This window comes from Stegodyphus dumicola, chromosome 12, assembly GCF_044657685.1.
Source record: "Stegodyphus dumicola isolate Sdum_Otavi_A_Nest chromosome 12, ASM4465768v1".
Classification (NCBI taxonomy): domain Eukaryota; kingdom Metazoa; phylum Arthropoda; class Arachnida; order Araneae; family Eresidae; genus Stegodyphus; species Stegodyphus dumicola.
Window position 1 is genome coordinate 91,635,634 of NC_140779.1, and position 72,089 is coordinate 91,707,722.

Genomic DNA, 72,089 nt, shown 5'->3' on the forward strand with positions numbered 1-72,089 from the left:
AACTTTCGAACACTGATTTTCAGCCGAATTTATAACGTTTTCAACTTTCGGTCAGCTTTTTGGGATTACCTGATATTCGGGAGTCAACTCAGCGGTTTACGTTACAAGCCATAATACTGCCTGAGCTGCAAAAGGAAATAATAAATAGTATACTAAATGTGAAATTTCATTTTTTCGTTTCAAATAAGAGTTTGTATCTGTAGTCGGCTTTAAGAAAAGGTACAAAAGATCTGTTTCCGATGATAAAAATCCGGTGAGGATTATGTCCTGGATGACTTGCAGTAGCACAGCTTCAGTAATATCGATAGTGACTGGAAGTGCCCAAAATAGTCGGCAGTTTTACGCAATAAACTAAGTCTAATTCGTATTCCTGTATACGTTCCTTCAGTTTGAAAATTCCGCTTTCAAATCAGACTGTATCATTTCTCTAGTTATAATACTACCTCACATGATGTGGAAAAATGTGAATCCTGGTATCTGAATTATCCTTTACATAAAAATATAAAGTAACTTAAAGTACTCGCGATTTGTATTTTGAAGTATGTATTATACAGTTATTTTTATGGAGTGCACAAACATTATTTTTATTACAATCTGTAATGAATCCTCATTGCAATCTGTAAAGAAGATAATGTATATGTACTCCATAAAAAGAAAGTTTCTCGAATAGTGTACATTCTATCCATCTATATTTAAATACGAAATTATGTACTATATTCATATTTATTACCATTTAAGGATTTCCTAAATTTTACTGTTTTTATTGCATTTTCCTGAAAGACATCCCCCCGTTTAAATTTTAAACTTACAGCTTTCATTTTTTATCGACTTTTCTTTTAGAGAAGCCTTAGTTAGAAAATGCGCCTGGCACTCCTTTGAGTACTGACTTTCTAGGTGCTTCAATGAAATCAAATAAAGCCATAGCAACTCTGTTTGCATTTACATGAGGTAGACTTGAAAGCACTTTTCGTCTTTGAATAAGATAAAATGTTGTGACTTTCTCTGATGCTGTAGCTAAAAGAGTTTCGAAATTCCACTGAATGCTGCATTAATGGTTAGTATTAGCATTTTATTGGATATACACGTATGCAAAGGTTTCTTTTGAAGAAGCATAAAGTGTACTCCGTATTTACGATAATCATCCTTTAAAATTGCAATGAAAAGTTTTACCATATTTGCGATTTTGAGGCAAAGTGATAATATTGCGTATAAATCAATTAACAAATACAAAAATGATGCAAGGTTAGCACACACAAAATGTAAAATTTAATGCAGATTAATCTTGTTCCCAACAAAAATATTTTGATAAGTTTTAATTAAACTGCTACAAAACATGAATTAATTTTATGTTTTATTATATTATGCATTTTTTCATTGCCTTGTTATTTGTTAATTAGTTTATATATAGTTTAACATTTAATTTGTTAACTGTTACTTTAAGAAATGTAATAAAATAATTCATTTTGATGTAATACTTAAAATATCATTTTTAAATTGAAACTTAGGAACTAATTAATGTTTTTGTTCATCTGTTTAGTTTTTATATTGGATTTAAATTTTATAATTGTACTCCTGCCAAGAGATCTGAAACGCCGTTTTAAATGTGATTTTGATTTTTGCAAGTATAGTAAAAGAAACTACATTTTAAGGTTGATTTTTTTAAGTACGACCAACATCTGTTTGGACTATTCTAACTTGCTTTTTTTTATCTTAAGAATCATATTCTTACTAAAACGAAATAAATAAAACCTTGTTAATGGAAGTAGATTTTTTTTTCTAATTATTAAGTTCTGTATTTTTACTTCCTTGTACGAAGTAAAGGAAGTATTGCAATCACAAAAAATTCCGAGTACCAAATTTCAATGAAAATATCCATTTTTATCGCTATCGAATGCAATTTAACGATGTTTTTGCGTGACATATGCAAGTAAGGACAGAAGAAAAAACTCTTTTTCCCCAAACGAATTTTAAAACTGATTTAAAATGGATTCACAAGGTACTTTTCCTTGGCGTCTGTACGCACGTACGTGCATACGTATGTATGTATATATCTCACATAATTAAAAAACGAATAGTCTCAGAACATTGAAATTTTGTATGTGCGACTGCTATAACATGTAGATGAGCACCTCCATTTTTGGTTACAATCGGCTACACCAAAAGTATATAAATAGATGTGTAAGTATACCCACTCTATTCCTCGGCTCAGTGAACTCAGTTTCTTTATTCTTGTACGTTTGTAAATTGTGCATTTTTTTTTACTTTAAAAGTTATTGAATTATGTTGATCGTATCTTCAGGTTTAAGATTTTTATGCTTTTAGTTAACCTGCATGTTATAATTGTAGAACTCTTAATAATTTAAAAGTAATTTATGTGTGGCTAAGTCTAATTTTGTTTTACTGTAGCAGCCATATTTGTTTACATTTGAAACTTAGCAGAATAGTGGATTTGTTGCCAATCTAGAGAAACTAAGCTTCGCAAAGTAATATTTTCTTTCATTATTGCGAATTAAATTATGCTTAAGCTATTCTGGAATTATCATTTAGGTTATTAAATTATCTCATATATAGTAGACTCAGCATAGCGTCGACAACAAATTAAATCCATTTCTTCGCCTTCTGTGTCTTTTTGCCGAGTGAGACCAAGAGTAAACGTTCAGTTTTGTGCATCGAGAACTCTGTCTTCTTGCCCGCTGGCAGAACTGCTTGTTTTTTGCGTAGAAACTATAATTCTAAATGTAAAAGTTTTTCTTTTTTTTTAAATTTTTAACTGTATTTTGTGTTTTATGTTTCCTATATTTTTAAATTTTTAATGAAGACATTTTGTGTTTTTATTTTATTTTTTTATTTATTTTTTTTAATTTTTTAAAATTTTTTAATTATTATTATTATTATTTTTCTTTTCGCAAAATGATAACTGAATTAATTGAATAATACATCTCTAATGAAATTCGAGGAAATAAGTGTTTCATATTAGCAGAAAATTCTGAAACACTCCAGTCTGTTTCATATTTTTGCTAACATGTCTCCAATCTGTTTCGGATAATGTTTACTATTAGAACATGTGCATTTGCTAAACAGCGCTGAAACGTCAGTTAAAAACTGTTTATTTTTTATTTGTTTAATTTCTTTCATACATCGTTTTATATTTATTATGGTATTCGAATAGGACATGTGGTGACGATTAGATAATTCTTCAGGTGATTTTTTTTTTTTTTTTTTTTTTCATTCTGAGTTATAAAATGAGTGTCTTCGTCTGCCTTGTGTTCTGTTGTTTGGTCGCCCTTCGAATGCTCGTTCATGGCTTGAGGAATACATTAAAGATCTCTAGTACGATGTGACGCGATGCATAGTTTTGCACGTGAAAGAGTCAGCTTGGCGGCGCAGAGGATGAAAACCCGATACGGCACGAGAGCTGCAGGATATAGATTCAACGCGAAGGTGACAGTATGTGCTTATGGATTCCCATTCGATGGAAAGCTCTTTCTCCTGAACTACAGTCACTCTGGAATGGTTCTGAGACTGCTCTAAATAGGCTGGACGATGTCGATCCTTACTTTGGCCGTAGTAGTAGTATTGGTAGTACGCAGTCGCCATACTGTATATAATGTAGATAGTATACTTAAACCGCGATCCTATGTGTATTATAAATCTGTAAGTTAATGCCATTATGATTGATTCAGTATTTTATTTGTTGTAAGCTATTTATTGAAATTATTACTTTAGTATTCCATTCAGTGTTCAGTTATGGATTTTCCTTAGTTTTAACTATGGCTTCCTGTCCACGATTTGCCCTGCTTGGAACGGTCAGTAATTGGGAAGGGGGAAAATGTTGCGAATTTTGTATATATGTAAATACTTTTGGTGAAATTATTGTAAGTTTCGCATTGATCCCTCCAATTTACTCTCAGGATCAGGAATTTTGTGACCAGACCTTGGGTTAAAACTTTCGTAAGCATCTTCAGCGTAGTATTCGATTTCGCCGACAAACTAAAGTGGATTGCTTCCGTTCTAAAACAAACAGCGGCTCTGCAGTTTCTCAGAAATTTCTGATGTTAGAAAATAATGCTTGGAAAATAAGAACTCATTTATTTCTCAAGTTTTAATCATACTTGTTGCAAACCTATTGCAAAAGTTATTAGTTTTTTATGTCGGATAATGTATTTGAAAGTAATCATTAAAATCAAATATTTGTAAATATAACGAAACGAAAGCATCCTCAGATTTCTAGAGTTAAAAAAATTATTATAGCGAATTTTTAAGATTTTTAACCAAAGTATTCATCTTTGCTTTGTAGGGTTTATATTTATTTTAACTAACATTTATTTTAAGTTTAAACTATCTTTCCTGTCAAGCCTTACTTTCCCCTGGAACTGCCAATGCCAGAATATGTAAATTTTAGTAGAACGCGCAAGGATTCAAATTATCAGCGGAAGTATTCTGATTTAAATAGAAGGAAACGAGTTCGGTGTGAGATTTTCTTACTTAGCGAGCGCGGAGGTAGTTAGCGAGAATTGAAGAACCCCGCGTTGCGGCCTATGTGCTTGGCTGAAGTAGTGGCAATCGTTCCAGTGAGCTTCAAGTCTGCTGAATTAGCAGCGGTATTGTAAAACGCGGTGAGTTAGTTATTTTAGAGAGCCTCGTAGTTAGAATCTTGTCTTTATTTTCTTTTCAGGTTATTATTTTTATTTGACTGCCAAGTTGGCACCGTCTGTAAGCGTCAAGAGAACGCAATTGTAATTTATTACGTTGAATAAAAAGGGACTTAAACCCTTCACAAGCTTCTATCTTTTATACAAGTTTTCACAGTCACCTCTTGGTTGCGTGCAAGTTGGAGGCGAGCAACGTTATAGCTTATTAAAAAGCTTGTTAAAAATCAAAAGGAGAAACAGAAGTATTATTCGTAGGAGTTTACATAATCTTACCATCATATGGACTTAGCAGACTGACTGAATTAATTGCATATGAATTCTCAAACTAAAGAAAATAATATGTATATATATTTTTAAAGGCCAAAAAATTGTTGTTAACAAAGCGAACTCATTAGAATGATGTTATGTCTCGAGGTTTATCCAAGAATAGACCTAATTATGTTTTACTTCGGTATTCAATTTTCTATTCAACTAATAAGCAAAAACTTGCGTATTCTTAAAATAATGAAATTAAAAAAGAAATTTTCTTCAGTTGTTCCTGAAATATGCGATTTGAGATATAATCCATTATCAAACGTTGAAATGGATTTCAGCATTTCAAAATAAAATAAGGAAAGCCATAAAATAGACTCACAGTTGAGAATAAATACCTGCGTATTTTTTCCAGAAATACATTTTAAAAGATTATTCATTAAACAGTAGTTTCTTGATCTTGGCAACCAATAGTTTTGAGTTATGAAATTTTGAATCTTAAACTGTGAACATAAACGATGTACTTCCTTCTTTTCACGTGAAACCTTTTGACACTTTTTGTTTGATACTACAGTTTGATTTATTTGATGATAAATCTGAAATCGTACAGTAACATATAAATTCTCATCTTGATTTTTCCTTGTGCCGAAATGAAGAGATCTAAAGCTGATAATCAAATTCAAGTTTTGTCTAAAATCAAGATCAAAAGGATATTTCTTTCTGAAACCACAAATCTTAAACGGATCATGTACCCATTATTAGGCAAAAATGGTCATAGATGTAATCATAAGATAGGAATGCCAAACGGTTTAACGATCACGAAACGCCCTTTTCATAATCTATCTTCCTTCTTCGAAATCCTATTCACACCTTAATGGTTAGATGCGAGCATCAATAATGAAAATTTTGAGTAAGATTTTAAAGCATTTTTGGCGATTGAGATAAGAGTTCTGAAAGGTAATTTCAGAAATTAAAATGTGACCAGATATTCATTTCTTTAGATTTATAAAATAATAAATTAAAATAAGAGATAATTTTTAAAATCTGTTTCGATGCGAACGATTTCTAGATGTAGTAGTCTCAAGAACAAAGCGAATAAATATTGTTACGAATTTTGTGCAGTGTAACATGAAAAGTCTGGAGAAGCGAAGCTCTGTTAGGAAAATAAGGTTACAGTGGCAAGTCTATTTAACATAGAGTCAATGGCTAACTCGCTTGGGATATATCGCCTAGCTGGCGATAGCTTTGGTGACTATTTTCGTCGCCAAACCTGGCGAGAAATGACAAAAAATCGTCAAAACTTTAGACTGTTTGAAGACATTTGGGTCCGTTCCCTCTATAACTGTAATTGATATTTTAAATGAATAACTGTAATTTATATTTTAAATGAATAACTGTAATTTATATTTTAAATGAATAACTGTAATTTATATTTTAAATGAGTAACTGTAACTGATCCCTACATGTAACTGTAACGGTATTCGGCCGTCATATGCCTTACAGTAGTTTTGAGAAATGGAAGATATTAGAGATTTCTCGATAGTTAAGTGAAAACTATATAAGGCCGGAGATAGCATTAGATTTCACAGTTTTTCACTACAGAGTCGAATTGAAGAGTGATGAAATACCTCCCTGTGAGATAGATTCGCTCTTTAGATGCACTTTCCCTTGCATTGTGTTTAATGTTCTTAAGTAGTTTGATTTGTAACTACTGATTGTGTTGTGTGATACTGATAAGAGCTGTACGAGTATTTTTGTAGAAATTTACTACAGTACTGTAAAATGTTTCTTTAGATAAAATAAATTTTACCAAGCTATTATTGGTTCTGAGTGCATTCAATCCATCACACAAGTAAAAATAATTTTTATTTCAGTTATATATCATTTTAATATAAAGTTGTATATATATGTGAAAAGAATGTTGTTATAGGTAATTTCCGTATAAAACCTAAATTATAAATTAATGTATAAACTATGTGTAAATTATACCTTCTGGGAAAAAATTTGCTTATTCCGATGTAAATGTAATAAGTTTGCTATTATAAATTTTTATGACTCAGTGATAAGACAATCAGATTTTTTTTTTTTTTTTAAGAGCGCTCATACAGAAATTCCATGTCAAATGTTTATCAAAAAAAGATTTTATAGATATGCAGCTAAAATAATAAGATTCTTAATGTTTCCACAAATTCCTCTCTTAAAAATTTACAGACTAAGTTATATCTTGTATCATGAGCCATAAGAAGATATGTACTTTGCTCAGAAAACAGATCTTCATGAAAATCGAATTAAAATTTAAAATTTAATTTTTATAAAACAACTAAAATTAATTTTGGAATTTTATTTCTTAATTACTTTAAAATTGTTACAGTATGAAAAAATCTGAACCAAAATTTCAAAATTGCTTCAACAGTAAAGTTTGGTGGGGTGTGCAAAATAGTGGAATGCATTTCACGGCATTCGTGCATTTCACGGCTTTCGAGATATCAATACAAACTCGAATCTGAAATGCCTAGTTTAGTCTTGAAAATGGAATTAACACGTTTTCTTTTGGCGCTGGAGGTCGTAATTTCTGCTAGAAGAAGAATCCTATAATCTAACGTCTCAGAATTTGATTGCAGCAGAATTCTAGCCCGTGAAGATTGCAGATTACAGTACTGAGCAATTTCTGCCAGTTTATGCTGATATTAATGTTAGCAGTTGTTATGAGTGCTTATACCAAATGACTCAGGGCGGCATGGGATTTTAATGGCTCCCGGTCATCACGTCTAAACGAGAGGTATTCTTTTGCACTGTTAGTAGGGATTATACAGTCATATAACATGAACTTTTTTAAAGAATCCTGCTCTTCCTTACAGTATCATGATGATCGTATCCAAATGTAGAGGATCGTATCCGAATGTGGAGGAATGTGGAGTGGAATAAAATTACCAATACGACGAAATTGCCCCGAGCAATTATTTTGCAATAATTTCAAAATTTGCAGTTTAATGTTTCTTGAAAAATCACAAGAATAAGTTATATGATCTTTAAAATGATCATTATACTTAAATATACAAAATCTCCATGCACTCAGTCATGAATAAGTTCTATTACATGTGATGAATTTTGAAACAATCAAGGTTTCATTTAGAAATGCAAGAATTAAGAGGTGAATATAAATTCTAATTTATTAGTAAACGCCTTTCTGTTATAACATTAGTAACTTGAATAAAGTTTGCATAATATTATGCATAACTTGAATTTAATTTATTAGCACGCTTTTGATGAATGCAATTTCTAATTTACCACGTATTCTAAAGACTGGCAATAGGAAGTCATACTGAATTTGATCTTTACCAAGCAATATTAAATTAGATATTGATTTCTAAATCAAACCATTCTGGCCATTATTGGATCAATCAGTTAAATATCCCTACTTATGTCCGATATTAAGACAATTCCAATATATTTCCACAAGAGTAATGATTTGCGTAATACAGCTCTAATTAATTATCTATCTGAAGCTTTAAATATGTAAAATACTAAAATTTAATTTTGAACTTTGCCAGAAACATATGAGGGTTATGTGTTAACTTGCAAGATAGGCATTAAATTAAAGATGATTGCAATATGATGTTAGATACAAGCTGTTAACTAGTACTTTCAGTAACGAAAATAATAAAGCATTCTTGTCAAAATTATAAAGACTATACAATGCATATGAGTAAAATAAAAACAACAAGCAATAACAACACTGTTAGTGCTTGAAGTTTGAAATTAAAGAAATTTGTGTTTCATTTTGTTATCTTGTAAGGATTCTAAGTTTTACTAACGTTTATTTTATTTTAAATCTTTACTATCACTTCTTATTTTCTACTTCCGGCAAGAATTAAAAGCTTTAACTTATTTATGCAAATTTGTCTTGCTAACGCCAAGTACTTAAGTTGTGGCTTTTTGCCAAGCAAGAGAGAGGAAGGAGTTATTGGAAGGCCGCTTGCCATTGTCGTTTTACGAGTTTTCACTCGGTTGCTGTTTGCCTTCAAAGCCAGAGGTTTAGTCCTCTTGATAATTTCAAACGTATCGTAGTTTTAGCATCTCGGCGTACTACATACGGACTTTTGTTAAATAACGGCCAATCTTAATGCTAGGCACTTGTATACTTATTCGAAGTTAGTTTTAGTTAGAGTTTTAGTTAGTTTTATATTCTTACGTTCAGACCACAAGTGGTTGGTCTCTGTATTCCGAAGTTCCGGAAAGATCTATAAAGATAGAAAAATAAAGGGTTTCGTATACCCTTCCTGTGTGTATTGTCTACTTGACAATTTATTGAACATAGCTTGAGTAAGCTCCCTGTTCCGAGTCAGGACAGTTCATGTTTCCAAAGCAAGTCAAGAGGAACACAAGTCCTGATAATCTGACGGCAGAAGCTTAATCATATTATATTAAATATGGCGAATTAAGTTACATTTCGCTCTCTAAAGCACATCACGAAGAGGAAACGGCGGAAGATCTGATAACAATAACACTATATCACTCACCTGCATTACGGATTTGTTTCTCTTAATTCCAAATTGGTGATACTATATATATACTAGTGGAACAAAAAATGACCAGTTCTACAAAAAGCTGATTAATACACACAAATCTTTAGATTAATGGAAAAATTTCGCTTGAATTAATTTATTATTCCAATTTACATTGTTAATTCATATCTAATATCATTACTGTATCTAATATAACATTCATAAACAAGTAGTAGCAGATGGAAGCATTATGAGTCACCGATCATTTGCTTATGAAAAGAAATGCATAAAAATAAAGCATAGCGTAAAATGCAATGCACCAAGAAAGAGATATCCGAATGGGGCGGCCCACCAGCGGCCAAGCGGCGACGCCGCTGAACACTGGTAGTTCGGTCCGACGTTCGAACCATGCAAACGGGCTGGCTGTATGGGTGTTTTCGTGCTTTTCCCCATGTGTAACGTGTATACGAGCCGATTTCCCTTAAAACGTCCTCAACGAAGGCATCCCCCCTTAAGGCAGGTAGCCCTCGTGTGCTTTGCCGTAATCTAATAAACCAAAACCAAACCGAATGGGGCGAAATTGAGCTTACCCATACCTTACAATGGAATATGAAAATGCTTAACTTCTCGAGGCCAGTGACGTACTATTAGCTGGAGGTCCAGTTCACTGCAATAAAGCGTCCAGATATCTAACAGAGGAGATTCCAACGCTAAAACATAGCTTCCATGCGAATGTGGTTCTGTCGATCCATGTGGTCAGTAACCAATGTCTTGCAGACGGGTTTCCGAACAGTATGAACGGATGTCAGTATATTAGAGAGGACGTGCAATTAAACTAAAAGAAGAAGAGTGGTCAAATTGCACAGTCGACAGAAATGTTAACAGAAATGGGTGAAATATAGCCTATAGAGAGTCAAGAAAGTAGTTGACGACAGCGAGGAGAGACTGAACGTCCAACGTCGCTCTTGGCACTTGAAACACCCTTATCAACTATCGGATGTGTTATTATCACCAGTTTTTTCATGCAAATGATAGCGAATGGGAGCTAAGGTCACAGAGGCCATTGTATCTACAGGGGTTGGACAAAAATATGGAAACACCTTTAAAAAAACATGTTTCTTTGCTTAATATGGTGTAGGAAACTCGTTGGCATCCAAAACAGCTTGCAGTCTTCTCGGAATGGATAAATACAGTTCCTGTATGTTTGCCAAGGGAATATTATACCATTCTTCCTGCAAAACGGTGGCAAGTTCAGATAACCATGTTGGCGGTGGATAACGAGAACGAACTTTCCGTTCCAATGTAGACCACAAATGTTCGATAATATTCAGGTCTGGTGACTGTGGTGGCCAGGGGAGATGGGAAACTTATCCTCGTGCTCAGAAAACCAGTCCTGAACAATGTGAGCTGTGTGAACAGGGGCTTTGTCATCTTGGAAGACACCATCACCATCGGGGAACAAAGTTTGTACCATGGGATGAACTTGATCGGCCAAAATGTTCACATAAGTCTTGGCAGTAATATGCCCTGACACAGTTATCATGGGGCTAGCAGAGAACCACGATATGGCTGCCCAAACCATAACAGAACCCCCGCCATGTTTCACTCTTGGCAACAAGCAGTCTGTATTATAGGCTTGAGATGGCGTTCTCCAGACGTAAACTCGGCCAGAAGTGGGAAACAATGTAAAAGAAGACTCGACAGACCATATTACTCGCATCCACTGCTCTATAGTCCAGGCTTTATGACTTAAACACCACCTTTTCCTGTTACGGGCATTAGCATCACTGATGAGTGGCTTCTCAATTGCAACACGCCAGCAATTCCCTGTTTATGAAGCTCCCTTCTAATTGTTTTCGTACTCACAGGGTTCGGTAACGCAACATTCATTTCAGCAGTAACTTTTGCACCTGTGGTCTTCTTATTTTCCGTCACAATTGCCTTTAATGATCGTCTGTCACGATCACTCAGGACACACTTTCGTCCGCGCTGTGATTTAGCAGATGATGTTTTTTCGCTTTTCAAATATGCGGAATAAATCTTCGATACAGTACCTCTTGAAACACTAAACACCTCAGCTACCTTGCTTACGGAAGCACCTACCATACGTGCTCCAACAATTTGCCCACGTTCGAAGTCTGTTAACTCTGACATAATGCAATAACAATCTCACATAACAGTACTCCGACAACAACTGAACTGTTTAGCACATTTACGAAGTTGTATAGGTGGCGTCAGTAGTCAAAAACGCCAGCGCCACCTACATATTTCATTAAAATCAATCTTTCTCTTCAATTATGCATTTCACAAGGTGTTTCCATATTTTTGTCCATCCACTGTACTTCCCTTTATCTCTGCACATCACGAGGCCTGCTTGCAGAAGTAGAATTGTTTTCGATGAGTGTTGCTTCGAAGTGTCTCGATGAGCAGCGATGAACGTCAACTACCGATGACATCTCCGGATCCTGAAGTGGAGGCAGCGATAAATTACTCAACTGACTGTCGTCCTCGACACAGCCCGACAGTCAAGAGCTATGGTATAGGGTGCCATTGTATTTGATAGCCGGACGCCTTTGATTGTCATCCGTGATACTTTTATAGCGAGGCAGGTGAACAGGTGAATGCATGGCTTTTTATGACAAATCAGGTGTCGTCCGGTACCGACAAATGTCTAATTGAGCACTGTTTTATGTTCCACAGCGTACACTACAATTGGCCAGACGTATACATATACTTAATACATACCATGACACATACATATTATAGCACTTACATTATCATTTACATATATAATGTTATTAAACATATTTAGCTCGATAGTGTTGCCCTTCTTTCACTGAAACCTGGGCTTACATTGCAACAAGATAAACCCCGGCCACACACCAAGCATGCTTTTTATGGCTTATCTTCGTAATTCTTTAACATTTCTCTGACCGACCAGATCGCGAGATTCCTTCCCAGTATAGCACGTTTGGGGTTTTATCAGCATTCTTTTCCGATGGTCCTTGGATCGTGCCCATCTACCTGTCTGCTTGCAACGTGCATAGCAACTATCTCACAGGTGAATTTCCGCAAACTTTACAAATCAATGTACATGGGTGACAAATTGCATCGTAGCCAGAAGTGGGCCAACCCATTACTGATTTTGTTTTCTCTTGCAGCTTTATTTCCTGAATAAAATATTCAGTTTCCCCGATACTGTTAGCGCGTTTCAATACATGTGAATCACATCTATAGATTTACATTCCATTGAGATTATTCTTGCTTGGTCTGTCGCTTTTATATTATAGAGCGTAGAAAGTGGTTAAATTTAATTTACATATGAATGGTAAAATTTAAAAATACCTGAAAAAGTAACTTTTGTTTAGCTTAGATTTTGAATAAAAGTCTCTCGATTTCGATAGATATCAAATACAGACAATGTCAGATTCCTATTCTTCAGCAAAAGGAATTTGTAAAACATAGTCAAATGTTTATGCTTATATAGTCAAAATATTTCTAGAATTATCATATGATCAGTAGTACATATCCTGAAGGTCTTTTAAGATTTTTAATTAAGATTGTAATTAATTTATAATGCTGTTTCTTTCATTTATTATATTTCTGAAGAAATTAAGAAATTTCTGACACTCACAAAACTATTTTAGGATCAAAGATTTAATCATTTCAGAAAATTAAAATAGGAACAAAATTATATAATTTGCTCATATATCTTAGGTTAATAATATTATATTAATCTACTCTTTAACTCACGTGCATATTTTTATACGTGCATAACTATAATATACAAGAAATTAAACATTACTATTAAATAATATATAATAAGTGCATATTTTATATCCCTGCACTTATGCCGATAGCCTTAGAAGGTCTTTCCTAAGTAGTAAAATTTAATCCAACTCTTATATGTTGTGTCGTTTTTAATTATATGCTTGATTTCCACTTTATATTAATGGTTAATATCTCCATTTTTTAAAACCTTAATACAGTTTGGAGTTGCATTTTTAACAAAGTAAATTATCATCGTCTTTATTTACTGTTGTATTAGTTACACTTCTATTTCCTTCTTTAGCTACAGGGGGGTCAAATTTTGAAATGTGTAAAAGGATGGCAACATTTTACATAAATACTGAGAGAAATCTCTTCATCAAATCTACGCCAAAGCTTGTACTATTTTGTAACACTTAAAAAACTCAGAAGCTATTTAGACAATTTTTCGGGAAAGCACATGAGTGCTTATATCTTATGTTACACCTTCGTTTATTTCTCACCAGCTTTGCATAGTTATATAATCGAGTAGAAGATTGGCTTTGATATGCAGCGCCTAACGTGCTTTGTTATGTAACATTAATTTTTTGACATAACATTTATCTTATTCTAGAGCTTAAAGCGCGTTGTTGTCTTACATGAAAAAAAGTAATATTGGAAAAGTATTACACGTACGCACACATTACTAGACAGAAAAATTTAATATCATTTAGAGCAAAGGAAGGTGTGATCAATTTGTAAAGCAAATATAATTTTTATAAGTAAAACAAATCAGAGAAATTAGCCATGCCTTTGCCAGGATTCATGCTCTGGTTCTTCAGAATGGCAGCCAGACGTGCTACTATTTATACTACGAAGGCATGACTCGAAAAGGAAAAGTACAATTCCTCAGCTTCTTTCCCACTTAAAGGGCAACTTAGGAGAGAGGAGCTTCATTTACAAAATCTCAGTGGTGACACATTATCGTCCATTATTTTTAGTTGGACACCTCTGCAAAGTCATTTACACTTTTTTTGGAGCTGAAACTTGAAAATATCAGCAACGCCTTCATTGGGATTTAAACTCGGGAACCTCCAATGTCATCTGTTGTTCTACCTCTTATACTACAAAAATAGCAATGAGGAAAGTAAAATATCTCTACAAATTTTTCAATAAAATTGGGAGTGAATAAAATTTATATCGTTTAAATAAAAGTAAATTATTATAACTAAGAGTTCTTAGCGAATAAGATATTTTAAATAACCAATTACTATGATTTAAACTTTCGCCATGATTTCGCCTTTTTCTCATCAGGCTGTGAAATAAATTGAAAAGTATCGAAGTAGAGGGTTTAGAATGTTTTAGACATAGCGCTCTTGTCAACGATTTACATTCTATTGTTCAGCCTTGTGACTAAATATTGCAGTTTTAGCCATTCTGCTCGCCGATGTTAATACGCACCATCTATGTAGCATTCACGCATCTTATGTAGGTCAACATTAACCCATCTTATGTAGTTCAACTTTTGTTGTCTCCGGTTACAGTGGCAGAGTTTATTTATGTGGACAAGTTATGCTTTCTGTTAATTTAAAGTGTTAATAAAATATTATTTAAACTTTCCTAAGACATTGTAATAATATGTCAAACGGAGAGATAATCTGCTTGTCAGTCTAATAGGATGTGTTAATTCCATACAGTAAGGAACGTGGACGTATAAGTGTCACGCTAGAGTATTATTTAAAAGAAGTTTATTTTATCATTAAAAATGCTCATGAAATTGCCTGTAATTATAATGTTAATTAAATTAAAGTTAATAATGACAAATTTTTAAATCTACATTATTTTATTTTACATTTATTCTATGGCTTTCCACGACTAACTTGATTTTTAGCTGCATCTACATTTATATGATCCAAATTCTCTTTGAACTAGAGTTTGAATCTGTAACAAATAGGAGTGAAAGTAAGTTCATTCTCCCATTTTAATAAATAGTTCTTACCCTTAACTGTAGTTTTATTTACGATGTCAGTTATCGAGTATTTGTTTGCTTGTTATCAATTTCCTTTCACTTAAAGAAGACGTCACTTAAGACTGTGATAGATACTGACTACACTTGATGTTTCCAGAATTTTTCTATCACTGACACTTATTAGGAAATCCGCTTACAGTTAGAACAACTGGCAGCTGAAGAGCATTGAAACGTTTCAACGTCTAAAGAGGTCTTTAATTAAGCAAAACTTCGTAAACGAAAATGTGATCTTTCATGTTTGAGTGAGAGATTATCTTATAATTGCAACGAAGATAATAATCATCAGTTTGGACGTAAGCACTCCTTACCAGAATATAACTTTGATTTTGTAAGTGCAATTAAAAGCATTTAGAGAGTATAAGTGAAAAAACTTCGGTAACACCGCTTCTGTTTCCTTACATACTTAAATTATTTTCGGGGTTCAGATTTATAACCTAGTGAAAATTCACTTTATTTCTAAAGCCATGTTGATGGAAATATCACGTAATTTAAAGTAGGTGTTTTATTATATTTGCATATTTTTGAAAATAATTTGTTCTAAAGTGTGCTGTCGCAAATATTCATTTCTTTAATTATTTGCTTTACTAAATTTTATATCATTGGAAAAATCCCAATCAGAAAATTTATTACTTGAAACAAAACATTAAACACTTGCTTGCTTTTGAGAAAACCTGAAGTGTATGAATTCTACATAATAATTTTTATAGCGTGTGTCTATTCTAGCGTGCCTCATAATACAATGCAACCGCTGCCGATTTCAGGAAAAGTGGTAATACAAAAAGGATCTTCTAGTATTCCTGTCTTTTAACTTAACTTGCTCCATCTGCAGCACGGAAGAAGAAACATGGAACATGACCATTTCTATTTTTCCCGAAAAAATTGGAATTTGCTATCCATTTTACTGTAAGAAAAATACTGAATTTGCAAGTTTCCACAATGCATATAATGTAGCAAATATTTAACAATGCATACATATAATAAACATTAACAAACAATAAATACATATAATACACAATATAACATAAAGTATATTCTTCCCAGTGATCTGTGATTCAGATTGTTTGCAGTTTGATTAATAGTGAATCATATGCTGTATCGTGAACGTGATGCCTCCTTGAATTCTTAAGGGCGTCTTATGAACACAGCCCAATTTTACTTATGTTATTTTAGAAGAATTCCTAATTGATAATGTCTTGTTACTACTCTAAAATGTCTTGTTTTCCATCTATTAATGTGTCTTGTATTCCATCTATAAATGTCTTGTTTTCCATCTATTAATTATGTCATATCTTGACATTAAATCATTATTTCATCAAGATCTAGACTTAGTTTTCAGCTTTGCATTGTTTTCTTATGTAACAAAGATTTGAATACAGCAAGTGAAAATCACGTACTCTCTCATTAAGAAATTTGTTTTACAGGAAATCTTTATCTTATTAAATGATTAACTTGATTATAGTAAATGGCCACTGAGCTTCGTTTATTGAAATATGAGCTTTCTTCTTTACCACTCGCATGATCATATTACTTTCAAAATATAATTAACAAATAAAATTATATCAAATTAAAGTATGAATAGCATAAAAAATAAATTATTATAAACAGTCATATAACAAATGAATTTAATTTATGAATACTAAAATGAATTTTCATTAAGCATATAAAATTATGGAATTCAAAGGACTCTTAACGAATAGCCTTATGTCAAATAATGTTGAGAATCCAATAAAACTGAATAATGCTGACGCAAGAATAATTTTTCTTTTGTTTATTTTAATGTTAATTATTTAATATTTTGCTAATTTTGTTTATTATATAAGCATCAACATGATTTTTTTTCTTCACAATTTATTGCATATAACTGATTAAAACGCAAAAGCATTATAAACCCTTAAGCCCACGCGCTGGTGTTTAAAATAGACCATCTACAATAAACGGTAACTAAATGACCTTGGAATGCTTTCCACCAAGCTGCATGCACATCTAACCTATCATTGAAGTGTCCTTAATCAGCGCCGTCTCGAAAGATCTAGGTGTTGCCTTAACACGTGCCATCTGTCCTGTTGATGAAGCTGTATTGATAGTGATTATTGCTAGAAAACGTTCTGCAGCATCGAACGGTGAAGAGAGTATACCACATATGTAGTTATGTAAGTATATTTTAATAGTCTAATAAAATATTTTGCTTGCAGAAAATAATTTTTTTTTAATATTTTAAGTTCGTAAGAGTTGATTTAGATATATTTTAAAATAAAATAATACTTTTCTAGGGATCGTGTACCCGTAAGAAACACAAAACGTCTTATCGAAGATGAGATTCGAGCTGTGGTCGGTCACTATTGTGTTATACGTGCCACAAAATAGAAGCTCTCTGCTATGTGTGCAGGGAAGCCTCTAGTTTGCATTTATACATGGTTTTGTTTAATCGTACGAAGACAAGTCTTGGAGGGATTCTACACCCGGTTTTTCTTAATAAAAGTTCCTTAATAAATGTTTTTACCCCAAGTCATAGATTTCATCTCACATAGATATGTATCGTTGGGTTATTGTGGTATACAGGTTACAATACTTATAACTTATTTTAACTGCTTCCAACCACTATACGATCACAGGTATAACTTGTTTTAACACTATGGTTAGTGATTCTGCAATTAATCCCGAAACCAACAAGCCACAGGTTACTATAGACTACAGTTCCAACAAAGGAGGTGTAGACGCAATGAATAAAATGTGAAGCTAGGCGAACAAGGAGGTGGCCATTGATATCTTTTTAGGTGATAAACGTAGCCGGAATAAACAGCCAAATTTTATATAACGCGACGCACATGAATTATGGGTAATAATTTAGGAGACATTTTCTAAAAAAATACCTATATGACTGATGAAGCCACACTTCTCTGAAAGAGCAAAAATAACTACCAAGATTTGGTGATTGGATTCCCTGATCTCTAGTCACTCTTTAAAAGGGGAAGTATTTGAGGTATTATCTCACTACTTTCCACATTGGAAGGATCCTCGACATGTGTTTGGAAGTTCAGGGTTCGAGCCCTGGTGAGGACATTGCACATTTTTCAACTCTCCTGCTTTAAAATGAATCACCTATAAGATTAACATTTTTAAAACTTAACTCTTTAATTGGTAAATGTGAAAATACATGTTGATATTGAGCAACCTTGCCAAATACAGTGATAAGCAAATCTGAAAAATTTCAGGTTTTAAAGTTGCTCAATGAAGCGTATTTTAACTTAAGGTTTCATATGGTCTGTCTGAGCTTACAGTTCATCAGTTTGTTGCTGGAATCAAGAATATTGACTACTCATTTTTTTATTATTATGTTCTCCCATGCAATGGAAAATGATAATAGGCGTATTCATATATGCACACGTTCAAGCATTGTTAGAATTAATAAATTCAAGAATTTATGTCTCATTATATCTCTTACCATCCAGTCTTGACAGAAAGTTTAATTAAGATATTCGCGTAATCCATCTAGCAATAATTGTAACCATTCCATTAATAACAGCAACTGAAACCAGCTGCACAATTTTGAGGGAAATTAAATATGAACACAATAGTATAAAATATATGTCTCGCTCAACGGTAACTTTTATATGAACAACGAAAGAGATTGATAAATCAGTCTAATTTATTTTCATATATTCTTACTTAATATTTTATACCATTCCAATGGGCGTTTGTGTCTCCCGAAGTCTTTTAAAAAAAATCATTTCCATTCACGTACTTTGGAAATCTTGTTATCGCAATTTTAAACTAGCTTGAACTTTAATGGGATATCTTACAACGAAAGGTGCAGGAAGAGCTAGCTAAAACTCAGATTAAAGAAAGACAGTACACAATTACTGATGCCAAAATAAGTTTAATATTGGAAGACAGTTTACATAGCATGTAGAAGCTGCGACACTTAGACAGTAAATTAATGTTATTAATTCTTTTTTTTTCAACTAAATGGTTTAGAATATTCATTTTACTAACCTTTTTCTCAGCACAATTAAGTCGTTTTAGCATTTATTGTTGTTCTAAATCTTCTTATAAATGCCATGTTGAACTAAAATGAGAACTACCAGAAGACCAATCTAGCAATTCTGTTTTATTGTCAAGTAAACAATAGTGGATGTTATGCAAAATGTGAAGAGTTTCGGTTAGCAAGGAAACAGTCTGGTACGTAATGTTTCAAAACATGTTTGAATTCATAACTTATATTAGATGCCTAAATAACTTATACAGCCTCGTATTTTCAGAAAGCATAAATTAACGAGGTTTCAAAAGAACTGTATGAGGAATTATTCCCAGATCTTGACAACAACAAAGTCAGAAAAAGAGTATAAAGAACCGTTTATGCAATCACATATAATTGAACAGACCACTTGGGCTTGCATAAGCCAACACTTCTGGCTTAACTTAAACAGGTAATGTTGAACTTAAAATAAAATGTAATTTAACTAGTCTAACGGCTCACAGAATAATTTTAAACGCGCTGGAAGGCTCTGACTCGTAGAAGCCGGCGGAAACAAGCTTAATGACTAGGAGCACTCAATGCAATAGAATCAAATCGTTAGTAAATCAAAGTAGCAAAGTGGCAGGCATAACACGCTCTAAAATCACTTTCCGAAACATTAATTTAAACAGCACTTCTTTCTCAACTTAATTTGAATAAACGCGCGCTGTCTGAATTTTTGATAGGAAAGCGTGGTTGTAAAATGAGAATGAAAGGAAAGTTGCTTTAACTAAAAAGAAATTATTAGTCAAAATAAAAGAATAAATCCCCACACGCAGAACAAAATTCATGAAAACTCCATTTACCCTTATGAAGCCTCTGTAGTTCACACAACACAAAAGTTCACAGAATACAAGGTGGTAAAAACACTTTTTGATCTGCAGCCAAATCCAGTACGCCCATCAAATTGTTAGAGGGTAAAGCGTGATTTATCTCTCCAAACATTAGCTTTTCGTCAGCAACCACCTATGAAAAACAAATGGAACTATTAACTAAATTTGAGTGCTTTAACTTACATTATTAAATCATAAAACGTAGTGGAAACCATAAATAGTTCGTTTATTTCATATTCAAATTCTAGGGTTTTAAGATTATTAACCAGTTATCTTATTATTTTACCAGTACTATAACTTCTATTTTTATCAGCTAGTACCATGATGTAACCATGATGTTTTAAGTTATTACACGAGCTGTGTAACTTGTTAAACTGAAGAAATAAATAAAAGGATTTATTTTAAACTATCTTCTGAATTGATGCTAGGACAAAGAAAGAATTAGTCTTCACAGTCTGTCTTCACAGAACCAGACATAAGCATTAATGGTTGATAGACATTATACGAAGTTTCTGATAAATTCCATACATAGTAACGTACAGAGTTACAAATAAGTTCTATACATAGAAAAAGTACCTTAAAATTTTGGAAATAAGCTCCATACATAGCCAAGTCTCCATGCAAATTTGTAGTAATAATCAGAGATACCTAAGGCTCCGTACAAACTTGTAAGTTTCGGACATAGTTAATGCACTGTTGAGAATAGGTTGCATACACAGTTGAGTTTGCAAATAAATTCCATACAAAGTTGAAAATAAGTAAGGAAATACTTTTATGCATGAAAACATTGTATCATTACAAAACAGATTAGAAAGGAAGAGAACGAATTTTGAAGTCATCTTTACGAAATGAAACTATGAAAATTTTAATTTTGACTTTTAATGTCACAAATGCTTCTAGATATGTTTGAAGTACGACGAACTTATCAATAATCTCAAAACTCAGCCTATTTATTCTGAAAATCAATAATTTGTTACTATACTTTCTCATAAACACACTCTTTTGCCATGTGTTGGAGTTTTCAAATACTTGATATTATTGGCAACAACAGGCAGATTAGAAGTACTGCATGACCCAAAAGTCTGTTAACATTTGAAAATTTAATAATTTACGGAATAATGTAGGTAGAGAGGTAAAAACTGACACACATTCTTGAAATGACATGGTATATTATTTAAAGCCAAAAATATTATGCCAACATATGGCGCTGGAGAGCCAAATGTCAGTGATGCCGTGTGAGATTCATATATGAAATGACCTGTGGTGAGAGAGGGAATCAACCCCTTCATGACTTGGTCAGTTTCTGTCCTCGCCTCCGGGTGTTGGTCACGGTGTGATATGGATATCACATCAATCGTGATCGAACACTTTTTCTTCGAGAAAATTTTTGGCCCTGTTATTCGAACTGTCAGTGCGACGGATGCGGGGTACACTGATATGATACAGAATCGCATCATGCCTAATCTGGCTAATAAACACCTGTTGGAAGGTATGACCTGTTGGAAGGCAGAATGGCGCTCCACCCAATATTCCAGGCAATTTATCACCATACTTACAGATATGCTCTACAGTGCTGCTCACAACACTGTCCCTCGACTAGGGGTATTGTTGACGAATGACAGCCGACCTGTTGAGCATTTGTTATAAGAATAGAGTCTTTGCTAAAAGCCATTCGTTGCTAATTATTGCTTTTGTTGTCATATGAAGCGCCATTTGTTGGCCGTTTTAAGAACTTTTTTTATGCTTTCAGTTACACCCCGTTGCATTTAAAGCATGTGTGTCAGGTTTTACCTCCTTACCTACATTATTCTATGAATTACTGAATTTTTAATTGTTAAGGGACTTTTTGTTCAACCGGTATATATATATATATATATACATATATGCAACTTGAACGTGTCAAGAAAACAAATCTAATTCCGCGATCGCAATTTACATTAAAATATGCTGATCGCTATTATATTTCGCCAATGATATTAATTATGTCACGCAATATCAGAATTTCCATAACGTAACTAAATATTAATTATAGGGCACTTACTTTTACTGTGTTTTAAATTTTAAAATTTATTATGAACATACATAGAATATTTTATTACACTGTCCCTCAAAGAAACAAGTTTCCAAACGACAAAAAAATTCAGATTTGTCTGTACTAATTATTTGCAAACCCGTATCGATAAGAACACGTGACATTTCTCCTTCGTTGCTTAATGAAGTGAACGCATGAAAGAATCTTTGGAATAGGTTTTCCATCAGGGATTCCAATGAACTCCATTCGCTCGGAACAACGCGCGATCTACTTTCACGGAATCCCTCATTTCAATTATTTCTTGTACATAAACTTCAAAAAGGGGAAAAAAGTAAATGAGATTTTACGTTTAATGCTTTTTCCTCTTTCTTATTAAACAAGTACTGGGAAAGTAATTATTTACTAAACTTTCGAGCGATGGTGAATTATTACGTCAAACGCTGGTTTGAAATTTCGCTTCAATAAATGTTTCTGACACTAAGAATTTCAGAAAGCTGTTATTTCGGTATATTTTTGGTTAAGGAAAAACGTATTAGCGAATATAAATATTCATTTTACATTTGAAACAAAATAACATCTTTTTCTTTCTTATTTAATTAAATGTTTTTCACATATCTTTGTTTCAAATAAAGAAATGCATTTTAGAAGATATAGGAATTTAAAAACTTAAGTTTTATTTGTGACAGAGTTTATGAAACTTTTGTTACCATGCTACATCTCGTTTACAATTAGAAGAACTGTCAGGGAATTTGAGAAATCACAATTAAGGTTACCACTGGCAAATCTTTGGATTTTCTGAAAGTACAACTTGCCTTCTTTTTTCCGAGCGGCATCAGTCTAGCGCGGTGAAGATAAAAATCTGCTTTATTTCGAAAAGTGTTGCCACTGCTTACTTTCATATCTTAGAGCTTGTTCATAAAAAATACCTAAGTTTTACAAAATATGAAATAAAAAAAAAAAAAAAAAAAAGAAAATCTGAAAGGTTTCAGATTTTAAATTAGGTCCAAAAGGGCGTTTTTTTAACATTTTGTGTGTTAGCTTTATTTATCAAATCTTGTGCTCATCACGCTTAAAGCATAAAATTCAGTTCAAGACCAATATCGCAAAATAATTTTGATTTGAACATATCTTTGAATTTTCGATACACAGTCTCACATGTTGGAGATAAAAATGTTTTATTTTCTGTACAACGTTTTCATTGCTCGCTTTGAAATCGTTCAGTTTGTTAATCAAAAATTTGTTAAAGTTTTACAAAATATGAAATCGATAATATAACAAATTCCAAATTTCAAATTTGGACTTCCACATGCCCATATTCGCAGTAGGATTGCGTCATTCAAAATTCGATGACTCTAGGTACCGTTGTTCTATCACAATGCGAGAAATATACATACATTTATGCAGATATTTCATTATTTAACTTCTTCAAGTATAATGCAAAACTCTAACATTTGGTGGCAACAGTTTGAAAAGTGAAACGGACATTAACGTGAACCAACACAAAATCGCTAAACGAAAACTGTGGTCCTTCAGGGGCAAAGCCCCTTTGGACTAAAAATAGCATTGCCAAACACTGCATAGATTATTATTATTACATCAGGTCATGTTCTGACGTTGAAGAAAGCGCGCGATTGCATGTTACGTCATTGTATATCAAGAATATTTCGTTAATGTCACCATTTTAAATAAATAGCTGCTGTTGGTAAATCTTTTGTTTCAGATTAAGGTAATTGACACAGTATGTTATTCATACGTTAATTCGTCTACTGATATTGAGAACAAGTTGTTATATTACATTAAATTTCAATCATGACGTCACACGGATACATGTTAACCTGAAGTGTCCAAATTTTTTGTTTTCTGGTTTGGCAACAAAAACAATTATTTACCAATTTTTTATTGCTTGGAAAGAATGAACTGATTTCATTCACACTGAAATGTTTTAACGCACTTTCTTTTCAGGTGCACATAGAATTCATAAATTTTGCTTTGGTCGCAGCTAGGAACTTTGCATACAGCGAAATAAATTGATAGCTCATTTTATTTTCAGTTTCTCAGTACATAGAAATTATAAATATTGCTTTGGCTGTAGCTCGCTAATCTGGCGTGCTTGCCCGCTAGTGTATCTTATTTAATGCACAGTATGGTTTGGTCACAAATTTCAGAACGGTAGTGAAACTCAAAATAAAACAGAGTAGAAATGTAAAAAAAAAAATTATATCATACAATAGAATCGCTGTTATTACGCTTTCGAAATGCATTTAGTGATATCTGATGAGCGATCATCTATTACATTATTGCATTCCCAGTGTTTTTCAGAATTTAGATTTTAAAGAATTCTTAGTTTTAAGAGTGATAATAGAAAATAGTTCGAAATTTCCATAAGAATAATCACATAGTCTAGATTTTGAATTTAAAACAGGTATTTTAGTAAATAAATAACAATAGTGCGTAACAAAAAATTAAATTAAATTGATATTGATGAAAAATTAGAGTATTTAAACACATTTTCTTTGAATTACGGTACGGGGTAGAATTTCATCTTACCAATTTAATTGACTAATCAATTTTTGTCGTGGTTTCCATGAATCATGTAACTATCATGGAATCATGGACCATCAAAAATGAAGTCAACCTGCGAAATTTCCTACTTGGTTTTTAAAGACCTCGTACGTCTTGGTGTAATTGGAAGCGTCATGGTCATGGAGATTATCTCTTCCCTTCGTGATGCAATTGGAAGCACGTCTAGCTAACAGCCGGAAGATCTGGAGTTCAAATCCCGGCGAGAGCATTGCTAAATTGCTAATTTCTTTCTTCAAAAAAAGAAACTAGTTGTAAAAAGTCTTTGCTATATCTTCGACGAATGCTTGCTATTCTAGCATTTCAATAAATTAGGAAATAATCTCTGAATGTCCTTTCATTGATCAGGAGGACCACAATTTCTTTAAACAAGTTGCTGTTTAGCAGAGCAATTAAGAAATGGTTGGCGTTAGAGGTTCAGTTAATCTATTTGCTTAAAAATCTAAAATCACTAATCTAATCTCAAAGCGCATTTCCGTTTATATTATTAAAGTTAAAACGTCCTTGAATGCATAAATAAATATTTTACAGTTTATTTTAAATAATATTTTATAAACTTAATTCTTCTTCAAATCGTCTAAAATGAGTTTCAGAACAGAGTTTAAAAAACCATTTAATGACTTTTAACAACCTTGCAGAAACATTAGTTTTTTTTTTTTTTTTTTTTTTTTTTTTTTGGAAATAAGCAAGATGAAAAATTAGCAAAAGCCTTCGCCGGGAATCGAACCACGGACCTCTGTAATAGCGGCCCAGCGAGCAGAACCACAACACCACGAAAGCACGATAAGAAAGCGGCAGAGATATTTTATAACCTAAACCGTTTAAAATTATCATTTGTGTTAAGTTGAATATCTGTTAGTATTCTCATCAATGCTTTAACTGATCCTATAAAAATGTTGCATAATCACTTTGAATGTCGCAAAGGTTTCTTTTATGGGCTGTAAATCTCTATAGTGTTTCAGGAAATGGCTTTGCCGAAAAAACCCTTCTGCATTATATATTTGCCGAAAAAACCCTTCTGCATTATATATTTGCCGAAAAAACCCTTCTGCATTATATATTTTAACGAAAGAACATACATTTAGCAGCTGTCATTCTCGACCTATGTAACGTTTAATATTAAATATTTCGTCAAATTTACTTTCACTAATAGAACGTTCTATTATAATTTTGAAGATGGAAAATTGGACACTGCATTTTCTGCTCGAATTCTGCGTCAGAAGGGCATATGCCATCTCACGCATTTGAGTCGAGTATAACATAAGTAAATATTTGTGGAAGATATATATCGTTATTTGGTTTAATAAACACATCGACGACAATCACTTTGAGGTGATTATTCTTTTTAAGTTCGTAGTTTTGCATCTTGAAAAAGTAGAAAGTATTGATATTTGAGGAAAACATTTGCCGCAAGTATTTTGCGTATGAAATCCAATGAAAGAAATGAACATTTTCGTCTTAAATAATTAAGTAAGTGCGCAAGTCTATACATGGTCTTAATTTATGATGAAATATACGTAGTATAGAATATAAGTTTTCCTCTTCTCTTTGGCTTTGCCATTTTAAATAGCACAATCTAAATGTAAGTACACTCTGCATTTCCCCCAAAAAGGAGCATCTAAATCCCCTGTTTTACTGAGCTGATTCGCGAAATTCAACATGTGTTTTTCATGACTCGAAAGCGCAATTTAGAATATATACTAAATTTATATACAGTATTGTTCTAACATAGGTATTTGATGCAAAATCGGATTTTTTTTGAAAAGACGTATATTTTTTCCCCAAGAAATATAGCGAGAAATTAAAAAAAAAAATATCTTGTCACACGTTTTTTCGTTTGCTCCAAGAATAAGTCAATTGGCGGAACTCTTAATTTATGGTAACCTATTTTTCTTTCCATTTCGATGCGCACAATGGGATAACAAAGTGAGTGAACCACACTTGACATAATTATCGCTCATAACAAATTTGCCAAATCTCAAAATGCGGTTATATATTAATTCGGGTATATTTTGGGAAATTAAGACTATAAAGCTTTAAGTGTTTTCAGGTGTGCCTAGAAAATCCATGTACTTTAAGGTGATGATAAACCTTTTATAGGCTATGATTTAATTAATTTTATTATAAATTTTTCAAGAAATTACTAAATAATCCAAATTCTAAAACTAAATCCGAAAATATCTGCGATTGCATTCAACCTAAATTTCAAACTGCGAAAGAAATGATCAAACAAGCCTAATTCATAATAAATATATATCAAGTTCAATTGACATAAGCAGAACTAATTTTTGAGAGCTAATTTTTTGAAAGCTACTCGTAAAACGTTTGGAAAACTTGGCTGTTTGGCACAACTTGAGTCGTCGAATCGAAGTATAGAAAAAAATCTAACAAAGACCTCGAATTTTTGTCAAAATATCTATGTTAAAAAAGGCTATATATAAATCTAATATGTATTTTAAGTCGTACTTTCGAAACAAGAAAAACGTAAATTAAATTTCGTCAATCATGTAGAAGTAGAAGTGGAAATATAGAACCGTTCAACCGTCCCCCTTTTTTTATGTTTTTGTTTTTGTGCAGAACATACCTTTTGTCAAAAATGACGCGAGGTACCTACCCCCTAAAAATAATAAATAAAATAAATAAATACAAATAAATCATTTTCTGCAATTAGGGAGTAATCTAGACATGATTACTATTGCGAATTCATGATAAAAACATAACAACCAAACCAAGGTTAACAAAAATTAACAAACAAAAAACCTGGGATTTCACTTTATTCAGGTATAGTTTAATAACAAAGAAGCAAGAAAAGAAATTATATTTTCGTGCTAGTGTGGTATTTTACAAACTCAAAAGAATTTGCAAAACATAATTTTATTTATGAAATATAACCGATACGTAATATTATCTTTTATTAATAAGTAATATGTATGTAGGAGTTGAAGTTTGGTAAAATAAAATTTACTTTAACTACTCGCTCACTTATTAGTTGATTTGCATGCTATAATTCCAAACCGTAAAATCGCAGAACGAAACATCAATTTCAAGTGGAATAGTACGTTTACTTGGAACACTATGCCAAAAATATCCTCCATTAGAGAACATACTCCATTAGGCAGCAACCGTTAATCCATTTAAACGTGTTTTTGAATCTTCGTGTTATGTAAAACTATGTACATAGAATACTCTATCGATACATATATAATAGTTAATTAAATTGCAAGCGTAAATTAATGAATGGTATATTTGAAATAGTTTGACGTATAAAATATAATATATTTCATAAAAATAACAAGCATGGTAAATATAAACAACATCATTTAATAAAAAGTTCATAAAAATAACAGTAATTTTCATATCGTCAATAAAATGTCCTCCTGCCGAAATGTGTGATTAATTTCTTTCTGCAAAAATGTGCATATATATGAATCTTTCAGAAATTCTCGAAAGAGAATTATAGATATTATAATTTGTTTGTTTTATGTCTATTACAAGTGGCTTTGAATTCCGAGAAACAAAAAGTGACTTGTCTCTTGTTTCAGAAATGTTTTTCTAAATTTGAATGTGTACCAAGAATGTTTTTTGAATTTGTTTTAAATATATAATTATGCCTAGCTCATTTCATTTTTTTTACGTTTACTTCTTGCTAATAAATTAATATAAAGCAGTAATCAAGTATATGGGCAATATCTCAGAAAATGTCACTTAATGTTATACATGTATCTTCCGTTTATCAGAGAGCTCTGAGAAATGTCTTAGAACAAACAGTATGTGGTTAAATGAAAGACGCCATCCAACATCATTAATCTGCCTGTAGAATTAAGGTTATATTAAGAATAAAAAAAAAGCTCTTTCAGGCATCTTTTAACATAATGCATATATTAATTAATCTTTTCAAATGAATGAAGTTGTTTCCAACAAAACACTCTGGTCATCTGTCTTCAACGACATTGATTTTCATTTGTTTTGCTTAAATCATGATTATTTACGTCCAGTTCAGATATATCGCAACCAAAGGTGTGTCACAATAAGCACTGGCTTCAATTTATTATAATTTGTACGAAAATATAAAAGCACAATTGCTAAGTGGTTCTCGGATATTTTCCACATTATTTAGGCGTTCATAATAAAATTATTGTTATATTCCTAAAAATTACTGAAATCCTACAATGTAACGAATTCATTGTATTTGCTAATATATTATTTTATACACAATTTGGGAAACGTTTTAGGAACACTTCCTGCAACGTTTTACTGTATTTTTTTTATCATAATACGTTTCATATACTCTGTATTTGTCTGCATGAAATCGTAAAAGGACAGTAACCAAAGGTAATATTTGGTAATTGATGGTGAAAAACAGTTATATCTGTTCACTTATATCTGTCTGTATAGTTTCTTGTAAAATATGGATTTGGAATCTATTTAGCAGTGATTCTAAACAATTGCTATCGTTTTTGTAAAACAAATAAAGTTCTACTGAAAATTTTAAGTTAGGAATGTGTACGGATTAAGTCAGATACCTATGATCTATGGCGTACTCCACAAAATTACATTGAATAAATTTCTTGAATCATGCTGGAGATTCACGAATAAAATCTGATAAAATATCACGCTGTATTCGTGGAAGTAAATTATTTATGTATGATTTTCCTACCTACATTTCTTTTAAACTTAAACTAGCAAAATATACTTTAGAGTTTTATATCTAAAACATGTGGTTTATTATTGTTAATTTCATTAAGTTCTAATATTGTTAACAACAGGAATAACTAGTGGTAATAACTGATAGAAAAATATTAATTAGTTAATTTTGATTAACATAGATCCACAGCTAAAATTAGAACTGCAATCCAAAATCGCTGGACACTTGTAGTTTCGTCTGGAGTTCGAATTCCAGTGAAAGGGCTAGTTGCATGTGCGTTAAAGTTTTCTCCATATGTAACGTGTCTAGGAGCTAGTTTCCCTTAGAAAGTATTCCACGAAGGCATTACTCCCTTTAAGCAGAGAACCATAGATTGCTTTACCGTAATTAAATAAATCAAATTAATCTGATTAGATCTCGAATATTACTGTTCTCCTTCTAAATGATGATAATTTGATTCTTCAGCCTATGGAAAAATTACGTACGTAAATTTTTTCCGTATTTTCTCATTTGCCTCATAAGGTTTGTTTTCAATTATTTCAGTATAACCTAAGTCAAGTCAAACTTTGTAACTTCAACAAAGTCATCTTCTACATTTCCTTAAACTGTGTGATAGATTTTTATTTAATATTTCATATTTTTGCGTGCTCGTGCGCTCGTAATAGATTGAATGCACACAGAGCCGATGATAGCTTTACAATTTTTTTTAACCAACAGAAACACTTTTCAGTTGTGGATTTTCCCTCGAAAATACGTGCAGATCTCTTCTCAGTATCACACTGTGCAATCAGGAGTTACACTACAGACCACTAAAAACGTTAAACACAGAGCAATGGAAAACGCATTTAAAAAGGCGAAGCTCCTAGGGAGATCTCTCAACACTCGGAACACACGCTGAACTTAAACAACTGAGAAAAACTGAGAGCTGATCTGTATCCAGTCTTATACAGTTTTTAACCGGACACCAAGAAATATCTAGTAGCTTCCATTTTCGAAATTAATGGTAAGCATATATGGTTATTTACATATACAGCCGGATGAGGTTATACGGCTAAATTACAGTTATTCAATTACAGTACTAACTAGATATACAGGTACCGGAGCGAAATGTCGCCATATTTGGCGACTTTCGGCGATTTCTCGCCAAACCTTTGCTATAAAAATCATTTACCAAAACCATAACCTTTGCAAAATTGGGGAGTTATATCTCCCCAATTTAGCAAAGTAGTCATTTACTCTATGTTAAATAGACGCGCCCCTGTAATCTTATTTTTCCGGCAGAGCTTCGGCACTTTAAAGCATTTCATGTTACATTACGCAAAAGATACTACAATTTCACAAATAATTTCACTAAAGTTATTTACTTACATACAAACTTCTTAGTAATATTATTTTTTTCTAATTAAATGTGAAATTTGTTTATTTAAAACATGCTAAAGAAACAAAATTCCACAAGACTGCTTGAATCAAAATTCTTACTCGTCTACTTAAAAAAACAATCGCTTGCTAAGCGAAAAAATTTTACTTAGGAAATGAAACACTTCTCTGGCTTTGATGAAACATCAATCATAAAACGTTTTTCTTCTTTTAAAGTTCCGTATTCATGTGTGGTTCCGCACATTAGAAGTTTCATTTTACCAAAGGTTTTATAACATTTCACTTCTTTTTATGAAATTCCAAAAATGTTGCAAAATTTCGTCCTTTTTGCCAAGCATTTGGATAAACTTTATATGGAAATAATAATGTAATGTATTGTTAAGTATTTTGAATTTAATTTGCTAGTTTTAGTAGGATTGTGATTAAAATTGTTATATTTCCTCGTGAAATGCGGCGCGTGACGAGTTTAAAGAGAAAAGCTACGCCGAAAAATGTAAAAATAGAGAAGCACGCTCATTTAACATTTAATAAATAGATATCTCGTAATTTTTTTTTCTTTCCAGAAATCTCGAGAAAATATCAGAATGTTCTCGTGCATGATAAAAAGCTTATAAAATCCGGAGAAAAACATCTCAATTCAGTTGTTTAGATAACAGAGTTATTTACTTAGTTCTTGTTTTTGATTGTAGCGAATTCGCAGGGAGATCGGATTAGCTTTCTCTGCTTTGAATTGTGTTCTATTTAACGTTTCAGTAGTTTAAAATGAAACTAATGTGAGATATTGTGGTATTCTACGAATATCTCTGAGTAAATTTCAGTATTTTGTTTTATTTCTTGGGAAAAGGATACATTTTATTCACTTTTCATCGGAATTTTGCCTTCAATCTATTACGAACCCGTACGCACGCAATAGTTTTATAAACTGTGATTGCATTACGGGAATAAATGTGATTATAAGCACATAATTTAGTATTACATATATATTTTTATTATGATGAGAAATCTATTCAAAAGTATTACTTTCGTTTAAACAATTAATGCTTTCTGCAGTTAACTGGATTTGATTCGGAATAGTTTTTAAGGGAAAATTTTCAATTTCGATAAGGAATAGTTTTTCGATAATTTCTGGATTCAATTGTTTTCGATATGCGATATTACTATACAATATTCAAGTAATAGGTTCATATTTCTGTGAAGTTCAGTTTGCTTTTGGTGATCATTTTGGGTAATCAGGTTTGAAAATACAATTATTGATGTGTTCCCCACAATTAACAAAACCCTGCAATGTAAGGAATTCGTTGCATTTGCTAAAGTAGAAGACGCCGCTTAATATGACCGCAGATAATATTTTCATTCGGGTATTTTTATCGAATTGTCCAAGACTGGTCCATTTTGCATACGAAAACAAGAGAAACACATCGCTTTTTGTGATCAACATTTTAGCTGATATTAGCAAAGTATTATCGAAAAACATTTTAACGAAATTAGATGGCCAGGTAAGAGATTAAATTTCCTAAAATAGTCAAATAGATTATAAAAATTAATAAGTGTCAGAAAAATATCGCCAGGTAAGAGATTATGTCTTCAAACAGATTGTTTCCAATTTTTTCCAAATAAAGTTAAAATATAAAAATAGTTTGACTTGGATTTTAAATAACTCTATCGATTTTAAAGGATTGATTTAAAGGAGCAAAAAGATTCTGCAGGATTTCTTTAAAAGTAGTCCTAGAAAACATCTATGCCAAATTAAAGCTGCAGTTAAGCTTAATTTTAAATTTTACATCTGCGTCTTTTCTTCGGGTGAATGAGGGACGCCCTCCGGGTTTCAAGATTAAGGGTATAGCACTGGTTAAGTAATTTCCAGAGATGTCATGAACAGTTCATAAATGAACTATTGCATTAAAGACATTATGAACAGTTTACGAACAAATTTTTGCATTAATTAAAATTCTGTGAAATCATTTATTAGTCCAAAGGGGCTTTGTCCTTTAATGACTATTGTTTTCGTTTTGCGATTTTGCGTCGAATCACTCTGAATGCCAGTTTCACTTTTCAAACTGTTGCCACGAAATATTATCACCCTGTAAATAACCTGAAGAAATTAATTAATGAAGAATTTGCATAAATGTATGTATGTTTCTCGCATTGTGATAAAACAATTGTTCCTAGAGCCATCTGATTTTGAATCACATAATCCTACTGCGAATATGGGCATCTGGAAACCCAAATTTGAAATTTGGAATTTATTTTATTATCGATTTTATATTTTGTAAACCTTTAACGAATTTCTGATTAACAAACTGAAGGATTTGAAAGCGAGAACAATGACGACGGTGAACAGAAAAAAAAAAAAAAAAAAAAACTCCAGCGAGTGAGACTGTGTATCGGAAATTCTAAAGATAGGCTGAATTTAAAATTATTTTGCGATATTACTCTTAAAACGAATTTTATGGTTTAAGTGGGAAGAACATAACATTTAATAAAAAAAAAAGGTAACGCACAAAATGTTAAAAAAACGCCCCGCTGGGCGTAGTTTAAAATCTGAAACGTTTGAGATTTCTTTTTTAATTTAATTTTTTTAACTTTCTGATTATACACTTTTGTAATATTATAATATTAATTTTTGTATTATTTATATGTATTTTCTAGTATTTGTATTTAGTTAGTTAAACTCTATTTCTGTTTTGAAGTATATTTTGCTATCATCGCTTGATGTTATCATTTGGTTAATATTATCAAATTAGCGGTGTATAACCCTAATCGCATCAAGCAACCCCTACTATAATTTATTTCGCACTAAGTACAGGTTAGGTTATTTAATTACGGCAAAGCCTTGAGGGCTATCTGCCTAAGGGGATGGATGCCTTCGTGGAGGACTTTCTAAGGGAAACTGGCTCGTATACAGGTTACACATGGGAAAAACCACGAAAACACCCATGCAGCCAGCCCGTTCGCGGGATTCGAACCACGTACCTAACTACCAGTGTTCAGCGACTTAACCGCTCGACCGCTGGTGGGCCTCGCACTAAGTACAATGCATGCATATTTTAGGAAACATTTCTGCAAAGTTTTATTGTAAACTTATTTTACCCTATTATGTTTTATATATTCTGCACATTTCCGCATGAATTAATAATAATCGAAGGGACTTGGAACAAATTTCAGGAATACAAACAAGCTATTGAAAGGTGCGTCGTTTTTAAATTCTCGTGAATCGCCAAAATGTAACAATAGGAAGGAAAACGTTGGTGTCAAAAACTGTTTCCTTTTTTTTTTCTTTCTTTTTTTTTTACTTCTTCTAAGGAATATTAATGACCTGTCACTCAAGACCCAGTAGCGGGATTAATGGCAGAATTTTTAACATTTTCGTTGACATACTCTTCTTTGAATAGGAAATAATATTTAAAGTAGCTTTTTTAGACAGACACGAAAGTAACATAAAATGGAATAGAATGCTGGATGCTGTTAGGACAGGATGCAACTTTTCACTGTGTCAGGCAATTCATTTGTTTTAAAGAATTGAAATGAAAGTAGGTCATGTCTGTAACGAGGTGCATATTTCTTTCTCGGAGTAAAATTACAGATACTATTTTTATGCTGCATTTGCAGAATTCCTCTAAGATACAAATATGTTATCGAAGAATAGTTTAAATGTTTTAAGAAATGCCATAAGCGTGTCTTCCAAAAACTGCAGAAATCAGCAATACATCTGAAGAAATAAGTAAATAGCCTTGATTTATTTCCAAATGTTTTCTCATAATTGGGAAATGGTAGATTTCAGTTTAATGTTTAGTATATAAAAATAATTAATTTCAGACAAGATTTAGGTTCTAAACACTTTTCTGAGCAATACATTCGAAGACTATTCAAATTTGATTTTTTTATGATAAAAATTTAGATAATAACTTATTGCAAAAAGGTTTGATACTTTATTTTTCAAAACATTAATTTAGAGCTTAAAATGTCTTTGGCTTAAAAAAGTGTTAAGAAGAAAACAGTAGTTGGATAATACTTCTTCGAATATGTTTATAGCCATAAAATTCAATTTTTTTTTCCGCTTGATTATTTTTCAGTTTTTAGGGGATATTTTTTGCCCAAAATTATGGAATTATATATAAGTTGTATAATAAAATACGCACATTGTTTCTCTTTCTACTAATACTAGGGCTCTAATGAATTCGACTAATTTTAACAAAGTGCGTAAAGAATATTTGGCATTATAATCGCTTATAATAAATATGCCAGACCTCAAAAGGCTCCAATATAATATACGTTCACGTATAGCTTTGGAAAATTTATACAAAACACTTCAATGTTTTTCAGATATGCCATATACATTAAGAAAATGACAAAAATGTGATAAATGTAAAATTTTGAAACTAATTATGTAAAAGCTACTAGAATCGAAATATGGAAAACAAAAATCGGTATGTCATTAAAACCGTCTGACTGCTCAATTTGTGGACCGAAATCGCTTCCAAAATTGTGTATTTTTTTTTTCATATTTTTAATTTATATATATTGGAAAATTTAAAAATGTACGTTTTCTTTCTAGAAAATATTTTTTATATAGATTTTTATCATGAGAAACTAAGTTGCGAGAAAAACCAATTTCAGATGTTATCACCAAAAAAAGCATTTTTTAAAAATAAATTTCAGTCTAAATATAGTTAATTTCTATTTATTGCATAATATAAAAAGTAAAATGTATAAAATTTAAGAAAATATAAAGCGTTGAGGGTAAAATACCTCAGAAATGCAGTTTAGTATGATAGAGTTCAAAACAGGGTTCAAGGCAAAGTCCAACTTCCCAGTTTTTGCACCAGATTCAATAAATCTAATTAATAATTCAATAATTTAATTAAATAATCAAGATAATCACTGAACGTTTTCTAGCAGCCATTTCTGTAAGAAAAAAGCGGCAAAAAGTGAAGTTTGAGCGGTAATACCACGTACCTTCAAATGCCGCAATTTAGTGGACAACTAACGATATATGTTGTCCAAAACTTAAACTAAACGTCTAATACTATATATAATTTATTTCAATGGTTAAACGGGGAAAAACTGGTTGCATTCCTCAATAAAGGAAGAAAAACATATGCCCGAGGAAATCGCGGCATGAGCAAATTTTTCTACATTTGAGTTGCCCGTGGAAATCGCGGGATGATCAGCCAGAGGGTTAGAAAAAAACAGTCCGATTTTGTATCAGAATACCTATGTAATAGCAGTGCTATATATAAATCTAATATATATCCTAATTCGCGCTTTAGAGACATGACAAGTTACATTTTCTCAATTTGCCCAGCAGAACAAGGCTATAGAACCGCTCCATTTTTTTTTTTTTTTTTTTTTTCTTTGCAAGTTGTATAAAGTTTTGGTATTTAAAGTATTAAATGTGTAAGCATTTTCGGAATTTACGCAAGTTATTGGTACACTAATAAGAAGCAGAGTAATTTTCTCGGAAATTTACTAAAATTCCCAACAACCAAGAAATTTGTGTCACTGAAAATTTGACAGGAAACCTGGAGCTTTGTTTTTAAAGTATTTGAATTTCTATTCAGTTCGTATGTACTGTATGGAAATTTCCGGTTATGTTTTACCACCAATCCTCAAATTCCATATCACAGATTATGTTCTTACTGCATTAATATAAATATTAACAAGACATAGTGCACAATAAAAATTAAACTTTATTTAGGAACTTCGCGCACACTGCCCGACAGCCTGCCTGTTTCGCTCTGCTCGCTACTCGTAAGAAACTTCTCCTCTAGGGTTGCCACACTTATCGGAGGGCGCAAGGCGCGCTCCTTATCGCCATCACCACAGAGTTTCCCCCCAGTTCCTTTAATGGCTATTCAAAGGAACGACATAGGTTATGAAATTATCTCAGAGTATCCGAACTGTCGGGTATTTTTACATGATTACAAAATTAGAATATAAAATTAGAAAAGATCAAAATGAAATTCAATATATAACAAGGTATTGACACATATAATAAACATGAAATAACAAGAAATATGTTAAGATATGAATTTTAAAAAAGTGTTTTAAATTGTTATGTAAGAAGCAAGTTTCTTAGGGAAGTGAACATGTCTTCCCGATCTGGTGACAGTTTGTGTCTTAGAGAGTTCGTTTGCAGATTTATTCTGAACTGTCTTTAGTCTTTATTTGTTTTCAGTTCAGGCAAATTAGAGTCCGAAAGCAAATAGGCTGGTTTCACACGGTCTATAGACACAGTAGATTTCAGACCGTTAACATCAATTGTGAAAGTTTTGTCCGTTCTAGAAAGAACTTTATGCGGACCTGTATATGGTTGGCACAGAGGTGGCTTTACTCGATCGACACGTAAGTATACATGCGTACACGACTTTAAGGTAGCACTTACGTAACATTTTTCTTGGCAATGTGCAGATGTTGCTATTGGATTCAATTGTTGCATTCTATGCCGGAGATTCGTGATAAATTGTGTGTCATACGGAGATATCTTAGATGATGTTATCATATCACTAGGCAGCTTGAGAGTTGTGCCGTACACCAGTTCAGCACAAGATGACTGTAGATCTTCCTTTACGGCTATCCGAATACTAAGCATAACAACTGGTAGTGTTTCAGTCCAGTTATTGGTCTCGTGAGCCTTGAGAGAAGATTTTAAATGTCGATGAAATCGTTCAACAATGCCGTTTGACATTGGATGATAGGCTGTTGTTGTGATTCTGTTCGTACCCAAAATGCGCGTGAATTCTGCAAAAAGTGCGGATCTCATTTGAGAACCTTGGTCTGTTGTTATGATCGATGGGCAGCCAAAACGAGATATCCAACAGTTGAAGATGGCTCTGCAAATGGTTTCCGTTTTCATATCCGGGATGGGAATGGCTTCAGGCCATCTGGAGAATCTATCTATTAGAGTCAAAAGGTACACATTGCCTTCTGATGGAGGTAACGGTCCGACGATATCCATATGGATTTCTGAAAAACGTGCATCAGGAAGAGAGAATGTGCCCAGTGGTGCTTTAGTATGCCTAGTAATTTTCGATTTTTGGCAAGATTCACAGGATTTCACCCAATTTTTGATATGACGTTTCATATCGGGCCATACATAACGAGAACAAATAAGCTTCGTAGTAGCTGCAATTCCTGGATGTGACAGATTATGCAGATGATTAAAGATGAGTCTGCGAAAGGAATTCGGAACAAATGGACGAGGAATGTCTGTTGATATGTCACAAAGAATATTACCATCAGAATATTGGCACGGTTTAAATTCCAGTTTCAAAGATGATGTGTTGTTTTTGAGAAGGTCTTGTACCTCCGGATCATGCCGTTGAGCTTCCGAAAATTTTTTAAAATCCAAAAATGGAGATTTTGTTATGGAATCAATTTCGATTCTTGAAAGAGCGTCAGCAACGACGTTTTTTGAACCTTGCACATGCCTAATATCAGTAGAGTACTGAGAAATAAAATCTAAATGTCGCAATTGTCGAGGTGAACATTTATGAGGGTTCTGTTTAAAAGCGTATATTAACGGCTTTTGATCCGTATAAATTATAAAATTTCTGCCCTCTAACATGTGTCGGAATTTCTTAATTGCAAAATAAATAGAAAATAATTCCCTATCGTACGCGGACCATTTCTGTTGACTTTTATTGAGTTTCATAGAGAAAAATGCTATAGGTTCCCATGTTTGTTGAGACAACTGCATAAGTGTGCCGCCTATTGCGACGTCTGAGGCATCTACCCAGATGCTTAGCTGGGCTCCGGGAATAGGGTGTCTCAAAAGGGTAGTCTGAGCAATGGCATTTTTGGCAGCAATAAAGGCTTGTTCAGCATTCTCGTTCCAATTTAATTGTGGGGATGAATCCTGAACACGAGAACGAGATTTCTTTTTATTAATATAGCCTTCTAACAATTTTATTAAAGGAGAAAGAATATGTGCTGCTTTAGGTATGAAACATCTATAAAATTTAAACATGCCTAAAAATCGGCGAAGCTGAGTGAGAGTGGTAGGTTGAGGAAAATCTAAAATACATTTGACTTTGTCAGGAAGAGGTTCAATTCCGTTTTCACTAAGGTGAAAACCTAAGAAATCAATAGATGTTTGACCAAAGGTGCATTTTGAAACATTTATGCAAAGTCCATATTCCTGAAGTTTGGAAAATAAAGCTTTCAAATACCTGCAATGTTCCTCAGAATCTTTAGAGGCTATGAGCAAGTCATCGACAAAAGCGTAAACGCCTTCTAAATCCCACTTCTGACACCAATTATAGTAATTTCCCGTTAATATTTATATTAATGCAGTAAGAACATAATCTGTGATATGGAATTTGAGGATTGGTGGTAAAACATAACCGGAAATTTCCATAATGGTAACCTGGACTGTGTTAAATCGTATGAACAGTTCTCAAGCACTTTCGGTTTTGACTACAAGCCATCACTCAAGATCTCCAAACCAGAAGTAATGGATTACATCGGTTTTCGTCCTCCGGATCACAGATGAGTAGTAATTATAGATCATTTTATAATTCTGTTTACTACTTATCATTTAATTTCATTTTCTTTAGTAAAATTTTTGCTTTTATTTTGGCTTAAAAACCTTGCACAATGTCTGATGTTCATGCCGTCCAAATTCCGGTTTATAACCGATCAGACCCATCTTTATGGTTTATTATGTGTGAAAGTACCTTTGCTCTTGCACTTATCGGAGGGCGCAAGGCGCGCTCCTTATCGCCATCACCACAACTGATAACAGGTAGGATAACCATCAAAATGTTGTAAAATCGCATAATTATAGTAAGATTGTGAAAACCAAAATAACTCTTTGTGTAAAAAAAAAAAAGAAAAACAATGCTACTTTAAAAGCTCTAGGATTTCAGACAGCCGCCACATCATCACTTTGGGAGAAGAAAAAGAGTTATAAGCATTCTCCATTAAAATACAGCTTACTCATGACGAGCTCCTCAAAAATTCGTCATCCGGATCTTTGCTTGCAATTAATTCCTGATATCTAACTAAAACTTCTGCCTGGACATTTAATTGCCTGATACGTGTACTTATCAATCTTTTTTTCAATTTCCTGCGATTCCTCTCTAAACCTCATACCTTTCACGACGGAAGTAATAAAGGAATGGTTTCCGAAGGCTCGAGTAATTGATTGCTGTTTCCGATCAGACTTTGCGTCACTAATGGAGATATTTTCGAAACTTCCATAGATTTGTTTTTGTTTAACTCTGCATGATAGTTAAGCCAAGTTTATAAATTAAGATTCCGAAAATTCCTAGACGAGGAATTTATCGGTAAAGAAAAAGATCGTCGCTGTGTCGAAAATATTTTAAGTTCAAGTTTCTCAGCTAAAAACAGTTTTATCACAACTTCCGGAATTTTCGCATCTTCCGAAGCTTAAATTAATATTAAGTATTTACTTAACGTGGTATTCAGTTAATTTTAAACTCACAATATTTAAACGAAGTAATATTTTATTGCGAATGAAAGTATTATATAAATAGTTCTAAAAATTTTGGAATGTATCATGCATATTGAAAAGAACGCTTTGATTTGGGTACGTTAATGGTAACATAAGAAAATGAGAAAGATGATAAGTCATTTACAATTAAAATGAAAAATTTGAATTCATTTTAAGGTGCATTAATTTATCAAGTATACCATACGAAATATGGAGTATTTTGTTAATTGCAATGAGCATGATCATTGATTGTGTTTTATCATTTCTGCATGTGTGGTAAACTCGTATAAAATACACTTCTGTCAAAACTAATTTAAATAACTAAAAATAATATTATACGATGTATGAAAGCGTATTTTAAAATTTCTGCTTCTGAACAAAACTTACTTGTGAGAGTTTCCTGCCAGAAATGCGTACAGCGTTCCTTTGAAAACAAAGTTAAACGAAGAATGAAATTTGCCATATTTTAATGGCAAATGTACTCACATATAAATTTTTCTTGATATCATAAAATTAAAAAATCATAATATGTGATCAACAGAAACGAAAAATTTTATTTTCTCAAATTTGCATGCCGTATTAAAAACTAATAAGCTCAGTGCGCACTATATTTGCATTTTCAAACAGGGAAATAATTGAAAAATGCATACATTTCACAGCCAGTCTCGTTATTATTAAAACCATATTGGTATGTCTGAAATAGCTAAATGAAAACATAAAATGATTTGGGGAAAATGTAGAATCATCCACTGCTTGACGAGTTTTTAAGAATTGCACAAACTCGGTATCCATGTACACATCGACCTATTTTCACATAAGAAGTCAAAGAAAATTCACAAAAATCCAATTCTGCTTGCTCTTGTAAAAAGCACCAAACAAATAAGTGGGAAATTTTTTAAACTGGAAATCATTTCAAAAAAACCTAATAACTTTAAAAACTAAAATTGTTTAAAAACCATAGTAAATTTAAAGAACATAAAATCCTTACGAAACCCTGAAAAATCAATACTTTCACTTCCAAAAAATTTTAAAATATGAAAATCCAGTCCTTAAAAATTATAATTTTAAAAACTAAAAATCGCTTTAAAAACATAGAAAGTTTCAAACACTTAAAAATTAAAAAACTTTCACTTACCCGAAAAGGAGTAATCCACTCCGCTTAGCCAAAGAACGAAAACTAACGAATTCTCAAAATGTTCTCGAATTATTGTTTAAAACAACTGCACCTATACCATCTATTATCGTCTGCATCAATCAGGAATTCTAAATTTTAAAATACATTCTGAGCACACGCGAAAATGCTCTGAATTTCGCGCTCAAAAGAAATTCTCAATTTAAAATACATACTGCGCATGCGCGAAAATGATCTGAAATTCGCCTTCCAGAACGGCAAAATCGACTTGGATACCACATTTGGCGCACTTATCAATCTCGTAAAAAGCGCCAAACACAGCGCGCCAAATAAGTGGGCGATTCTGCACATTACCCAATGATTTTAATTAGTTCTGTCAATTTACAGCTCGTTTACGCATTATTTGTTAATAATTCAAGGACTACTTTATTTTAATTTCTATTTTTAAGTTGATATAATTTTCCAAGATAATTTATTTTTCCACCCATTGTATTATGAGGTTTATTTAATTTAGCAAGAGTTATTTTATATTTATCTTTACTGTCACTTCTTTCTTTCCGTTTTTCCGCCAGAATGCAAATTAGCTAGCTTGTATTTAAACAGAGGTTTGAGAATGTTAAGTCAGAGCGTGCTCTGCCATTTGAAAGCCACATTACTAGGTTTGCTCTTCTAGGTAAGAGTTTCTGTCTTCGGCGTTGCTACTCGCCGATATTTAAAGCTACGTCGGTGAATTACGAATCATCTTCATGATTAAGTTAGTCTGCATAGTCTGTAACTATTAGATATTTAAGTTTAGTTCTACATTTTAATTAATACTTTGAGTTTTCGCTATAAGTGCTGGCGGATTTGTAAACACTGGGTGTGCCTTCTGTTTATCTGTTTTATGTAAAATAAAACTTGTCTTTTACATTGTCCCCAATTTTCTGTACTTTAATTTTAGACTAACCGATAAGTTGCTTTTAAGTTGCTTTTAAGTCTACAGAAGTCTAGTGACATCTACAGCAGTAAAAGACGTTAAATCGTATAGTATTATCATGAGTTATAACATACTTAGTAACTGCGATTTTATTTATTGAAGTAAAGCACATTATACCCGTCTGCTTAAAGGAAAGTGTGATTTCATCAAAAATGCCTGATAGAAAGTGGGGTATTCACATTATGCACGAAAAAATACACATGCAGTCAGGCCATTCAATGGTATTCAATTCCGAATCAAATTATCAGCATTCAGAAATTTTATTTACTGAACTAGAGTTGCAAAAAAAATATCTCCTAACTATATAGCATCCTAAGTATAGTCTTAGTAGGCATTATCCTTACTTGCATTTGTGCATTAAAAAGTAGAATTAAAAACTAGTATCAAAATAGTATTCAAAAACTTGTATTGAAAAAGTACGTGTTATAAATGGAGTATTTCAGCCGCTGTTAAACGTCATTAAATATTTTCATATAATCATAAATTTGTCTGGACAAATACAGAGGCTTTACATACGTTTTCAAGTTCTACTGGTGTATTTTTGTATCTTATAACGCCTACATCAAGACCAACATGCATTGCGCTTTGTCAAAATATTGACAAGTGTTACATGCATTTTAAAATCTCTTTTTCTCGTGATACCCTTATGGAGTACATTAGTTTTTGAAACTTCTGCATTCATCGCAATACACTCATATGTCGTCTTGTTATTCAGATACACGGCATAGGATATAGTATGAATTATTTATGTCAAAACAAAGCATGTTACAATATATGTATCTGAAAGCATTATTGCTTTTATATGTGGAACTACTGAAGCTATAATATTGAATATTATTTTATTTTTTTTATCTTCTTCAGATAAAATATATTTTTATGAATTTTGCTTGGCATTTGCGTGGCATCTTCTCACATATTTTGAATAGTACGTGATGAAATATATTTTCTTAAGCTAATATACAGTTCCATGAGAACATTTCCTTAGGTAATATATTTTTATATGCCAATGTTCACTTAATAAATGTTACAGGGTTAAAAAATAAAAGTGATCAATTTTTATTATATATAATGCTACCAGTCATATACAAATAAGTATAATGTTTTAAAGAAAGACATTTCCATGAAAATAAATGCATTTTATTATTGTTATTAAAATTCATTACTACAATCTACATGAGAAACTTTCACACATAAAACAAACAATTTATGTTTTGAAGCATTATATATCTTTTATATTTAGAGCCAAGCCAAATTAGGGCTCTAATCCTGAAAACCATTATGCTAAATTTTGGTTTTAATTAATTGCAATATTGTACTTTTGCATATTATTAAACATAAAATGGAACCGTATTTTGATGTTCTTCAATTATGGGCATTTTTATTGGTTCCCAAAATGTGTCAGAAAGAATTAATGTCCAATTTAGAAGACAAAATTTACACCTTTTCTGAAGTTTTTCGTTTCAGAGGTTTCGTTCAAACGCTCAAAATTTGGACTTGGGAAGATAAATATTTGCGATATTGACTTAATAATGAAATTTGCCCTAAACCTCCATATTGGAAGCTATTAAGGCAAGTATTACTTGTAACTTCAAATATCAAATCTGATAATAGACATTGTAAGTACCGAGGGCGAAAAAGATTGATTAAAAAATCCATCTTGTTTTCTCTTCAAAATGATTATATAAACAGATCCAGATTATCTCCTCAAGAATAGAATATAACGGTGTCTGTATATCAAGGTAAACCTTACTTCAGTATTTTTATTCATACCAAAGGATTTCTAACGCACAAGCATTGTTCGTCTTTTCGCTTGGTAAAGCCTTCGTTTTTCTAGCAACGTCAAATAAAAAGAGACTTTATGCGTCTGTGAATGAAAATAAAAAGAATTCTGCAGGAGAAAGATGATTGTGACTCGACAAAGACTGAAATCTCGAAACGTAAAGGATTCCCAAGAATTCACTAGAAACGATTATTAAAGTCTGATAAAAATTGTTGCTGTGGGCAATTCTGTCAGCTCAATCGAACTGTCTCAAAATTATTTTCAGGAACTAATATTTTCGGAATTGGAGAAAGGGATACTTAAAGAATACTTATAAGAAAAATTATAAGTAAAATATATTTTTCTCAACTAAAATATGTTAAAAGTACGTGTTTTATTTATCCTTCCGAAAGAAATTTAAATATAAAGGAGAGTTTTATATCTTTAAAATGTTTACTCCACCAAATATTTTAGTTCAGACTAAGACAAATTTTACAACCATTCTATACTCATCATTCTACTATAGAGATATTTGAAAGACAGCAGTTTTATCATAATACTCATTAACTTAAAACATTCTTTACACTTATCTGACTTCAGTGCAGTTTCTTTCAACACTGATATTCTAAAATGTGTGCATAAAATGTGAAAACACTAACTTATCCACAAGCATAACTTTGATTGTAGTTATAAGGTCGTTCATTATGTTTTAAATAACAGAAGAAAGATTACATCAATTAAGAATTTTCGGCTCATAATTACTCATTCCCAATGTATAGAAAAACATCGTCATTTGTGAAGTTCATTTTTACTCTCAGTTATTACGAAACGTTTCGTAGGATCAATTAGATAATTTATCAGACTTATCAGAGATGCAGGAATCTCTAGTGGAATCTTTTAGATTGTAAATGCTTTAAAAATAACAATTAGAAAATTTCTACCAATGATAGATGCATCATTCTTGGGATTCTATCAATGATTGATGATGACCCAGATACCCTGAATCACTTCAAGCGCTTTCAAGTGAAACTGATAACAGATAAAAATGCATCTGCAGTAAAAACTCAATAAATAAACCCAGAAAAGTTTTTTCAAAGTTTGATTAATAGTCTCAATGCGGGATTTTCCTGAAACTGCAGTATGGTAAACTAAAACAAAAATTCACAGATTGTAATCAGTATCTCGGAAATATTTAATTTAGTATTGAAAAATCGTTGCAGGAAGTCTTTTCGTGTAACTACAGATATGATAATAATTTTTTAATTTGATAAAGTGATTTGGTTCTCTCTCGTGATTAAAGAAAAAACATAACTGTGAGTTTTAAATATAAATATGAAAAGCAGGAATTTCTCCCTAGAGGAATTACATTAGTTTGAAAGAATATAACCCTAAAAATTAATTAATGTAAATTGTTTCATCCTATCTTATAAGTATGGAATTTCAAGATTTAGTTAAATCTTAAATTTCCATATTTGTAAGCAATGATTTTCATCAGATAATAGGGGGACCAGAAAGTGATGTCGTTTTCTTACATTAAATTCACACGAATAAATTTTTTAAAACGTTTTTATTTTTAATCAATAATGTAATCACTCTCGTTATCAACAACCTTTTGCCATCTAGTGTGCAGATTTTCAATCCCCAGACCGATATAAATCAATTGGGTTTTGAGTAAAATATCTCAAGATGGCATTTTGGACATCATTTAAATTTTCAAATTTTTTGACACTAAGAAAATGTTGTAGGGATCGGAATAAATGGAAATCCGAGTGTACGATATCGAGCGAGTGTGGTGGGTGATGCAGCACCTCCCATCCCAATTCATTCATTTTTTCCAGTGTCCGTCTGGCACAGTGCGGTCTTGCATTGTCGTGTTGCAGAATGATGCCTTTTCTATTGACAATCGCCGGATATTTTTCGATTAAAGATTGGTTCACTCGATCCAGTTGTTCACAATAAAGATCTGCATTAACAGTTTGTCCAGGTTTCAGAAATTCAAAATGAACAATTCCGCGAATACTCCACCAAACACACAGAAGCGCCGTTTTGGGATGTAAACCCTTTGTAACCCCTCTTAAAACTGCCTTTTGCGTTTTGGATTATCATATAGGACCCATTTTTCGTCTCCAGTAATCAAATGATCAAAACACGGTTCTGCATGGTGCCGTTGAAGCAATACGTTGCATGTGATGGATCGGTTGGCTTTGTTCTCTTCGGACAGATTATGGGGGACTCAAACACCTGCTTTGCTTATTTTTCCATTCTGCTTTAAATGTTCTTGGTTAAGAGTGTTTGACATGGATTTGCTTCCACTTCTGCCCTTAGTATGTTGTTGTCGACATGCACAGAAGCAACATTACTTTCCGGTCCCTCTATTACAATTTTGCATTATATGAATTGTGCCTAAATCTAATGCCTGTAGGTTTGAATTATTTACTTTGAAAAATATGTTATTCGTCATTAACACTGTTTACGACTTGTACGCACTATAATGCATGGGAATCAAGACATAAATTAATGGCGATTCCTCTTGCATTACTTTCCACGTTGATTAAAATTAGCAACTCTGCAATTAAATATTATATTTTTGTAATCATTAATTTAATTAGCTATATGATATCATTCATAATTCTAGAACTTAGGCTCAGAGCTGCATTTTTTAATTTGTGCCTACACTTTGCTCTAGTGACGTAGGGAGCCATTCTCAAAAGAATTTAAAGACAATACAGAGTCATTATTTTGAAGCAGAAGGCATGGAAAATAAACAATTCCCTTGCTGGGACTCTAAATTTGACCTCGAATACACGCCACGTGTGCTATCGTTACACCACGAAATCATGAAGTAAGGAGGAAGAAAATACTTAACACATTCCCCCTTTCAAATGGCGCGTAAGGAGTAGAGGACTTAATTGCCAAACCGTGGTAGTAAGGAATTATAGTCCACCACTTTTCAGTTTGGTCACTAGTGTTGAGTCATTAAGTTATAAGGTATTTTCTCCTTCCCTGCCTTTGTGGTGTAACGGTGGCCCACTCGGCGCATATTCGAGAAGTCCAGGTTTGAATCCCTGCGAGATCATTGCATATTTTTCACATCTGCTGCACCCAAGTAACCTAATAATTCTTTAGGGTTTTCTTTGAAGCAGGAGACATAAAAAAATGAACAATGCACTTGGCGAGAATCGAAGCTGGACCTCTCGAGTACGAGCCATGTGAGCTACTGTTACACAACAACGGCATGATGGGAAAAGGGAGAAAAATACCTTATGACATAATTAAATATCATTTACTTATAAACCAAATTCCTCTGATCTTTCTGATTAAATTTCTTAAATGTTTGTTTTCATTTCATAACTTTTGGTATAATTAATTTTAACATTATAAATAGTCTTCTTTTAAAATAATTACTGTATTTACTATCATATTTTTCTCCGTAGCGTTTTAGCTCATGGTGCCGAATTTTTAAAAGAAAGTCTGATTTGCTTGTGTATTTCAAGTACGTGAGGTCTGAGAGATAAAATAAAAGTAGTGAAGGGCAAAAGAAAAATGGAGATGTATAATGCTCACGATGGCTCTGAATATCCTTGCATGTGGGGTTGAATGGTGATGAAGACGATGAAGATGTCTGTGACTTTCAAACTGTAGAAGACGGCTGGCATCAATTCCAGTAGCACAAAATGATTTGAGGCCTAGGGAGTAACAAGACGATTGGGGCGAGGTTCATGATACAGAGAAACAGAAATAAAGTCATCTTATTATCTATTGTAATAAGAGATGTGCAAACTTGCCCTTTTAGGGATGCATCAGAAAGGTTCGTGCATTGAAATGAATTGGTTCCTTTATCGAGACATTAGGTTTTTTGGAAGCAGGAGACTTGGAAAACGGAGCAATGCTCTCGCCGGAACCGAACCATGGACGCGCCGAGCGTGCAGACCACTAGACCACGAAAGCACTATCAGAAGTCGGGAGAAATACCTTATACCTTTTATGTCTCACCGCTCACTAACATAACCTTGAAGAAAAAGATTCAGAACTATTGATGAATCAAGAAATGTTAACGCAGGCGAAGAAAAGATTGGCAAAAATTGAAAGAGCAATGGGATAGGAAACGGTTAGCAAGGTTCGAAAGAATGGACGGAGGAGTGGAATCGGAAGAACTGAATCAAACATTAACATCAGATAACTTACATGCTCTGAAAGCTACACATTCTTTCGTTACTTATTTACGTGAATTATAGACACAAATGAGTATGATTCACATACCCTAAAAATAAATTTTCCAACTTAAAGGATTATACTATTACGAAATAAATCAGATTAAAATTTTGACGAGCAGTTCAATGCAACAGAGATAACTGCATGACAGACCTTTCAAAATTTCTGTAAACATTTTTCAGAAACGTATTGAATAACAAACTAAGAAAAATTAATTAATGCCCTTCTAAAACCGTTTAAAACCATATAATACTCCTTACAAGTTATTGAAAACTTCACCTTTTTTAATGTTCATTTTATTACTGTCTATTCATTTTCTTCTTCATTAACACTGAAAATATGAGTGAAGAGAATGGCGAGCGGTTCCACAAGAATAAGTTTGATGCTGAAATATAATATAAGACAGCGTTCCTCAATCTTTTCAGTATTTACAATCCAATTTCCAATCATAATTTTCATCACCTCGTCCTCTCATACAATAACAATGTATAGAATAATAATGTATTTTGAGTGTTTAGACGCTAAAGATACAGAACTACCTAAATCACAACAAACCACACAAATCATCAAAAATAAGTAAACTGATTAAAATTTGGACATACAGATTCGCTGCATTGACAAAACCGGAATTAACGCCTTTCTATTTCTTTCTATCTTACGTTCACTATATTGGACACTGGTCGCGAAGCTGCAAAATGTTTTTAGATTGTTTGTTTCTAATATGAAACCTACTTTCGGAAAGCTTTTCTCTACGGGTCAGGTCTAAGGAAGACAGTAATAATTATTAAACCTGTTTTTAATTTAGTATTGATAAGCTAATTACTAATGTTGTGTAGAGAATTCGTCTGATAGCGTTATAAAAACTAGGTGAATGATTTTCTGATTTATGGAAATTTTAATTTTATTTGATTCTGAATTATTTACTTTAATGCTTTAATTTTGGGGAAAAAACAGATGCTTCTGGGAATATTATTTAGTTTAAAAGAATATTATTTATTTTTCTTTTATTTGCAATTTTTGTACAAGCTTTGATTCATTGTGAAAAGAAGCAGGGAAAGGGAAGCAATTTTTTGCTAAGTCATGATTTCGCGCGCTTTGTCCTTTAGAATGTTCTAGGAGGATTTTCATTGTGTAGTTGACCTTAAGAGAGGAAGTACGTGACAAAAAGGTCAATGGTTGCTACTTGTCTTTCAATGTAAGTCATTCAGGTTTTTGGCGATTGAGGGTCCGGTTGTTGGCTAAGTGAAGAAGGGCGCGCATGCGCGATCACCCTTATTTCCGCATTCAGGGGTTGAAAACGCAAATTTTGCCAAAATTAAGAGAGCGATAAGTGAAGCCATAGTGGGAGCCCGCGTTTGTGAAGGAGACGAAGGTAATTCGAGTTGGAATCACTTACGGGCTTGCTGGACTTTTGGTCGTTACTCTTGAAACTTGCTTGAAAGCGATAGAAGGGATATAATTTACGGAGAGAGATGTTTTCCTGCGGGGAGCGACAAATATGCTCCCCGGCCGCGTTTTGGTTAAGAGGCGAGACTTACTGACTGGCGTGTGGAACTTACTTTGGACGTTACTCGTGAAGCTTGCTCTTGGGATGAGCAAGAACAGGCGAGCCGTAATTGCCTATAAAAACATTTCTGGCCGGGAGCTGCAAACATGCTCCCTTGCCGCGTTCTGGTAAAAAGGCGAAATTTGAACCAGTTACCTACGTGTTGACTTAAGACTTTCAAGACCAAGCGGATAGCCGTGCTGGGCAGCAGTGCTCCTGTTTCTGTTTTACAGAGGTAAAATAACGTCGTCATTATGATAACCAGTTACCTGCGTGTTGACTTAAGATTTTCAAGACCAAGCGGATAGCCGTGCTGGGCAGCAGTGCTCCTGTTTCTGTTTTACAGAGGTAAAATAACGTCGTCATTATGATAACCAGTTACCTGCGTGTTGACTTAAGACTTTCAAGACCAAGCGGATAGCCGTGCTGGGCAGCATTGCTCCTGTTTCTGTTTTACAGAGGTAAAATAACGTCGTCATTATGATAACCAGTTACCTGCGTGTTGACTTAAGACTTTCAAGACCAAGCGGATAGCCGTGCTGGGCAGCAGTGCTCCTGTTTCTGTTTTCCAGACTTAAAAATAACTTCGTCATTATGAAAACCAGTTACCTACGTGTGTGTTTTCGCAAATAGTGCCAGGACAGGACGGTGTCTTCTGAAACTTCCATTTTGTGACCGTAAAGATGAGCCCGCCGACGTCAACGCTTATTAGGATACGAGTCCTCCACTTCAAGATGTCCACCCAAGATAAGTTTTATTTTATTGTGTTTGAACTTTAAGTAAGTTTGCAATAACTTTTCTTAGAATGTAAAAACAACGTCGAATCTTAAATTAATTCTCAGGCTTTAAATTGTTTCCCTTTCCCCTTTTAAATTACCAAGACAAACCTTAAAGTTTTTATATGAATTTAAATGAAAAAAAAAAAAAAAGGTAAATGACAAATTGAAGAATTCTCCTTAGACTCTCTGATGAGGATAAGATTCTATTTTTGTGATGAAATTGAATAAACTGATATTTAATCTGGAAACCCTGCTAAAAATGCCCCGTAGAAACCCATAAAATTTTTTACGGGGAATTGGCCTACGGGTACCCGTACAGCTCTGCGGGTACCCGTAGGCCAAATCCCCGTAAAAACCCACAGACCGAAACCCGTACAACTGTACGGGTACCCGTAGGCCAAATCCCCGTAAAAACCCATAGAAAGAAACCCGTACGGTTGTACGGGTACCCGTAGGCCAAATACCCGTAAAAACCCATAGAAAGAAACCCGTACGTTTGTACGGGTACCCATAGGCCAAATACCCGTAAAAACCCATAAAAAGAAACCTGTGCGTTTGTACGGGTACCCATAGGCCGAATACCCGTAAAAACCCATAGAAAGAAACCTGCACGGCTGTAGAGGTACCTGTAGGCAAAATACCCGTAAAAAACCTGTAAACGGACACCCGTACGACTGTACGGTTACGAGTAGGCCAAATCTCTGTAGAACTGTAGGCTCTATAAACAAAATCCCAGTAAAAACCCATAGCCAAAAATCAAAACTTTACATGCATATCCATTGGCCAAATTTCCATTAAAAAAATGGATATTCCGTAGGTCTATGCCTTGTAAAAACAAGTAAACAAAAGCATGTACACCTATACAGGCACCCACACGCCAAATCCTGTAAAAACCACTACACAAAAATCCACAGTCCAATAAAGGTACCTCTTGGAAAAATCGCCGCACAAAACCCATAAACAGAACCAATAGCATTATACCATAGTGGAGTATCCATACATAGAATCGTACATAGAACGGGTATCCATATACAGAATCCCTATAAAAAACAATACACAAAAATAGAACTGCAAATCAAATTTCCATAAAAACATAAACCAGCAGAAGCACATAATTAGCACTGATGAAATGTACAGAACTAAATTGCGGAGAAAGCATGTAAAGTAATTTTAAATAAAACTCAATGCGAATAAATAAAAATTTTAAAATATCTAGAAGCCTACGAGCCCGTCCTGCTTAATCCATGTCAATATCTATAAACATATTACAAAATATTTGTACAAATTCTCTTTACAAAATTTTAAACTACCTTTATATAATTCTGAAAATAAAATGAATAGAAAGATAATAACCAAAGTCATGATTCACAACCATCGAATGATATATGTACATATATATATGTAAGAAAAATAAGGAATATGCAAAAGATTAAATTAGCAGCGTAAAATTAATTTTCCTTCTTTATTCTAAAAACAGTAATCTTTCTGCACTGCATCATTTGGAGATTAATTCATGTCATATGACTCTTACATAATTTGATGTTGTAAAAGAAACTAAAACTCAAACAGCCAATAGTAATTTTACAGCAGTATTAACTATCAAAGACGAGTAAAAATGCATCGAGAACCAAAATTAACTCGGTCTGAATTAAGATTTCACCCTTAACGTAACGCATTTGCTTTTTACGCTTTGTATTAGCTGGATTGCAGTCTGTCTGCTCCTTGTTTCTTACTGTGGTGATCCACGGTTTGAAAATGGTTTCTGAATCAGAAGAGATTCGTGCACTAACCTAGTGCTTCGCATTAGAGAGTAAAGAACATCTATGATATAAAAATATACTTTTATTTACACAGCGAAAACGCGCAGCAACATTATTAACGAAAGCTCATTCTCCTAAAACATACTTCTTTTTACACTCCGCTTGCGCATGCGCAATGACAATTACCAAAGGAGCTTGGCAGATACTGCCATCTGTTGGATAAACTATTCGCTACATATTCCTCCCACCTGAATTTACTGGGAGGTAAATTCACACATCTGTTAAGTATAATATATGCATAATAGTACAGTATACAACATTGAAGTATAAAATTATTCCTACCGAGATGTTCTAATTAAACTGAAGTACAAATTTACCTGGAGATGCAGCATTCCATAATTTTCTAGACATATTAACAGATAATACTAAACCTAGAAAAATAAAAATAAATCAAATTATTACAAAGTATTCAAACAAGTACAAAACATTTCACAGACGTATCACTGGTTTCACAGTTCTACCACTGCTGGTAGTCATAGGAATATTTTCAGTCATATCCTTTTGGACTGGGTTATCCAGCTCAAGTCTGTACAGTCTTTGCACTGGTCTCAGAAACTCAGAAGTCTCTGTTTTTATGACAGCAAGTCTTATTTGTCCATCACGACCAGGTAGCAGCTTTATGACACGCGCCAGGTTCCAAAAACCACGTTTTTTGTTGTTATCTTCAAGTAGAACAATTTCACCCACCTGGAGAGGTTTAGCTATAGAGTTTTTAATGGACTGCTGACGTAACTGTCCTAGATATTCCACACGGAATCTTGCTCTAAGTTGTTCTCTCACCTTTTGTAGATACTTAGCTCGTTTACTCAGTTTTTCCTTATCCACTGTATCGATATCAGGTACTCCTGATTTGGAAATCTCCCGCAAGAACATTTCTGGAGTTAATGGGGATGAATCTTCAACGTCTTCCGACACGTAGGTAAGTGGCCTAGTATTGATTACTCTCTCACAGTCGCATAGTACTGTAAGCAACTCCTCGTAATCCAGGGCAGCACGACCTAGAACTTTTCTCAGAATCTGTTTCACCATTTGAACTAAACGTTCCCACCAACCGCCCCACCAAGGTGCGGAAGGAGGAATAAATTTCCACTGAATTCTTTGCTCAGCGGCTTTTGATCGCAGACTCTCCCAATCAATTGTATGCAGAAGGCTCTCCGCTCCTTTAAAATTACTGCCATTGTCTGAGCATATTATAGATGGTCTTCCGCGACGAGAAATGAAACGTCTCAATGACTGGAAAAAAGCTTCAGTTGTCAAGGATGTTACTGACTCCAGATGAATGGCCCTATAGACCGCACATGTGTAAAGAACAATATAAGCTTTTCGACCATCCATAAGGTAGAGGGGTCCTGCCAGATCGACACCCACTATCTCAAAAACATTTGCATCACGTACTCTATCTTTCGGCAAAATTCCTGGAGTTACATCACAACTTTTGGATTTAAATCTTTGACATTTAACACATTTTCTAATGCAGTTTCGTACTGTCTTACGAGTTTTGAGGATCCAATACTTTTCCCGCAAATGAGACATCATCATAGAAGTACCAGCATGCAGCAGCTCATTATGTGCATTCATTATTAGTAAGTTTACTACTGCATGATCAGATGGCAAAATGACAGGAAACTTAGTCATCAGTATCGTCGCGATAAGAAATATTGGTTTTAGCTCTGATCAAACCATCACGATCAACTATAGGTCTGAGGTCTTTAATTTTATCATCGTTCACACTCTTAAATGATTCTCTTTGAACCAATAACATAAGAGTTATCTCAGCTCTTTCAATTTCCGAAACTGACAAAATTTTGGAGGTTTCGTTTGTAATTCTTCGTAATTTAAAGTAAAACCTAGGAATCCAACCTAACATGCGTACAATTTTCTTTATGGATGAAAAGTACCTGTAATACCAATTGTCAGGTTTAGAATCTTTGTTAAGAGTTGTCAATACTGATTTACACCTTTCTGAATTTATGATCTCTTCGTCCGGCAAATCGGTGCCTCTTGACCATGACGATTCTGGTTCTAACAGCCATGATGGGCCCTCCCACCATTTCGACAGCAAAAACTGTTTAACTGAACAGCCTCTAGAAAGGAGATCGGCGGCATTCAGCTCCGAAGGGATGTAATGCCAATCTTCTATTTTTGTAAGTGTTCTGATTTCTTGGACACGATTCCAAACGAAAGTTCCCCACCGTACGTCTCGCTGGATCCAGCACAAAGCGGTTGTTGAGTCAGTCCAGAAGAATGTTCTTAAATTTGGCATGTTCAAATCTGAAAAGACCATACGTCCCAAGCGTGCTCCGATTAAGCAGGATAATAATTCCAAACGAGGAATGGATATACTCTTTAAAGGCGCAACTCTAGTGCGTGCTTGCACAAAATTTAAATAAACCTTATTTTCGGTCTTCACTCTTAAGAAAATACAGGTAGCATAGGCATGCTTGCTGGCATCGCTGAAAACATGAAGACTTACATCTTCGTTAACCGATCTGTCAATATTAAGCCATCTAGGAATTTTGACATCAGACAGCAGTTTCATTTCCTTTACCCATTGTATGGACTTCTTTTCTAAATGTTCTGGCAATTTTTGATCCCAATTTAATCGTAATTTCCAACACTCTTGCAATATCACCTTTGGGAACAGGGTAACGGGAGAAAGGAAGCCTACTGGGTCAAATAACTTATGCGCGCAAGAAAGGAGTGTTCGTTTACTCGCGACAATCTCCTCTTTCTTTAGTGACTCAATTTTACAAGAAAGAGTATCATCCTTCAAATCCCAATTTAACCCTAGAACGCAAACGAATGTATCTAATTTAGAGTTGGGAATTATTTCGGTTTCACAATTCGACTGCAATCCTCTAAGATTAAACTTTCCCAGTGACAATAACATTCTCGATTCTAGTACAAATCTATTCAATTCTTCAACATTCTTAAAACTAGTCAGGCAATTATCAACATAGAAGGACTCCTTCAAAATGTTGGCTGTAACTGCAAACTGATCAGGGGCACGATTTAAATGATAGTTCAACGTAGCGGCTAACAAAAATGGACTTCAGTTAAGCCCAAAAACCACGCGACAATGTCTGTAAATTTTAGTATTCTCTTCTTCTGCACCTTTCCAAAAGAAACGCAAATAATCTCTATCCTTCTCTCTTATACCAATCTGCAAGAAAGCTTTCTCAATGTCTGAAATTACTGCAAGAGGATATTTCCGAAAACGATTCAACAATGTTGGAATTATTTCTATTAGGTTGGGAGCTTTCTCAAGACAATCATTTAAGGAAAGTTCTCCTTTGGCGTGTGCCGAAGCATCAAAAACTGGCCTTACTCGCGTAGTTTCACTAGATTCTTTAAAAACCGGCCTATGAGGCAAATAGTGCTCTCTATCTACTTCGCCTTCATTTACCTCTTCAATAATTCGTTCCTTCAACCAAGTTTTAAATACTTCCTGATAAACTTTAATTTGATTTGAATCTAATAATTTCCTTCGCGTATTAGTCAGGCGTTTTTCTGCCAACGTTTTATTATTAGACAAGCGAGAGAGGTCCAGTACCCAAGGTAATGCAGTTTCATATCTCCCGTCTGAATCCAAATTCAAATTTTCCTCAAAATATTGCATGGTCTCCTCATGAATTTCAGCTTTCTTTTTAGACTCAACTGGGTCATTTATACCAATAACGTCTAACTTCCACAAGTTTTCTGCTGATCTTTCGTTTAGCAATAAAGAAACACATGCAAGAGAATCATTTATACCCGAAGATTCCTTCGCTGGAATTTTACCCATTAAAATCCATCCCAACCTTGTTTCCATCGCGACCGGACCACTTTGTAAGCATTTAATATTTCCGGTGAATAATTTTCTAGCAAAATCAGAACCTATCAACAATTTAATGTCACTTTCGTTTTCGGGAGCATTACTCTCTACATCTGACACTTGAATATTTAATTTACGAAGTTCTTTCAACCAAGGACCTTTAGGTATTTTCTTAACATCAGAACAGATAACAGATTCACTTAAACAATGCACACTACATACATATTTATTATCAAGGCTACTCAAATTAACTATATATTTAGAATGCAATTTTTCTTTTGTTTCTACACCTCCGAATAATTTATGAACTAATTTCACTTCACCAACACTGTTACATTTCAAAGAATCTGTAATATCTTTCGTTAAATAACTTCTCTCGCAACCCGTATCTATAATCCCTCTGACTAACCTTTCCCTGTTGCCATTTTTTATCCTTACGATTAATGTTTGTAGTAACACATCAGAGCTCGCGGATCTGCTAGCCAAAACATTGACCTCATTTTTCGCCACAGGCTCTACTTGTTTAGTCTCTTTCAATTGAGAAGGAACTTGTTGACACATTACTGCCAAATTAAACACTTAACCTTGGACTTACAGTTACGAGAAATATGGTTTTTCTTCAAGCATAATAGACATAAACCCTTCTTAAATATTAAATCTTTTTTATCCTGATATGTAAGCGTACTAGCTTTAAAACATTTTTCTGTTAAATGTGGCTTATCACAAAATAAACACGATTCCTCAACTTTCTTAATAGGAGCATTTTCTTTAAATTTGTCTCCTGTATACAAATCATTACAAGTAGGAATATTAATTAAGGACTCATCATTAATGTAACTTTTAGATTTTCTACTTTTATCAAAAGAAAAACGCGCTAATTTAATTCTCTCTTCAGATATCACTTCATTTTTCAAAAACAGAAGAATAGATTCAAGATCGCTCTTACCTTGTTGTGACGAGCTCTCCCGTTCCCTCTCCCACACGCGTAAGATGTCAGGGGGCAGGCAAGATTCAACTAACGGAAAAATAACACTAGCGTATTTATCTTCAGTCACACCGAGAGATTCCAGAGCACGCAGTTTTGTTTCTAAACTGTCGTACAACGATGATAGCGCAAAGTCCTTTTTGGTTGCATTATTATTTATCAACACAAGATTCAATAAATCCCGAACGTACACTTGTATAAGAATATCTTCACGTCCAAAACGATTCTTTAAATGTTCGATGACTTTCGGATAATTTTCTTTAGTTGTCGGGAAACTCTGCACTATTTCCCGTGCTTTCGATTTGGCAGCAGTAGCCTGGATCAGATATACGAATTTCAAATGATCATCTAGCACTGGATCTTCGTGTATCTTACTAAAGGTATTCCAGAAATTCAACCATTGTCGTGGATCACCTGTAAATTCAATCAAATTTATTTTCGGAAGCTTCAAATTCGTTGCCGTTGTTCTTGAATCAACAGTTCTAGTTTCATTTACCGATGCATGAGTCAGCAAATTTTTCTCTAGTTTCACAGTGATTTGCTTCACTTTCATCCTGGCTGCTATTAATTTCTCCTTGTAAGTCTCACATGACTCAAATTCTTTAGTATATTCTTCTTGCGAGACTTCTTTCGATTTTGATAGGAGATCCAATATTTCTTCATCCAACTGTTGTAGTCGAATTCCTTTATCTTCCAGGATTTCCAGGGACGATAATAGAACATCACTGTTCAATTCTGACTCATTCAAATGTCCATGTAGGCTATTATATGCTTTCGTGAAGGCTGCACGCAGTGGTATTCTTCTTACTTTCAAGGCTTCCATTTCTGCTGTTAAACCATCAAAAGTGTCCTTTACCCAACTAATGCGTCCTGTTAGACGGACGCCACTTTTTATTGTGGTGATCCACGGTTTGAAAATGGTTTCTGAATCAGAAGAGATTCGTGCACTAACCTAGTGCTTCGCATTAGAGAGTAAAGAACATCTATGATATAAAAATATACTTTTATTTACACAGCAAAAACGCGCAGCAACATTATTAACGAAAGCTCATTCTCCTAAAACATACTTCTTTTTACACTCCGCTTGCGCATGCGCAATGACAATTACCAAAGGAGCTTGGCAGATACTGCCATCTGTTGGATAAACTATTCGCTACACTTACTACACATTTATCAAAAATGTTAATTTTTGGAATAGGCATAAATAATGTGCCAACTTGTTTGTGGCTGCAACATATTTGCTGAAAGAAAAGTTGAATTAAATCTACCTCGTCTGCCAAATTTCTTATTCATTGTGGATTGGAGTTTCAACATCTCTAAGCCATCAAAATTCTTGCTGTTCATTACGGATTCAGCTGCTTGTATTCGACTACAGAATCTATTACATATATATATAATATCATTTCATTTGATGGTTGCGAATCATTACTTTGACTGTATATATATTATTGATTTCATTATAAATATATACATATAGTACTGTACCTCACTGCATATATTTGTATTTCAGTTCTTTAATTGGGAAATTAAACAATTGTATTTAATCACATCAGCTTGTTTCACAATTTGATACCTAATGAGAAATGTATTGCCAAAGGATGGTACTTTCTAGCATCTGCTTAAATTTTAAGTTACCTACAATGCACTAAACCAAATTAAAAAACAAAACTAGAAGAAACCCAAATTTTCAGGAAGAGAGACATTATTAACAAGCAAGCAAAAAGAATACGGGACTTGCAAATTAGAAACTTAACATAGAGTTCAAATTTAGCATACTTGCTATCCCCTTAAAGCTCGCTACCGATGATAGTAACACCCTGCAACTTATTATGACATGCATACACATAGATGTTTTGCGTGGAAGAAAGGATGAATCCAAGAATATAATGTAGTGAAGAAACAATAATATACAAACACTGTGTCGACCCCTTATTACAATACTTTGAATGTTACCTGTATCTCTCAAAAGATAAATGAAACATGAAGATAACATATAATAAACTTAATAGTACCCAAAATACAATAAATTATATTGTAACAAAATGAATTTTAAAAAATTTACAAGTTTCAACAAATACCAATTCTCAACGCACAGTTCGGGAATTAAGAAAATATCTCATAGCGTATAATGTTTTATTCCGTATCTCACTTTTAGTGCTATATAATCTTCCACAGATTTTATATAAATAAAATCTATAACATAATGGGTATTTATAGTATATGTAGTTCTTGATGTAAAAAAGATAAACTTTCGTACTGTAAAAATTCCATCTATGTGAATAAGTATGAATATACTCATATACACATAATTATACTAAATAACTAATTTAATGAAACTAAATTCCTATAGAAAAATGGGGAAAGTGTAGAATCGCCCACTGCTTGGCGTGTTTTTAAGAATTGCACATACTCGGTATCCATGTACACATCGACCTATTTTCACTTAAAAAAACATCTCAGAATTGCACAAAAATGCCATTGTGCACTCCTTTGACTTTATTCAGGTACATATCAACCTATTTTCACTTTAAAAGTCAAAAGAAAATTGACAAAAATCCAGTTCCTTTTGTACAAAGTGCCAAATAAATAAGTGAGCGATTCTGCACTTTACCCGAAAAAATATATAAAAATACTATTTACCTATATATATTAATAATTTATTATTATACAAGGTTTTTCATATATCATCTCAAGGGAACATAAATTTAATTAAAGCGATGCATTATTGGAATAAATTTGAGTCAGTGTTTTAGGTGCAAGTTATTTAGATTTCTATTGTAGAAAGAATACTTGAAATAATGTACAGAAATATTATATTGAACCATAAAAATTCTCAATAGTAAAATTTAAAGTACTGAAAAGGTGGGTTTTCTTTCGGAGAGGATCCGTTGGCGGCGAAGCGTATTTACTCGCCAAGCTCGTCAACGCCTAATCGGCCATGAGTTTAGCGGTGTACAGTTACGTTACAAGATATTTAAAAGGTTAACCGTAATACAAACCGTAAACTGAAAATCGTTAATAGCAGTGAAAGGACTGGATATTATGTTCCCATAGATCCCCATATTCCCTCTGGCTTGCAGTATGCCATTTCCTGTTTGTAATGAAAAACAGCCTGTTAACGCATTTCCGCGAAATGCGTTGATCGTAATTGACTGTTCATTAGCTATTTTGGTGATACATACATGTCTTCTCCATTTAAAACAGAACCAGATCATATTTGCAGATCACAGCAAATAATGAGTCTTTCATGGCAAAGTTATCAATTTGTTGAAAAATAACTTAGTGAAATTCATATCTTTCTTTAAATATGCTTTAAGAATATAAAATTAGAAAATATTCCTGTTTTTAACAGTGCAGTTTCTTGGGAAATTGTAAAAACACAAGAGAAACAAAAAGGCACTTTTACTACTTGTACCTTCATTACATAATTTCAAAATGCTTTCCAAAGTATGAGTGAAAATAAATTCTCATCACATAAATGAAATAAACAATGTTTTCATTGAAATATAAACTATTGCAACTGTTTGACTAGGTAAAAAATAAAGTTTGTATAGGAATAAATTATATTCTGCTCTGACTTACTTATGCATGCATAAATAAGTGTGTGCTTATGTGTACATGTGTCATAAAATAAAAACTAACGTATCCACTATTTTTATTAACAATCATGCTAACCTCAGAAACAGTAAGGGCAGAATTTAACTTTTTTGCATGTAACTCTAACAAGCATACTATGATTCATTACTTTCCAACTGATGTTCTGTGACTGAATTCTGGTAGTTTGATTTAGGTCCTAATCTAAAAAAAGACAGCTAATTGCGTGGGTGTTTTCACGGTGCTTCAATATATTACAGGAATGCAAAGCCAAAAATCCCTTATAAAGTTTTCCTCAAAGGCACACCTTCTCTTACGCAGATATTTTTTGCATGCTTTGACATAATTAAAACACACCAAACCAAACGGATACATGCCACCAGCAATTTTAAACTCAAAATATTCCTTAACTAACCCTCAAACCCTAACCTGATTTCGGTTATTGTTATTGGAGAGCTATGCTGAGTGATCAGTGAATAAGAAAAAAATTTCATTGAAAAATCATGTAGGAATAGTTTTGTATAAATTATCATTGTGATATTGCATATATTTATTATATGATTACTTAATTTTTTTGTTATTAATTATTTTTATTTTTTTTCTTATTACGTGCTCCGCCCTTAGGCAATCTACGGAAAGGGAGGGATGCCCTGTAGAGGTCTTTTTAAGGGAAACTGGCTCGTATCCATGTTACACATGGGGAAATCACGGAAACGCGCATGCAGCCAGCCCGTTCGCCGGGACTTGAACTACCAGTGTTCAGCAGCTTTTACCGCTCGGCCGCTGGTGGGCTCATTAATTATTATTAATAATATATTTAGGCACAGTATTTCTTTTAAATTCATCTTCTGATTTTAAATCTATTTTGAATTTTCAAATCATAATTTTATCAAATAAGTTACTGAAAATGTAGTCACAATCTCACTCTATCAAATCCGAAAGTTGAGTTCAAGGATGGACAAACTATGGCCAGTGAACAACTACCTGTTTAAAGCTTCTATATATATATATATATATATATATATATATATATATAGATCTATATAGATATTCTATTCAGCGAATTATCAAAATATATTTAGGATTTTACTATGCAATACATAATGTATATTGTAAATATATATTCATTTTTGTTTTGGCTATACAATGTATACTGTATTTGTATAAATGAAACGTAAAGGAATATCACGTGATTTGCGCATAACATGAGTTCACATAGATATCTGTTATCTCACTTCATCGACATGTATACTGTGCTCATCGACTTTGTTACATCATGAACACAGATAAGTATAACAAGATTTAGATCTCCCACTTAAAATTTCCCAGAAAGTGAGAATTACTGATAATGTAACGAAATGAAGAAAGGTAATCTTTTTTTTTTTGAATGTGGAAATTTTAACTATTTTCAAGTGGTCTGTTTAAATTTCCATTGAACATTAAACCTGTGCTTGATGTAACCATGAGGCTTGGAAATAGTATTCAATCTTGTTGATGTACCCACAGGGAATTACGAGATTTACTTAAGCCCTTAAAATCTGAATACTTGCATGTGCTGTATTACACAAAACAAAAGTAAGATGGCTTAGTGCAAGATGTGTTTTCGAGAAAGTTTGACAACTGATTAACGCCATTCTTCAATGAGAAACGTTGTTCTGTAAAGTGTGAAATTTTAAAATATATAGCATCAATTAATTTAGAAAGCAATCACAAAAAATCAGAGTCATATTTGCAAATTTTCACAGGACTAGTAAGTGATTAGTCACAGGATTTAATTTATATTGATACAGCATGGTTTTCAACTTAGCATTTTTCAGATTTCTTTGTCATATGAACAATTTAAATGTCAAAATGCAATAGTTATGAAGATAGCCTGAAAAAGAAACCTGCATTTTGAGTCTGATTTTGAGTTTAAACACAGATTTCAATGCAATTCAAATGTAACTAGAAATTTTCAGCATGCCTTGCAATATAAACTATGAAGCCGTGAGACCTGCAACTTGAAGTAATTTAGTTACAGTCTAACAATCACTTGAAGCAGTTGTTTCTCAGTGTTCCAAAATTACAGTTGTTCAAATCATTATATAACTACATATACATGGGAATAACAAAAAGTAGTAAAATTTATCACAGATCTGCACACGTTGGTTGACTCTTTTCTTTTTACGATATTCTTAGCATATGCTAAGAACATGATGCTGTTACAAAATGCTGGTTATCAAAATTAATCTCCAAAATAGATAACTTATTTATTTTGATAATTTCAAAATATTTTTCTATTCAACTACATAGAGATAATCAAATGAAGAAAATTCCCAAAGCCTGTGGAAACTATCCAACATTACAAAAAAAATCATAAAACAACAGTCTCCTATTCAACTTATATAAACAAAGTAATTGTTCAACTTTACACAATCCTAAACAAGTCTTTTAACTGAAGACTAACTTTATATCTCTGGTCAGTGCAAAGTTTTGTAAATGCGTATATTACAAATATTTTCAATAACACATTAAAAACACTTAAAAATAAATAGCAATGTCTCCGTAAAATAATGAAACAAACATGAATGCCAAAGTGAAGATTAGATGTCATGCCATAGTCATTTGAAATAAATTGTATTGACACACATTTCTTTTTGGAAAGAAGAAAGTCCATCTCTAAAAAGATGTTTGGAAACTTATAAGAAATGATCAGCAAATTTACCTTAAAATGGACGCAAATCAATGCTGTATACATTACTGTATTTTAGAATATCCAAAATGAGAATGAAAAAAGCAATATTTTCATTGATTTTTAGGAAATAGCATATGCTGTTGACAAATTCATATGTAAACTAGGATAATTCTAGTTCCAGGATATCGCTGAAATTATTTCTCCTTAAAACAGATGTGAGAAAAAACCAGCACTTGCAGCATTCTAGACTTTTCATCAGGCCTGATGAAATTAAACGCAGCAACATCATTTTCTTTTGAATGATGCATTCAGGTGTATGAGAAAGGCAGATGAAACACTTCTCAGAATGCTGTATCATAAATGAGTCGTAAATGCTTTGCTAATATTATGCCAAGCAGTAATAGTTTTAGGGGCCATGACAGTGTGATGGCCCAAGATACTGAGTACTGAAGATTCAAACTAGGGTCAAACTACCAGTATCCAGCAACTGTATTGCTGAACTGCTTGTGAACTTGAACAAAAGTATGAATATCTTATTAGTGAAACCCATAACGTAAGAAAAACGGCACACTTGATAAAATGTTCAAGATTAATGGTCGATTTTGTTATGAATCCCATGGTTCTGACATGTTTTAAATATACTCCTTCCACATGGATAGAAGCTGAATGATCACTGTCCTGCTTACTACAGATATAACCTTTCAATGTATAATCTGAAGGAAAGTTTAGGTTATTCGAATATGGCAAAGCATACCAGCTGTTGACCTGAAGAAGGATGCCTTTATGAACATTCTAAGGGAAACTGGGTTGTATTTGCATTACATATGAGGAAAACTAGAAAAATCAACCATGCAGCCAGCCCTTTAACCATGATATGAACATAGATCAAACTACCAGTATTCAATGGTCTTAAGCACTAGTAGGAAAAATCTAACAAAATGCTTGCAATATCATGCAATCAGAAATTCACTAAATGTTGCACAGCAGGATTACTTTTTCAAGTGTCGAGGATGAGAATACTTAATTTTGTTTTGTTTACATAGGTATTTGGTCATGGTGTTATTCATTACATATATTCTCTGTTGTTCATACAGATACTAATATTTTAGTACATTTAAAAGTGTCTTTTTCATTAAGTGCTTTGCTTGTCAATATTCCCAAAATTGTGTTTCATATGCTAAGTGCTACTGTACATATAATAGATTAATGGATTCATTACAGAATAATACATTTCAAATATCCATTTTATGCAAGCAATTTTCAAAGTTATTTTTTGAATTTACTTGCTGATAGCTTAAAATATTTTATTTTGAAACAACTGCCTTTTTCACAATAAACTGGACATTGCCAAGAATCTTCAATAATATTCAAATCCTTTAGAGTAGCATTGTAAATAAAACTATAAGAACATTATACATTTTGTTATCTTTCAAAAGTCAAACTTTGATTAATTACTCAAAGTAGTGGTTTACTAACTTTGATGACCAATAAAAAATCTTAAATTTTTTTTTTTTTTTTTTTAAATCTCATCTCAGAGAACCAATAATACTTTTTTTATTCATTATTACTTCTTTATTTCTTTCTAATCATCTATCATATATAAACACCTAGCATCTTCTGAAAGGTAATTGCTAAGATACATTAAAAATATGTCAAATTTTTAAGCATGAAAAGTGATGTAATTCCTATTATTTTAGATAAAAATAAGAGTAATAAAAATAAAAACTTTAGTTAATTATTTAAAACCTTATATTATTGCGGCCCACGTTAATCATGTTTTAGGACTCGGGTACCCTATGGTTCTGAGTGTTTAGTCTTTTAATTATTAAGAACACAGTCATACTACTCTAAACAGGCGTGTTACCAATTATCAATAAGCCCCCCTCCCCCCGCCGCAATTTCACCTGCTCATCCGGTAGTGATGCACCACCAGCCAGCGGCAAAACGGAGCACGCACAAAACATACGAGAACAGATTCGTTGTCTAAGCGTTTGAAGAATCAGGTTGCTACCTACGACCACCGAATTCGCCGGGTTACCAACTTTGAACTGTTATCGCCAATTTTGGCGATGTTTACATTTAACGGATCCTCTGCGGAAGTGCTTCCGAAAAGGTAGCTATTGTTTTTGACAGTAGATTATATAATATAAAAATACCTCATGCTGAGCATTTTCTGAAATTACAATGCTAAATGAAATTGATATAGTGCAGTATTTAGCAATAATAACTTTTTGTAAACAAATGTGGCTATATTCGCTAAATTGTAATGACAGTAATTTTACCTGCATTTGTATAAGGCTGTACAGAAGATTTATTTATATGGGTTTTCATCCGCAGAGAACAACCGGATTCCCTGTGGAAGTGATTCCGAAAATAAATGTTTAAATATTACTCTAACTATATTTGAAAGCAATGCTATAACAGTGCCCTTATAAGACTCATGATCTGAAAAGCTTTGGTTTGTCTCGTAAAAACTTTCAATTAGTTCTGCAAAATTCATACCCACGTAAAAATTACTACACCGAAGTCAATTGATTATACAGCAAAACGTTCCTAAAACAATCAACTCCACAATTCGAGATAATGCGAGTTTCCTGTAGCCTGACAAAACTATGAATGATTTTTAAGTCCTGTTATTTAATTATTGTCCTGACAAATGTGCCATTATCAGAGGTGGTCATTTAAGAAAATAACCACTATATGAGGTTTCAACTAAATGTAATTTTTTTCAAATAAATAATTCACTTTTTATACTCCCAAGACTAGTACATTTAATATTACATAAATCTTATTCACAAATCTACTTCTATTTCAAAAGCAATTTATGAAAAACACATTTGAAATTTTCTTCATCAAACTAATAATAATGAAAATTAAAGTATGCATAAAAATGATTATATGTGTTTTAACAAAATAGCACAAAATATTTAATGTAAAAATGTGGTTCTAGTCTCATACTTGTAAAGAAAAATAGACCAAAAAGAAAAAACAATGTAAGCTACTATGATTATCTAAATTTTCACATAATTTTAGTAGTGGAAAAAAGATTCCTTAAGCTTGTATGTCTTGTCTACTCCATTCAATAAGTAATAAACACATTAAATACTTCAATGTTTATTTCCTTAATAAAACTTACCTTTTTTGCTCGCGAAATATAATTAGTACATTTTTTAAAACATAAAAAGCATTCTTTTTGCTCGGCCACATCACATTAGTCGAAAAATTCAAAATTGAATCATGCAAGATCATTTTTAAGTAAAGTATGCTCAAATTTATTAGTACATAATATTCAAATGATAAAGCATCTACATGAACAAGCTTTAAAAAAGTATTTCTAAACTGTAATCAAAAAAAAAAAAAAAAAATTTCCAAAATACAGTTTCAGTAGAATGCAAAAACTACATTTCTGCATCTGCACACTGAAACAAATTATCAAGCCTGAAATTATCACTTTTCAGTCTTTAAGCACATTGTTTTTCAGAATAAAAGTAAAGATGGAATATCAATTTCACGCTCAGAAACTCCATTTCACAAATCAGCAACGTTCTCTCAAACATTAGACACGATTACACGTGCATGGCTTTAGTGGTATATTCATAGTCAGTGCTGGTATTTTATTATTTATTACTAATTTCTATACAGTAAAACATAGTAAAATTCGTAATACAGTAAATCCTAGTAAATAATATATTGCATTACTACAACCACGAAGAAAATAACACCACCATCGCAGAATAACTAGAGCGGCGCCATATTGCTTGTTGGGGAAACTTCTGAGAGTGGGGGAGGGAGGGGAATTTTTTCCCTCTCGTCAGCGTCTCGTTAACAAATGTGTTAACAGGGAGAAAAGTTTTGCGATTGTGAATGAACTTGTTCGCGTTAAAGAGATGTTGGTTGATACCGGTATTTATTTGTAATTCAGAAATGTTAAGTGCTTATGTGTGTGTATTCAGAGAACCAACTCGTAGCAAAAACCATCTCCCTAAGACGACCGCCTCTGAAAGAGACCAATATTTCTGAAAACATAAGTATACTTTGGTATTGAATATTCCCTCTGTAAGGCGACCATTCACAAAGAAAATTCTGCAAGTGTGTCTGGTCGCCTTAGAGAGATTCGTTCCGTAGATGCGATCTCCCTAAGACGACCACCTCTAAAAGATAAACGTATCTCTGAGAACGCGAGTATCTATTGGTATTGAGTACCAACTCTCTAAGGCGACCACTTGCAAAGATGAATTTTTATTTGCGGCTGGTCGCCTTGGAGAGACCTCGTTGTGTGTGGTGTATATGATTACTGTTATTGTTTCCGAAAAAATATTTAAATAAAAAAATAGCATATTTAGTAAAAACCCTCTCTAAAACGACCACCTGCGTTTACAGGTTACTCTGGTGGTCTTAAAGAGATCATATTTTCATAATTTTATTGTTTACAAGAAGTATATTAACGTCAGATAAAAAAATAGCACAAACCCATATAAACCAACAGAAGATTTATTATTGTATTGATACCAGTAAGAAAACCAGCAAAAGTCAATATAAACCTATACAAACCAGTACAAAGTTCTGCCATTGAATGTTGGTTGTATGGGTGTCAATTGATACCAGTAAGAAAAACCCACAGAGATCAATAGAAACCAGTAAAAGTCAATAGAGACCATCAAAAATTCTATAGGTACCAGTAGAAAGTTTTACTGGTTTCTATGGGTCATTTTGAAACCAGTAAAAAAAACCCACAGAGACCAACAGAAACCAGTAAAAGTCAATAAAAACCCATAAAATCTTATGGGTACCCATAAAAAGTTTTACTGGTTTCTATGGGGCATTTTTAGTAGGGAACCTATTACAGTATGTTTTCTTTATATATTTAATATGTTTTCCCTATATATCTTGTATATGTTTTTCTTATGTTTTTGATCCTCTCACGGCGCGGTCCCGGGATGCAATTTTTACAACGCAAATGCATAAAAAATTTCACTATACGATCACTAAAAGTTTGGTAATTAGCAAATTCTTAAAAGATTAGTTTCCTCCCTAAGAGGAAGTAGAAACCTTTCACGGCAAGTAGTTTCTTATTTAACAATGGTGCCGTGAAGTAAGTTATATAACACTAAATGCATTGTGCGGTACCGATAGAATTCCATTTATCTGATTATTATATTAGTGTAAATGTGTATTTTATTTTTTATTATATCAGAATGTATTTTGTTTTGCTTTCGTTTTAGTTAATTAATCAATGTTCAATAATAGTTTCTTGTCGATACGCTTCCAGCGTTATAATTGTTCCCTAGGGAAGCGTACCCACGGGTTCAGAATCTATTATATAAGGATATGAGAATCTCAGTACATTTGTTGATTTTCTAGTCCTAAGCTCCTAAGCTCTTAAGTATTCAAAAACTAATAGATGGAAGAATAGCTTATATCAACATTTTATATATTTATTTTCTTATGTTCTTCGTTAAGAGCGTTTACATCCTCGATGCACTGAAACATTTATTCACACTGGTACAGAATTTAAATATTTATTACAAGAAGTGCGTGCATCAAAGTGGTGTATTTAATTATAGCAAATCACACTAGGGCTATCTGCCTAAGGGGGAGGGATGCCTTCGTGGAGGACTTTCTAAGGGAAACTGGCTCGTATACACGTTACACATGGGGAAAACCACGAAAAGACTCATGCAGCCAGCCCATTCGCGGGATTCGAACCTCGAACCGAACTACCAGTGTTCAGCGACTTCACCGCTCGGTCGCTGGTGGGCACGTGCATCAAAGAGATACCTATATATAAATAATAGTCTTTATGTTAACAACCTAAATTCTGCCAAATTCATTTAATTTGAGTCGCGTAGCCAAAATAAAAGTAAATTTTTCCGCCCATATTAATAAGCAAGATAGATAAATTAGGCTCTTTCCTTAACTCAAAATTCCTATTCTTGTAAGTTCTTAAATTAAAAATACCAACCCTTTGCTAAAGTACATTAAATAATGCTAAAAAGAGTCATTATGGATTCACCAAGAATAAAAATATTATCTAATTATACGTTGAGATGGCATAGTTTAATATGCGAACAGATGTTACTTTCCTTATAAGGTTCATCCCAGCATTTGGGAATCTGAATAGGCATCGCCTGAATGAAACAGATGAAACTTTGGAAAAATTATAAATGCAGGAATATTTGGAATTTAAAAGTGTTAGTTTTCGAAACTAAGATTTCATTAGGATTTCAGTCTATATTAAAGCAAAAGTGGTATTAATATAACCTAACAAATGCCCACAAGCGGTCGAACGGCAAAGTCGCTGAACATTGGTAGTTCGCTCCGTGGTTTGAATCTCAGCCAACGGTTTGGCTCCATGGGCGATTGGTGGTTTTCCAATGTGCAAAGTGTATAAGAGTCAGTTTCCCTTATAAATTCTCCGCGAAGACCTCCGTCCCTTAGACATATGGCAAGACAATCCTCAAGTGCTTTGTCATCTATAATAATAAAAGCAAGTGTAATGTGTCTGTCTGTCTGTCTGACCGAGCTCTCCAGCCAAATCTATCGCACGCAGGGACCTGGAATTTTTTATACGGAAGCACAAAGGGGCTGGCCACCAGACCTCGAAGCCCGATTTTCGATTTTTGAATTAGAAAAATTTTACAAAAATTATTTATAATTAATTATCTGTCTGTCTGTCTGTCTGACCGAGCTCTCCAGCCAAATCTATCGCACGCAGGGACCTGGAATTTTTTATACGGAAGCACAAAGGGGCTGGCCACCAGACCTCGAAGCCCGATTTTCGATTTTTGAATTAGAAAAATTTAAAAAAAAATATTTATAATTAATTATCTGTCTGTCTGTCTGTCTGACCGAGCTCTCCAGCCAAATCTATCGCACGCAGGGACCTGGAATTTTTTATACGGAAGCACAAAGGGGCTGGCCACCAGACCTCGAAGCCCGATTTTCGATTTTTGAATTAGAAAAATTTTAAAAAATTATTTATAATTAATTAATCACGGTTTTTTTGACTCACTGATATTATTATTTGTTTTCAAATAACGTTCGATTGTAACAATTGATTTCTTTATTCTAGCGTTAGTTTGCTGTTTTGACGATACATTAAATCGATTAATTACAATTCATTTCTTTTTTGTAGCTTGTGGGGGGGGGAAGAGAGAGAGACAGTCTACATGTCCTACACTACTATTCCTGCGCTATTCACTTATCTGCATTTTCTAAATGCACGGGCAACGCCGGGCGGGTACAGCTAGTAATTAATAAAACCAAAGAGCTTAGCAAGTTATGTGAAACAGACCAGATATCATCATCATTGTGAATGAATAAAAGTAAAGACATTCCATGTACAGCTGTAAGCAAAACTTACTCTTTTTTAATTCGTTAATTGCTGTAAAGTGTACAAGATGCCAGCAGTTTTATATAACTTGTATAAGTGCTTTGTTTTGTGAGAATATTTAATAAAAAAATATATGATCTTGGTTGGATTTTTGGGTTCACTTATTAAGTGTGCTGTATTATTAACAAGGTTAACTGGTACACGTTTTTTGCTAACAATTTTGATTTTAAAATTGCATGTATATCTGATGGATTTTAGAGTCAAGTTTCTGCTCAATGCTTCTAGAAGAAGAAAATAAATCTGAAATCGATAAAAAGCAGAAAAGGCAGAAAATGTAATATTTATAAATCTCCCAAGCGTACTGAGAGTCGTTATTACTTCAAAGGACGTTTATTTCGAAATGGCTTGTGCATTTGTCTTTTGAAGCTTTTAATGGTCTTTATCCTTTATCATATCTTAGAAAAACCCTGTTTGGTTGTTTCTTAAAATAAATTACGCACTGAAATGCATACATAGAAGATGAGTTGATGAGTAAATAATCTTTATTGTCAGACTCCTAATAGTTAATTACATGTAGTTCAATAAGAGGGTAAATATTTATTATTCTTAAATAACCATAATATTAACATTAAATATTACGTAAATGTTTCTGAATAAGAATTCGAATCAGAGCAGACATTTCAGTTCATAATGCTCCAAACTATATGAACGTATTTGCTTTATAGTACTTATGTTTATAAAAATATTCCCAAGCCTGTTAATAAAATGATTGTTTGAAAATGGTTGTGCAGAAATTGTTGCGAAACAGAAATATATATATAAAATCTAAAGGCTTTCGGATTTTACATTACGCCCGAAGGGGCGTTTTTTTAAAAGTCTTGTGTGCTACCTTTATTTATTAAATAGTATTTTCTTTGCACCTAAACCATTTAAAATTCAATTCAACAATAACAGCAAAGAATATTTAAAAACAGCATATCTTTAGAAATTCCGGTAGACATTCTCTCCCATTGGAGATAAAGGTGTTCTTCCTGTACAATGTTCCCAGTGCTCTCTTTGAAATAAATATAGATAATAAAACAAATTCTGCCTTCCAGGTGCCCATGTTTGGGTGGAGGATGACATTATTGGAAATTTGATGGCTCTAGGTACAGTTGTTTTTTCACAATGCAGAAAACGTACATAGTTTCATACAGTTTATTGATTATTTATTCTTTTTAACTATAATACAAGTTGATAATATTTGATGTCAACAATTTAAAAAATGATTCGCCTTTTAGAGTGAGAAGTCATAAAATGTCGTTTTGAGACTAATAGTCGTTCTGGGCTACCGCTCCATTG